At 46.7% G+C, this 59318-nt stretch overlaps 1 protein-coding gene across 1 annotated transcript; it reads left to right on the top strand.

The window, feature by feature from the left end:
• Positions 1–23248: 23248 nt before the first annotated feature.
• LOC142564941 (juvenile hormone acid O-methyltransferase-like) lies at positions 23249–34788 on the top strand. The gene is made up of 3 exons (XM_075676154.1): positions 23249–23874; positions 33509–33656; positions 34578–34788. The coding sequence occupies exons 1-3, from the start codon at positions 23302–23304 to the stop codon at positions 34748–34750; spliced, it is 894 nt and encodes a 297-aa protein (XP_075532269.1). The 5' UTR covers positions 23249–23301; the 3' UTR covers positions 34751–34788.
• Positions 34789–59318: the final 24530 nt, after the last annotated feature.

Below are 59318 nucleotides of genomic sequence, written 5' to 3'. Positions count from 1 at the left end.
ATACAAGGTCGTTTGTATTCACAGCTTTACACGCTGGCTTGAACCAATGCCACTCTCTCACATTACCACAGAGTCTGTAGCCCAGATAAATACTTGGGCTTTCTCGTTACCGTGTGCCACACACCATAACATCAGAGAGAGGAAGACAATTTGACTCGTCCCTCTTTCAAGCTCTCTCCCTCTATGGGGTGTAACGCCCATACGAACGACAGCTTATCAACCTCGTTCCCATGGCAGGGTACAACGCTTCGAACATCAACTGAAACCAGCCCTTCGTGCCCATGACTCCATGATTCCATGGACAGAGTGCCTGCCTTTGGTTCCATCAGGTCTTCGCACAGCTCTGAAAGCAGGTGCACAGTGTTCATTAGCAGAACTCGTTTTCAGCACGACATTTCGCGTACCCTGTGAGTTCTTCGCCTCGGAACCGGCAGCACCGCTAAAATGCACTGATTGTATACTTTGCCTTTCAATGATAACGGTAAGCTATCATCTGCTGACGTACAATTCTACGGCGACCGCCTTCGTATTACGATGACCAATGTTATACCGCGCTCGCTTCGTAACGGCCGCAGAAATGTTTAGATGAGCCCACCTCACTTCATAGCAGTCACGTATTTATCCATCACTACGCTACTCACACTTGTTTACAAGCTCCTTATGACGGTCTCTTCGAAATCATTAAGCATGACGTCAAGTTTTTCACACTTATTGTCACCGGACGCGAAGTGGCAATTTCTACCGACCGCTTGAAGCCAGCTCCTCTAGACTCTGGCAGTGCCATTTCCTCTATTTAAACGGCTCAACGCCAATGCCTTCATTGCTAGGGGGAGAGCCATGTAGTGGACAGTACTCATGGAGACCCGCCGTAGAAGAGACTGAACTACCTCCATCAGGCATATAGGCTCGACGATGGTAGCCATGACGTGAACGCAGCGCGCTGATAAATAAATGGCAATTCTTTGTGGGTTTTCTGTTCCTACAGTGCTATTGGTGAAACAAGATAACTTGGAGGGCGCATCAAGCCAGGCAGTAGCCTCGGCAAAGTGTACTCTTCTGACGCCGCGCCATAACTGGCCAAGAGTGAAGGTAGGTCCTTCTCTGGGGCCTACCTCGACTTTTGGCAGGTATACCCTGTAGGCCCACAACGGATGCCTGACTATTTGAAACCGATGTTTAGTATGTGGTGGTTGGTAGTGGCAATGTCGTCGCAGGCTACATTCTCCATGCACTCTCCGATTTCCTCTCTTTGGCATACTCCGCGTGCTCCGGAGGTGTAAATCACGCGATGAGGGCCTATGTCCCTAGGGCCTTTCGCTGATATTTTTGTGAGTAGGCTTAAAGGCGGTAACGTGATGCTCCCTCCCAGTCTTTATCACTTTGTCTTTGGTGCTCGCGTTGAGGGCGATTGAAAGAAAATATGGATGTCAGCAGTGTCACTGTTGCAGCTGGACATCTACAGTTAAGGCGCCTCGTGTCATAGACAAAACGACTGTTGATTCGGTGGTTCGACCAGATATAGCGAAGGAAGGACAGGCAGAGAGCTTTAATAGCTTTGGCCAGTTTGCTACTCTCGACGCGGTGAGGAGAATAGGGAATGAAGGAAAAAGAGAATTAGTGCGTGGTGCTTGATACCGTCACCGCCGCCACTCAAGCGCACGCGCAGGGCTCGCTAGGAGAGGACGCCACTCGCGAAGGCTCTGATTTCCCACCTCTACTCACTGTAGATGACATCTCTTCGCCGTCCAGCATGCCCAGGGTGATGGCCACTTGCTTGAGAATCGCCGGGTCTTTGGTGCGTACCGATTTGCAGCTGGTGACATGCTGGTTTGGGGTCAGCGACAACCGCGGGGAAGGTCCGGCTCCCGCAGTACGCCGCCACGTCGAAGAAGCGAACGTTGCGCTCGTCGCTGCAGGTTTGCTTTATAATAGCGGCGGCCCTGGCCCGTCGCCTGCTGTGGTTGTGCTCGGGATGGACGTTCGTCGGCAGCGGCACCACATGGACTAGGTTGCAGATCTCGCGGGGCATGTGCCTTCTCTTTTCGCTCACTTCGCTCACGTCGCGACGCACGCGACCTGGGCACGCTCCGGCGCTTCGGCAAATATCGTCCAGCGTGTTTTGGACGCCGAGCCGGAGCAGCTGCTCGGTGTGCGTCCTGATAGGGGTACCGAGGGCCTACTGGCTGATCTTTCTCACAGGTCGTTGAGCTTCTCCCGCTTGGCTCGCTGCCAGTTGTGCGTGACCGCGACCTAGGAAAATTAGCTGAACGAAGGCGTTGACCAGGAGGATGAGGTTGTCTTCCTTGAGGCCGTGGTGGTGGTTGGCAACCTGACAGACCAGCCAAACCACGTTGTGCTTCTAGGTTGCGAGCTTGAGTATAGCCTTGGCATCGGACTCGCTGGACTCGATTGTCATGCTGAGGACCCGTACGGAGTCGACTCTGGGTACTGCGCCAGCGTTGTTGGTGTGGAGCTTGATCTCGCTCTCGGCGATTGGTTTTGGCCTCGGGATTGGGCCCTAGCCGTGTGAGTCGGTAGAGTATGATCTCGGACTTGCTTTGGTAACACCTCAGGCCCGTGGGACGGATGTTTCCTTCAGTGGTATCTAAGCGCTTCTGCAAGGCCCACTCGACCTGCCCGTCGCTGCCACCCAAGCACGAAATAGTGATGTCATTTAATGAGAGCAGCATTCCGGGCAAGTTGGTAATCCATTGCTTAAATGATATTGCGCGACATAAAAAACGACACGGACGTGAAAGAAGACGACACACCAAGCGCAAACTTTCAACTAAGTTTATTGTGCCACTGCGTCATTATATACATGGCAGGCAACGTGGATCGCGCATGCGCTTACAAGGAAATGAAGTGCGAAGTCATGTAACATGGTTACGTGTCATGTGACGCCGCGTCCAAGTAACGTAATTCTTTTTCTGTGAGAGCCAGAGACGGGAAGCTAACACACGCATCACCCAATTTCGCGATCATCTGCGCTTCAGTAATCTCACGGATGAGCTGCGTTCTGCCACGGGAAACAATCGTGCATTGATCCTCAAGAAGCTTGCACCCATGATCGCGACAGTGGATCGCCAAGAAACCACCTGAGCCGTTTTTTACATTGTTGCTGTGTTCTCGGAGCCGATCATTGAGGCAACGCCCAGTTTGTCAGATATATTTCTTCCCACATGAAAGCGGGAGGTTGTACACCACCCGGTGTACACACTCGACAAACTTTTTTCGGTGATGCTTTCTGCACTTATCGGAAGGGACGGCATTTGGATCAGTCAGCCTGCAAAGCTTGCCGGGCTTGTCGGGAGCAGAAAAAACAACTCTTACGTTCGCCCTTTGGGCAATCTTTTTCAAGTTGTGGGATATCCCGTGCATGTATGGTATGACACTTACTTTAGGGCGTATGCCAGGAGGGGCATCGGCAACTGACTTCTGCGTGCTAGATCGCGTTTCTCTTAAGATGCGTTCCGCGACAGACACTAGCACCACCCTAGGATATCCAGCCAGGGACAACCGTAAAGTTTGCGCTGCTAAGCTTGCGTCCACAACATGACAGCAAGACTTGCTAAGGGCATTCTTGAAGCACAAACTGATAATGGCCCGCTTAACAAGCTTAGAATGTGCGGACATATACGGCAGAAGTGGTTTGTTGGCTCGCGGCTCATACGACCAACACGTGTGGCTGTCCTGAAAGTTCAGGCGAAGATCAAGAAAACGAAGAGACCTATCTACCGGCATCTCATGAGTAGTTTGAAGGGGGACTAAGCTCTTCTGAAACGTTTCTAACGCTTTCTTACTTTCCAGAATGAAGGCATCAGAAGAGCAGTCAATGAAAATTAAAAAGTCATCAACGTAACTAAATGTTTGAAAAACTGCAGTGCCTTGCACTTGTAAAGAAATTTCTTTACAAGTGCAAGGCACTGCAGTTTTTAAAACATTTAGAGAAATCAAAACGCACATTCAATTAACAAAATATCACTAGGTAAGGTATTATTTACTAGATTTGGGGTAGATATTGCAATTTAAGAATTGTAGCCAGTGAGTTTGGAAGGTGTTTAGAGACAATTTTTGACAGATTGTGCGGCGAAATACATGGGTTTTCCAATAACTCTTGTGCTCCAATGCCGCAAAGAGCGCTTTCGTAACAAAATAGGCGGAACCACAGTGCATTTTTACAGTGATTTTGATGGCACATATGTTCCAACTGGTGTGATTTTGGAAACTCATTTAAAGCGTATATGGCTTGCACACTCGCCGGCTACAATTCGTAAATTGCAGTTTGCCGCAAAGTGGTTATTGAAGATGTTAATCGATGATGTTCGAATTAGTTACTCTGTGTCCGGATTTACCGTGCAAGGAATGTCCACCTTCCGCATAATCTAGCAGTAGGAACTAAACTGTGTTATCAGAAACAGGTCGTTTTTAAAAATTCCTGAAAACGTGAAAATGATTGCCGCGTACGCAGGCAAACTTTTCTATACAAATATATGTCACTAGCTACATTACAAAACCCCCTTTTGAACATTTGGCATGCCAATTTTGATTAACGCTATTGTGATAATGCGCGTTGGATCTGTCGCGGTTGCTGACTGCCTGTTGCGGGTACACATAACCTAGGTGTTTGCCGTCCTCGTTATAACGCACAGTGCCGCGCTCCTCATTATAATGGCACTGATGCAGAGAAATGTTCCTGCAACATGCTTGCGGTGCACGTTGAAGAAGTTGAAGTGGTAGAGAAGTCCACTAATGCAGAGAGGTCCACCATGGCATCTGTGATCATCCTTGTGTCGCTTTGGGGCGTTATACCCCATAGTAACTCCTGCCACCAATGTATCGCTGTGAAGTGGACTATAGATAGAGTAGCCAGAGCGTATATTCGCGGAGGTAGCAATGTATTCATGGTAAACTAAAGAGCAAAAATAAGTTCGCTGTAAATAACTACTCGCTCTTCTCTCTACCTTCTAACAGGTCCTCGCTTTCCCTGAGGGATGTCTTAAAAAAGTTACAATGACATTTCACTTCGTGAACGCAGGTTACGCGCAAGCATATGGGTGCTATTCCCTCTTTCTGCATTGCGTGCAGGACGTTTTAAAAACGCTTTCACGGTGGGTTTTTGTGGTGGTTTTTACAAGGCTTGTTTGTTATCTTGTAGGTTCTTTGTTCGTTTTTCAATTTTTATAAAATGTAAAGTGCCGTTCGAATAGACGGTGAGGCACCGCAAGGAATTTCACAGTCTTTACTACTTCAAGGAGTTTCCTAATGCACTATTCACACTGTTAATTTCCCCTTTTTCCTCTTTCTATCTATTCTGGAGTCTTCTGGGCACGCCAAGTCTGCGCCTCTTGCCGGACTTGTTCAGCTCATGCCTCGCGCTTGGAGACGACTTTGGGGTCGGTCGACTGACGCTCGGCCTGCCACTGCTTGCGCCGCTGCTCTGCTGTCGCTTGGCGCTCGGCCTCTAGGTCACAAGACGAACGCAATACGTCCATAGCGCACGCAGAAGCTGTAGAAAAAGAAAGACAAAGGAGGTTGTGGAAGGCGTCGCGAAAAGGAAGCCACCGTGGCCACTGCTTATTTCGGGCAGCCTGCCATGGTGCTGCGGAAACTCGCGAGCGACCGTGACAGCCACCGATCAGGTCCAGCGCACAAGCGTGTTTTATTCTGGGGCTACATGCACGTTAGCCTTCTTCTGTTTCACCTGCTCTGGAGACGATAAACGCGCCGCTACAGGGCCCCTCTACTTGTAAGAAGCGCGACTGAAATATGTGCAAAAGGCGGGATTATAGAAACAAGAGAGACGGCAAGCATATAATACATGAGTGGCGATTCGAAGTATCCGTAAGAAGTTCAGGTAAAGTCCGCGTGGCGGGGATGGGCACAAATAGCTCTCTAATGGTCGTGGCTTAGAGTGGCTGGACACGGGGTGCATTGTCTTATGCGTTAAGGATGTCGTCTTGCATTGCCAACGTCTGCGTCTCCAGCGTGGTGCAAACTAGCAAGGCGACTTAAGGCGTATTGGCTGCATCTTGGCGGCTGCCGAGAGTTCAGGCCGTTGAAGAGGACCAGGTTGACGTCGGTGCCGTCGAACGGCGTGCCGCGGTGGGTTCATGCAATCCGAGGGAGATGAACCAGCCTGCACCCATAGCGGAAGCTCTGATAGAAGCGCCGCAACGGTGATGGCATAGTGCGAAATAATGACCTGCCGCTTGTTCTCATATATTTCCGTGCATGGCAGAAGTCGTAGCTCCGATAGAAGACCGTCTGACGGCTTGCGACTTTCGTGGAAATAGCACAAGCGTTGGTCACGAACCTGATGGCAGAGATGCTCATGCGAAACTTCGGTGCGAGCACAGAAGGTGGGAAGGTTCGCCTGCTGCTGCTTGTGGCGAAATTTCGAATCCCGATTCTATCAGAGCTGCGGTGATCACCGAAGGCGTCGCCAAGGTTGCGTTTGTGTCGTCACCGTGCCTCCGTGAGCGAAATTTGCGCCTAGTGAAGCTGGTGGGAAAGCCTGGATCAGTGATGAGTGAGGTGCCCCCTAGCGGAAAGTGGATAACCTCCGAGAACGTCCAAGGAAGGAGAGCGGCGGAGAGAGTCGTCTCGCAGCTGCCTTTGAGCTGGGGAGGACGGTCACGAATCGAGTAAAGGTTTGATGCTGGGGCCAGCCCGTCCTGATAATTGGCGCGGGTCGACGCAGGCGATGTGGGACGACGAACCGCGGAATGACACTTTGGTTCACATGGCAAGAACTGTTGTGACTGAGCGCTCGAGGTGGCGTTCTGAGCAAGGACGGCTGCCCGCAAGTCCACGCAAAAGTCGGGGCTGGGGGTGGCAGCCTAAGCCTGGAACCTTGCTGATACAGAAGTGGCAGGTGAGCTGAATGAACGAGGTGTCGGGCATGTCGGTGTGGAATTCCCGGAAGCGCTACAACTACGGGACGTATGACGGACCGCGTGAAGCCACGTCAACCTAGCCTTTGTAGAGTCAGTGCGTTGACGCTGGCATGTCTGGGCTTGGTCGTTCAGAGTCTCGAATTTGTCGGATGCGGCGCCAAGATAGAAGCCGCCATGGCCTCGAATTATTTACGCCGGCCTGCCATGGTGCCGCCTAATCTCGGGAGCAGCCGAGACCGCAGGCGCTCAGGTCGAGCACGCTGGCGTGTTCTATTGTGGCGCTACATGCGCATGAGCCGCCTTCTTTTTCATCGGGTCTGGCGGCGTTAGACACGCGGCTACAAGGCCAGCCCTGCGCGCCTCCGCCTAGCGTTCTCCTCCGCGGCAAGCCAACACCGTTTTCCTTCCTCGCTTCGCTCAACGGCACCTAGACTTTTCTCTGAGTGGCGTTGCTGTGTTACGCGCTACGCGCGTTCATCTGCACTTTTCCCTGCGCGCGATTCTCTTCTCCACATCCAGCACCTTCCTCCTCCGGCACTCGCTTCCCTCGCGGCGATAGACATAACCTCCCCGATTTCACAGACGTGGCACGTACGCTTGTGCGTGAAATCCAGAGAAGAGGTCACAATGTAAGGGGGTGACTACGACATCTTGGACCTCTCGCACAAACTCGCAGTTGCTTCAAAGATTTTAATGGTGTCTGCTACGGTTTATTTTATTTTTTATCGTTCAGGATGGGACTGCCTGGTATTCTAAGAGAGCTAGATAATGAAAGTCGAAAGTTCTGAAAATTTTACTCCGCAAGGCCGCTTGAATTTTAAAAGATACTTGGAAATCTCTAAAGCCATATTGACGTACCAACGTTCCCGCGCGAAACTGAAAAATAGTAATGGTGGATAATTTTTCATTCAGATTATTAATATCTGGCGTCTTGCAATATTACGGAAATTTACCATAGGATTATGAGGCACGCCATACTTAGGGACACTGGGATAAGTTTTACCGCCCCGGGTTCTTTAAGGCGAACCTAAATCGAAATACATGAGAGTTTTTCATTTTTGCATTTTTGCCCTGCTTTGCATGTTTCTTTCGCAGGGTTGTTGCTATTGCTTCTACAGATTTGTAGGGACAGCGCGACAAGCATTGTAGTATTTGAAAACCGCATCAGTACTAGATTTCACTGCATGCAACACTGTGGTTAGCATAATTTATTTCATATAACATTGCACACTTGAAATGCGGCTGGCCTTTCTTTTTTGGAGGAAGGTATAGGCAGCCGCTACCACTCTACAAAAAGGGAATCGGTTTTTTCACGACAGGTTACTCATTGTTCTTAGATTTTAGCCTCTCGTGACCTCAGAAGGTCAGAAGGCAGATGTGAGCACTTCAGAATAAATCAACTCGAAGTCAGCCCCTTCCTGTCAGTAGTTTACGCATCCGCCATCCTATTTGAATGCGTAGTCAATAACCTGCTCTTGAAGCCTTTTACGTGTTTTCTGACATGGCGAATAGTCAAGCGTATTCTCGCAGCGTTTCTTATATTTATCTAACATTTAAAAACAAGCACAACTCTGATAAATACTAAAGATTATATTACGACAACATTATAGGATAGCACAGATAAAAAAATAAGAACGTTTGTGTGATGATTTTTATTGAGTCTTATCCTTGTGGTTCTTTTCCTGTGATTGGAAGCCCTGGATTTATCCGGAATACTCCAGAGCCATTGCAAGAAGTTAGCCTCAAGAATACCGATTTGTGAAAATTATCTGAACTTAGCCACCATTATGGCCTAATTTTCACTTGTACATATCGACAACGGAGTCACCCCCGGAAGCGTATTAACTCTTGAGTGTAGAAGGGAGCAAGGCAGCTGATATTCGGCTGCTTTCGTCAACATTGCTTTCCAATGTCCAGCGCCAGATCCCGCACTTCTCTTGGGCAGCCTGACAGCGACATAATTAATGGAATTAAGGGTTACGGACTGGATTACAAGAGAAGGGAAGCGTAGCAGAGGGCGGCAGAAGGTTAGGTTGGCGGATGAGATTGAGAAGTTTGCAGGGACGGCATGGCCACAATTAGTACATGACCGGGGTTGGAAAATATGGGAGAGGCCTTTGCGCTGCAGTGGGCGTAACCAGGCTGATGGTGTATATATATATATATATATATATATATATATATATATATATATATATATATATATATATATATAATTACGAACAACGAACAGGATAAGGGAGCAGCAGGCTGCGTTACTAATTTCTCAACGAGAGCAGCCCAGGCAATATCGAGCTCGTGCCTCCCGGGAGACTGGCGATGTAGCTGCAGCACCGGGTATTCTTCTTCACTACAATCACCCCAATCGGAAAAGGCGCCATTCTGGCAAATCACGATGAGCATAGTATGAGCAGGTTGAATACAGCTTAAGGCGCCGTACGTGGACCACAACAGTGTTGGTCCATATATGGCGTGACAGGCTCGACGATATAGTTCACATGTGACGTGCGCGCTTCAACACGATAAGGTCCTTGACATTTGGAGATAAGCTTGGAAAAGAGGCCAGCAGGAACACCTGAAACCCTAAGCCAAACAATGGAGTCTGCAAAAAAGTGACAGGGCGCGTGGTCCTTGTTGGAATTGTACAGAGCTCTTTTTCTGGGCTTCTTGAGATGCAGTTTGCCCGTACTGACCAACACCTGCCAGACAAATCTTCGTGCTTTCCAGGCTATTCAAGCTCGGGCTCTCAGGGTTTGTCTTGGTTTGCCAAAATGCACATCGATAGCAGCGACTATTGCGATTGCTCGGGGCCAACCTATACAAACACACATTGCGGTAGAAGTGTTGAGAGTGCACATTAGGCACGTTGCCCTGCCTGTTCCCACCATCTGGCAACACTACCGTCAGAAAGGCCGCAGGCAGCATTTTGTACTACGATTTCGGAGTATTACACCTGCCTCCCGTCAGGCTTCACCCCCGCAACTAAGCCATCGATTCCTCCATGGTGTTTGGCTCGACCCGCAGTGCACCTCACCGTACCAGGAATCAGGGAAAAATCTGAGCTGTCATCACCTGCTCTTAAACAACTAACTCTGCTCCTTTTGCACGAGAGGTACGCCGAACACGTACATATTTATACTGATGGATCGGCAACTCTCCAGTGTTCCTCTGGAGCCGTGGTCTCCCCAGCGAAAGCCACCACCATCAGTTTCACGACATGTCACCCAACGACACCGATGGCCGCGGAACTTGCAGCCCTTCGCGCTGCACTTCGTCTCGTCAGCCAAGAGCAACCTCGAAGATGGTCAATATTCAGTGACTCGAAGGCTGCACTGCAATCTTTGCTATCGGCCCTGTGGCGCGGACCACACGAACAACTGGTATTTGATATTAGAGAACTCATTCATACCTTAACTGAGAAAGGACACCACGTGACATTTCAGTGGCTTCCAAGTCACTGCGGAGTCATAGGGAACGAACACGCTGACAACGCTGCTCGGTCGGCTCTTCAAGGGGACGAAGAGGAGCCGATACCGTTATCAAGGACAGATGCCGCTCGAAAACTTCGAATGATCAGCCGTGACATCACGTTCTCCTTGTGGAACGCTGGAAGTTTTCATGACTACCGACTCCACAATCTTGACTACCCTCTACGCCTTTGCATTCCAGCTGGACTCTGCCGTCGCGAAGCTACCCTGCTTTGTCGACTATGGCTAGCGGTGGCTTTCCCCAAGTCTTTCGCTGACCGAATTGGATGGGCCGACGACGCCACGTGTGAGGACTGTGGTAACGAGGAGACTTTTCAACACCTTCTTTGTGACTGTCCTCGATATAATTTACAGAGACAATCACTCGCAACCGCGATAGCGCGCTTTGACCAAAGACCTCTCACAGAGGAACTTATGTTAAAATACCGCCATCACAAGCCATCGCAGCAGAGGGCGACGAGGGCACTGTTGCGGTTTTTGAGGGCGACAGAATTGGACAGGCGGCTGTAGCCTGAACAGATGTTGATAGTGCGGCAAGTGTGACTGTGCTGTTTGTACAATTTTCTGCAATAATATAATGCTTTCACACGTGCGCCTATGTGGCAACGGCTCAAGCGATAGCAAGCCAGCATGCAGAGAAAGGGAGAAATCGCCCCCCGCCAATAGTATAAATTACAAATAAATCTAACAGCTTTCTTCAGCACAGCCTCAACCTTTGATACATCAGATACGCAGTGAGGTGACCAGACAACAGATGCATATTCCAGAGTGGGCTTCACGAGGGATTTGTTAGCTGCTAGTTTGCATTCCTTGGTTGATGTTTTAGTGGTCATTTGTTCCAGGGCACTAAAATGACTTGGATACTTAGAAACAAGTCGCCGTGTTTGTGCCATTTTAAGCTGGATGAAAAAGTCACACCAAGATATTTGAACTCAGTGACATAGGTCAGAATCTTATCATTTAACGTTCGGATGTCTACGTACGCTAAGAAATAGCGTTGCCCAACATGGGGGCGGCACCCATGGCTTACCCTTCAGAGTGAATTTTTGTGATGGCTGCACTCTTACTCGCGTTGATCGCCAGTATCTATTGAAATAAGCTTTCGCTTTCTTTAAAGTCTCCTGAAATATTAATTATGAGCGCATAGCGCGTCCAATTTCTGAAATCGTTAGCGAGTGCGGCGCCATAGGCCTAACGAGTTGCACCGGCATAGCACCTACAGTATGGTTGGTAATGGAATGTTTTGGCTTAGATACGTTTAGCATGAGGCACAAACCACATGAGTGGTAACAGACCAAGTACACATGTTCATGATGACAGCAAGGTTCACACACTGCAGGCGGCCAACGCATTCCCCACGAAGTAAATTGGAGGGACATCACAATTCGTTGGGCACGAGCATTGTGCTGATGCCGTCATGAACTTATAAAAGAGGAAAAGGCAGCGGGGAACATTTGTGATGAACGAAGATAGCAGATGTCGTAAAAAGTGTGCTTTCATCAGCGACGATGTTGCAGGACCCCGTGGAAAGGGCAGAAGAGTGCGATGGTACTACGACGTCTTCTGCAGGAAATACATTTATCTACAGTTTCAAAAGCGTCAAGAAACGGGTGTCGCAAGGTGTTTTAAATTCTACTTCAGCACGAGAACAGTCGTTGACGGCCTTATAAGCCAAAAGAAAGTCCCATCCCAAAATAACACCGTGGGAACAAGAATTTCGCACCAATAAATTCTACGAAGTAGAGAAGGCCGTTCATCACAAAGAGAACAGTGGTTGACGGCCTTATAAGCCGAAAGAAAGTCCCATCCCAAAATAACACCGTGGGAACAAGAATACCGCACCAATAAATTCGACGAAGTAGAGAAGGCCGTTCATCACAAAGCAAGCATTACATGCAGCCGCCGGTGTGATGCGGTCAGCTCCGGCAGTGCGAATTGACATGTTTGGCACTGGCCTCGTAACTTTGCTGAGCAAACGGCTAAGCTTGACACTAAGGTCTGTAAAAACGGCGGCGCCAGTGTCAGGGAGGGCGATTGCATCGACGTCGTCTACATATACATCTGTCACATCCGTCGCTGAAGCGAGAGGCTTTGATCTTTTTGTGCGTGATGCAGCTCTCGCCTTTGGAACTGCTCTGGCGTAGACGGACGACGACGCATCGGCAATAGCGAGCCGCGTGGAGGTGATGGCGAACCGTAGTGAACAAGAGGTGGTGAGAAGAGGGCGGTAAACATCTGGCCGGGGTTGCGAGATGCGGAGCTCGACGGGTGCGGTCAAACATATAGGTCGGAGTGGAAGCTACGGCGATAGGATATGGCACGCTGACGGCAAAATCGTCCATTGTGGCCAAGTCAATCCCATGCAAGACATATTGGCCGGTTGTCAGGAGTGCGTCATCGTCCACAGCTTTGTGGGTACCCCGGCTGAACGAAGTGAGTGTCACCGATGGGCGCAGTGGCACGACTAACGGGAATAGCGTAAGTGGATGCAAACCTAAGGTGGATGGACCGTGCGATAACCTCAGCATAGCTGAGAGGTTCGTTCACCTTGGTATTGCCAATGTGAGGCCGTACTGTTGGAGTCTCACCGCCAGAAGGTCGAGCTAGGAAACCTGGCGACGGTTGGCAAGCAAAAACAAGGGTGAATGCGCGGCTGAGGAAAGCAGCGAAAGCTGACGAGCGACCTCCGCAAGGACGAACTTCTTTATCTGGCAAAGCAGGGAGTCCATATTGTTACGTGGAGAAACCACATATGAAAGAGGCTATTTACAGGCTATTTACACCAGAGCCAGACCACCAGGCCGACACTCACGCGCCCCAATGGTACAGACCCACTTCGTCGTCGTTCTCGCGGCGGCTCGTCCCTTGAGCATCGCTCGATGATATCGTAATACTACGTCCCGGCGGCAAAAGAGCCGTCACGGTGCTGTTAAATATCCAAGGTGCGTGGAGAGTTGTAGGGTTTGAGTCGGGCGACGTGGAAAATGTCACTGGTTGTCACAGCGGTGGACGTAGTGGACGTGGCTAGAACGATTTATTAGGCAACATCGGTCATTTGGCGGAGCACGCGATATGAGCCTGTGTAGCACTAAAGCAGTTTTTACAAAGGTCAACTTTACGCGATGGTGACCAAAGAAACACGAGGGCGCCGGGCACAAAATGGACTCTACGGTGAGGGAGGTCATAGCGTTGCTTCTGTTTGTCTTGAGACATTTGTAGACTAGGGCGCGCAAGTTGGTGAGCATGATCAGCATAGGCGAATACATCAGGGGCATAAGCGCTAGATGAAGCAGTGGTGGACGGAAGCAAAGTGTCCAGTGGTAGCGTCGGTTAACGGCTATGCAAGAGGTAAAATGGCGGAAAGCTAGCAGTTTCGAGACTGGAAGAGTTGTACGCGAAGGTAATGTAAGGTAGAGCCTGGTCCCAGTTACGGTGGTCGTCTGAAACGTATTTGGATAGCATGCCTGTAAGGGTGCGGTTTAAACACTCATTCAGGTTGTTCGTTTGAGGGTGACAGGAGGTGGTAAATTTACGCTGTATTGAGCAGGCACGCATGATGTCGTCAACAATTTTGCTAAGAACCTACGGCCACGGTCTGTTAGCAATTGACGCGGAGCACCATGAATCAAAATGATATCATGCAGGAGGAAGTCCGCAACATCAGTTGCGCAACTGGTCGGAAGAGCATGGGTTACGGCGTAGCGGGTCGCATAGTCCGCCGCGACTGCAACCCACTTATTTCCTGATGTAGATTGCGGAAATGGGCCGGGAAGGTCTAAGCCGACACGATGGAAGGGCTTGGCAGGGATGTCGAGCGGCTGCAGGTAACCAGCGGGGAGCTGGGAGGGCTTCTTGCGTCGTTGACAAAGTTCACAAGCGGCGACGTAACGTCGTACGGAACGGGCAAGGCCCGGCCAGAAAAAACGGCGACGTACACGATCATAGGCTCGAGATACGCCGAGGTGTCCGGCCATTGGTACGTCGTTAAGCACTTCTAGAACAGTTGAGCGGAGGTGTTTAGGTATTACAAGTAGGAACTCAGAGCCGTCTGGGTGAAGGTTACGATGGTACAGAGTACCGTCGCGGTGGACGAAGAGGCGTAGAGCAGTATCGGCAGGAGAGTGTTCAAAACGGTTGATGAGTGCTCTGATGTCGGCGTCACGACGTTGCTCGTCGGCGAAATGAATCAGCTTTGATACTGAGAATACGCAAGCAGCACTGGCAATATTGGAGAATTCAGGGTCGTTAACAGGATAACGCGACAAGCTGTCAGAACCTTGGTGCTGGCGGCCAGATTTGTACATCACGGAATATAAAAATCCTTGTAGCCTCAAAGCCCTTCGACCAAGCCCGCCTATAGGATCTTCTAGCGATGAGAGCCAGCAGAGAGCATGAAGGCCAGTGTCTACGGGAAAAGGGCGACCGTAAAGTTAAGGACGGAACTTCGCAACCGCCCAGACAACAGCAAGGCATTCTCGTTCCGTGACGGAATAGTTGGCTCCGATGGTGCGAGGAGGCGGCTCGTATAAGCAATAACGCGATCCTGGCCACGGTGATGCTGGGCTAAGATGGCATCTACGCCATGACTGCTAGCATCTGTACGCAATTCTGCAGGGGCATCAGCGTCAAAGTGGGAGGGAATGGGTGGTGAGGAGAGAAGAGTGACGAGACGAGAGAAGGCGGTGGCTTCTGCAGTACCCCACGAGAATTGTATGCCATTCTTCAAAAGATTAGTGAGGGGTCTAGCAATTGCCGCAATATTTTGAACAAAACGACGATAGTACGAGCATAGCCCTTCTTCGAACGTCTGCGGCTGTCTTCGGAACCGGGACTTTTACGACAGCGCGAGTTTTGTCGGGATCAGACTGTACTCCGGAAGCGTCAACGAGATGGCCCAGAAGAGTAATTTGTCGGTGGCCAAAACGACATTTGGACGAGTTAAGTTGCAGCTTCGCTTTTCGAAATACATCAAGTATAGTTGTAAGACGCTCAAGGTGAGTGTCGAGCGTTGGTGAGAAGAAGATGACGTCGTCGACGTAGCAGAGGCACGCGGACCATTTGAAACCTTGGAGCAAGGAGTCCATCATACGCTCAAAGATGGCAGGGGTGTTGCATAATCCAAACGGCATTACTTTAATTTGGTATAGGACACCAGGTGTGAAGAAGGCGGTTCTTTTCTCTGTCCATATTGGTCAACAGCAATCTGCCAGTATTGTGAACGAAAATAAATAGAAGAAAAATAGCTGGAACCGCGGAGACAGTCAAGGGCGTCATCTATACGTGAGAGCGGGTAGACGTCCTTATAATTAATGTTCTTCAGATGGCGGTAGTCTACACAGAAGCGCCACGTGCCTTCCTTATTCTTAACCAACACTACAGGTGACGCCCAGGGACTCAAAGAAGGCTCAATGATGTTTTTATTTAGCATTTTGTTCACTTCACTTTGAAATACTCAGGTCTTCCGATGCAGAACCTCGATGTGGTCGTCGGTGAATAGGAGTAGCATCGCCAGTAAGAACCCGATGCTCGACCGCGAGCGTCTGGCTTAAAGGGCGATCGTCGAAGTCGAAAATATCTTGAAAGGACGATAATACTTGGCAAAGGTCTTCAGCCTGCGCAGAAGACAGGTACGTCGCAACCATTTTCTGTATCTTGGGATCGGCGGCCGAGGCTGGCACGATGGGCCTGCTAAGCTCGCGAGAAGCAGCGGTCGATAAAGTTGCCACATGATGGTCTCCGAGACAATCAACGTTGGCAAGGCAAATACCTTGCGGTAGAATTTGATTTGCCAGTCCAAAGTTAAAGATAGGCATGAAAGTGTTGTAAGTAGTAGTGCTGAAAGTGCTGAAAGTAATAGTAAGTATACTGGGACGAACGGTAACGTCATACTGTAGTGGAATGTCGGGCAGAGGAGTGATGACGTACTCGAAATTAGGGACTGGTGGGGAAGACAAGAGTTCAATATAGGCTATTGACTTTGGCGGCAGGCGAATAAAGGTGTTTGATTGTTGTGTCCATATGGGAGGTTGTGGCCAAGTACTGCACGAGGGTGGTCCATCCTGCTCTCTTGTGGGAGTGCGTTACCGGTTCTGGTCACCGGGATCTGGCCACGCTCCAGGCCTGTTTATGCAATTTTATCAATACACAGTTTTTTTTAATCCGGTGGAAAATTGCGCGGCACCGGGATTTGAACCGTGGTCCTCTTGCACGCGAGGTGGATGTTCTACCTCTACGCCACCGCTGCTTTTTGTAATGTAATGAGGGGGGAAGATAACCGATGGTCATTGAAGGTTACGGACTGGATTCCAAGGGAAGGGAAGTGTAGCAGGGGGCGGCAGAAAGTAAGGTGGCTGTATGGGATTAAGAAGTTTGCAGGGAAAACATGGCCACAATTAGTACATGACCGGGGAAGTTGGAGAACTATGGAAGAGGCCTTTGCCCTGCAGTGGGCGTAACCAGGCTGGTGATGATGGTGATGACGATGAATAAAGCCGGTGGGGCGTAGGCGGCACTGAGGTGTGCCAGAGGGTTCTGCCAGAATCGGCAACTACAGGCGAAGGGTACTGGCAGAGCAGTCAATAAGGGCAGAATGCGCGGAGAGAAAATCGAGGACGAGAATGAGGTTGTGGGTGCAATGAAGAATCACGGTGAAGAGGACAGGAGTGTGGTGGCCGGCGATGCTAACACGTGCCGTACAGATGCCGATGATACGCACAGCACCGCCATCTGCAACGTGGACGATGGGTGCCGACGGTGGGATGAGGAGCTTGTTCAGTCGTCATCGGAAGGCAGCACTCACAATAGAAAGATATGCTCTTTTATCGATGAGTGCCGTGACAAGATAGCTATGAACGTCAACGTCATGAAGGTTTTGGTTCGTAGGTAACGTGAGCAGAGGATTTGAGGGTAGGGTGGACAACGCAGCTTCACCTCGAGAAGCTGCACTGCCTAGTTTTCCGGCTGGATCCGGGAGGCGATAGGCGACGGAGAGGAGTGACGGAGTTGGGGGCGAACGGGAGTGATGGCGTCGAGGTGAGGGCGAGCGTCTGTAGTGAAGGTTCGGGGCAGGAGCATCAGCGGCAGTGGGTTCATTGCGGGTGGCATAGGGAACAGAATGTCTAAAGGTGCGAGAATAAGCGGCGGTGTATGTCCCAGGAGGTGGTGGCCATCGGTTGCGGCAGGGGCGAACGACGTGGCCGATGCGACAGCAGTGGAAACAGATCGGCCTGTCATCAGGGGTACGCCATTCGGACGGGTAGCGGCGGGATTAGTCAGAAAAGGAATGTCTGGGACGAGGAGGGCTGCTAGACAACTGGGAAACCGTGGGTGGAGACGATGAACACATGGAGTTTAGACCCATGCTCTCAAATGCCTGTCTGGCTATGGCCTGAAACATCGCAATCGTGGTTGCTGGTGGATCGGGAGGCGTCGCGCAGAAAGCTGGTGAACAGCTGGCCTCGAGTTCGCGGCGAACAATAGGGGGTACGTCGTCAAGGGGGTGGTCTGACGCGCACGACCCTCACATGTCGACGTAGCAGCAGTGTTAGGTAGCCGCGTGATGTAACGTGTCACACGGCGGCTCTTAGCTTGTTCAAGGGGTCTGCATTCTTTCATGATGGCGTCCGTAGTCGAGACATTGCTGAATTGCAAATTGAAAGCATCGTCGGCCATGCCTTTAGCACATGCGACACTTCAGGCATGGTATCGCCAGTCTTGCGGCATAGAGCCAAGAGGTGCAGATGTATGAAACGTGCGGCTCTGTAGATGTCTGAACACGAGACTCAAGAGCCTTTCTCGCGGCAGCCTTGCACAGAATGGGGTTGCCGAACAGTTCCCTGAGCTTTTCTTTGAAACTGTCCCAACTGGTTATCTCGTCACCATGTGTTTGGTGACACACGCGTGGAGTGCCACCGAAATAAAAGGCGGCATTGGCGAGCATGATCGTTAGGTTCTATCTTTTATTAGCACTGGTGTGTTCAGAGCTTGATCCATTCGTCAATGTACTCTCTCTCGAGGCCAGAAAAAACATCGAGGGCGCGCTGTTGGGTAACCGTGATGATTGGAGCAGTCGGACAAGCCGAAGCAGTTGCAGGGGAGGTCTCGTCGCCGGGAGGCATGGTGACAACCTCGATGTACCGACCGCTCCGGAATTCCGTGGTGAGGACGGGGATCGCTAACCTCCACCAGAATGTTACGAGTGGAAAGACACAGATGAAAGAGGCTAAATACAGGCTATTTATACTGGAGCTAGACCACCAGGCCGACACTCGCTCGTGCCAAGGGCACAGGCCCACTTCGTCGTCGTTCTCGCGGCGTAGGCCTGGGCGTCCGCAACCTTCCGCGACTCTGGCTTTGAAAGTAGCCCACGTGTGGAGATCAGCTTATTTGCCATGCTAGTTAAGTAGAAGTTCGCGCTGCTGATATTTAAAAAAAAGTTCTTAATCTTCTTAATCTCATCCGCCCACCTAACTTTCTGCCGCCCCTGCTACGCTTCCCTTCCCTTGGAATCCAGTGCGTAACCCTTAATGACCATCGGTTATCTTCCCTCCTAATTACATGTCCTGCCCATGCCCATTTCTTTTTCTTGATTTCAACTAAGATGTCATTAACTCGCGTTGGTCCCCTCACCCAACCTGCTCTTTTCTTATCCCTTAACGTTACACCTATTATTCTTCTTTCCATAGCTCGTTGCGATGTCCTCAATTTGAGTAGAACCCTTTTCGTGAGCGTCCTAGTTTCTGCCCCGTAGGTGAGTACTGGTAAGACACAGCTGTTATACACTTTTCTCTTGAGGGATAATGGCAACCTGCTGTTCATGATCTGAGAATGCCTGCCAAAAACACCCCAGCCCATTCTTATTCTTCTGATTATTTCCGTCTCATGATCCGGATCCGCCGTCACTACCTGCCCTAAGTAGATGTATTCCCTTACCACTTCCAGTGCCTCGCTACCTATTGTAAATTGCTGTTCTCTTCCGAGACTGTTAAACATTACTTTAGTTTTCTGCAGATTAATTTTTAGACCCACTCTTCTGCTTTGACTCTCCAGGTCAGTGAGCATGCATTGCAATTAGTGCCCTGAGTTACTAAGCAAGGCAATATCATCAGCGAAGCGCAAGTTACTAACGTATTCTCCATTAACTTTTATCCCCAATTCTTCCCAATCCATCTCTATGAATACCTCCTGTAAACACGCTCTCAATAGCATTGGAAAGATCGTATCTCCCTGCCTGACACCTTTCTTTATTGGGATTTTGTTGCTTTCTTTATGGAGGACTACGGTGGCTGTGGAGCCGCTATAGATATCTTTCAGTATTTTTATATACGGCTCTTCTACACCCTGGTTCCGTAATGCCTCCATGACTGCTGAGGTTTCGACAGAATGAAACGCTTTCTCATAATCAATGAAATCTATATACAAGGGTTGGTTATATTCCGCACATTTCTCTATCACCTGATTGATAGTGTGAATATAGTCTATTGTTGAGTATCATTTACGGAATCCTGCCTTGTCCTTTGGTTGACAGAAGTCTAAGGTGTTCCTGATTCTATTTGCGATTTTCTTAGTAAATACTTTGTAGGCAACTGACAGTAAGCTGATCGATCAATAATTTTTGATGTCTTTGGCGTCCCCTTTCTTATGGATTAGGATTATGTTAGCGTTTTTCCAAGATTCCGGTACGCTCGAAGTCATGAGGCATTGCGTATACAGGGTGGCCAGTTTCTCTAGAACAATCTGTCCACCATCCTTCAACAAATCTGCTGTTACCTGATCATGCCCAGCTGCCTTCCCGCTTTGCATCTCTCCCAAGGCTTTGTTTACTTCTTCCGACGTTACCTGTGGGATTTCGAATTCCTCTAGACTATTTTCTCTTCCATTATCGTCGTGGGTGCCACTGGTACTGTATAAATCTCTATAGAACTCCTCAGCCACTTGAACTACCTCATCCATATTAGTAATGATATTGCCGGCTTTGTCTCTTAAGGCATACATCTGATTTTTGCCGATTCCTAGTTTCTTCTTCACTGCTTTTAGGCTTCCTCCGGTCCTGAGAGTATGTTCAATTCTATCCATATTATACTTCCTTATGTCAGCTGTCTTACGCTTGTTGATTAACTTTGAAAGTTCTGCCAGTTCTATTCTAGCTTTAGGGTTAGAGGCTTTCATACATTGGCGTTTCTTGATCAGATCTTTCGTCTCCTGCGATAGTTTACTGGTATCCTGCCTAACGGAGTTACCACCGACTTACTTTGCACACTCCTTAATGATGCCCACAAGATTGTCGTTCATTGCTTCAACACAAAGGTCCTCTTCCTCAGTTAAAGCCGAATACCTGTTCCGTAGCTTGACCTGGAATTCCTCTATTTTCCCTCTTACCGCTAACTCATTGATCGGCTTCTTATGTACCAGTTTCTTCCGTTCCCTCCTCAGGCCTAGGCTAATTCGAGTTCTTACCATCCTGTGGTCAATGCAGCGCACCTTGCCGAGCACGTCCACATCTTGTATGATGCCACGGTTATCGCAGAGTATGAAGTCTATTTCATTTCTAGTCTCGCCGCTTGGGCTCCTCCACGTCCACTTTCGGCTATACCGCTTGCGGAAGAACGTATTCATTATCCGCATATTATTCTGTTCTGCAAATTCTACTAATAACTCTCCCCTGCTATTCCTAGTGCCTATGCCATATTCCCCCACTGCCGTGTCTCCAGCCTGCTTCTTGCGTACCTTGCCGTTAATGCCGCCCATTTGTATAGTGTATTTTGTTTTCACTCTACCCATCGCCGATCCCACGTCTTCATAGAAGCTTTCGACTTCCTGGTCATCATGGCTGGATGTAGGGGCGTAGACCTGTACAACCTTCATTCTGTACCTTTATTAAATTTCAGAACAAGACCTGCCACCCTGTCGTTAAAGCTATAGAATTCCTGTATGTTACCAGCTATATTTTTATTAATCAGGAATCCGACTCCTAGTTCTCGTCTCTCCGCTAAGCCCCGGTAGCACAGGACGTGCCCGCTCTTTAGCACTGTATATGCTTCTTCTGGCATCTTAACTTCACTGAGCCCTATTATATCCCATTTACTGCCCTCTAATTCCTCCAATAGCACTGCTAAACTCGCCTCACTAGATAACGTTCTAGCGTTAAACGTTGCCAGGTTCATATTCCAATGGCGGCCTGTCCGGCCCAGCCCAACCACCGTGGCGGATATGAGCGTTTGTGAACACAAAATTTTTTCACGAGTAGAAATTTCTGACGCCAAATGATCTGGCCTGTATTTCCTGTGCTGTCTGAATGTTTCGAATATAATAGGGGTTAATAGCCACTGTAAAGAGGGAAAGTGGGCTGTGCTCTATACTCAGAGAGAGAGAAAGAGAAAGCAAGGTTAATCTTGTAGAATGAAAAAGCCGGGTTTTCTGCTTTACACTGGGGTGGAGTAGAAGGATGATGTGTAGAACTGCAAGAGCAAAATAGAAAGGAACAAACAGGGTGCATTCGCACTGCCGCTGCTTTGCGCTCAGTAGAAAGCTGCGAATATATCAAGTCTCCCATTTGGTGAACACGTGTAGGAAAAACAAAACTAAATTTCATGGCGCGACGGCTCTAGTCAAACTGTGACAGGAGATTGTAGGACGTTTTGCACGACGCGTTTGTAACCTCTTTGAACTCTTTATTACTGCTGAATACCCTCGCTCATCATGACGCAGCTGCTTGACGTCCGCTGCCGCCACACGTTCACATAAAACGGGGCTTACAATAAATGTCTGGATCTGCACTTCGTCCATATTGACTGCCTTCATCTTGTGAACGTCCACGGTAGGTAGAAAACTAGCTCGAACAACACGTCTGACAAGATATTCAGGTAAGATCTCGCACTTTGTTACAAGTCCGATAGATTTTCCGACTACTGGAAGCTTTCAGCCATTTTGAACCAAATTTCGGCGCAAATCAAGAAGTACGCTTGTCAAAACATCAACGGTTATTTGTTGCATACGTTCGGAAAAGTCTGCCGTTGTGGACACGGGTCTGAACGGTACGTTAACTGCTCCGGCTTATTCCGCGTTCCACTTCAGCCTCGTTCTTGGCCGCGATGTGAGTGCAAATGTACTCGAGTGCCTCTAGTGTCAGCAGTTTCTGCAACGTAATTTTCAAGGTGCTCAGCAGCTTTGCTTCTCAAGAACACTTCAAGGCCAACTGTAAAGAAATTTCATTAAGGCGAAATTATCATAATGTGTGTTTTATGCAACCTAAACAATTTCGGCAACATCGCAGAGCTGGTAATGTATATTTTTTCTTTGTGTTAGCAACCTTTAAACAGCACATCACAAGAAGGGCGCGTGTGGTGACGCTAAGGCGAAAGGCCCAGCAAGCCGTCTCGGTACTTTATTAGCGAGCAGCGGGCAGCAGAGGATGCCGCCCGCTCGGGCTGGCTCGCGTCGCCACATCTGTAAATCCGTAAATACTAATCATAGGACGCGGTAATCCTATCGTCTCACATGGGGAGGGAATTCGTCGCGCGACCCCGTGGCTCCCGCGGCATCTGCTCTAACGTGGCCACCGACATTACCGGTCATGCCGAGAAACCGCCTGGTAGGCCTTGCGTCGCTTCCAGCGAGGAGTAGTCGCAGTGTATTTTTTTCAGTATCAAAAACGGCTACGTTGTCAAGCTTTTCGTGACGCTCGCGCTAGTATTTAAAATGTCCAATCATTGCAACAGGGCTCCTTTATGCACTTAAAATACTAAACTGAAATTTTTATGCAGTTCAACATGATCTTGCAGATAGTCTTTAACATAGAGAATGAGAGTGAGTCAGGGAACCAAACTAATTGCCGTATTTTTTTCATTTCTTTTCAGGCACGTGTCAGATCAACAAGTGAAAGCCACGCACATATCCATCACTGCGAATCAATTAAAATGCATGAGGAATCCGAGCCCAATCACAACAAACCTGACTACGACGCGGTTGCGTACTCGGAGAACGTTTCGTGTTCTTTCCCCATAATAACTAAGTTGCTAAATTATTACAACTTGACGTTCGACAATGAGCTAGACAGCGGCAACGGGCAAGAAAGCGCGAGTCCATGTGGGCCATTGCGATTTCTTGACGTGGGCTCTGGCTGCGGACAAGTGACCATGAAAATGCTTTTGCCCAACGTTCCAGACAACGTAGAGAGAATTGTAGGGGTCGACGTGTGCCCAAACATGGTTTCCTACGCTCGCGAGCACAGTTCTCATCCAAAGCTAGCGTACGAACAGCTGGATATAACAGGAGACGTCTCCGAGTTCCTCAGGCTGTACGGACCTTTCGATCGCCTCTACTGCTTCAACAGCCTTAACCGCGTGAAAGACCAGCACCAGGCATGGAGCAACATGGCGAAGCTATTGAAGCCTGGTGGAGAGTGTCTTCTGTTTTACGGCGCATGGTACGTTACACCGGAAATTTGGAGGGCACTGGCCAGAAAGCAACGCTGGAGCAGGTTTGCGGAGGTGAGTGGTGGATAAGCGGGGCCCGTAACCACCAAAAAAGTTTTATGATATACCTGTTCGTAAAAAAAAGTTGTCGAGCTATGGTGATGCTGGACATAATTATCAAGGCAGTTGGGCAATGTTAGACAAAATAACTTCAGAACGGCGGTGCCACTGTACTGAACGAGATGCCCCCTCCTGCTATCAAAGCGAGTGCTAATATTATTCTACACTTGAATGGTGGTACAGGCTCTGCACCAGAGAAAAAGATGACTGTCGTGCAAAAGGAAGACAAAATATAATGAAACAGTTCACAGTATCACGCATATCATAAGACAAAATAACGTAGCGACAACAGTAGCGAAGTTCAAAACAGATTTTAAGATAAAAAGGGCATAGTTCACACCCATCTATTTCCTCGACATTCTCACTTATATTAGTTTTCGGGGGTTTTCGTTTGTACTCCTGAATATGACCAGCTTGCATTCACAACTGCTAAACTACAAGTATTGGCGCTGCGGCGGTAAAGGTACTTCAACAGGTTCCCTGCGCGAATTGTACAAACAATGTATAACCGATTGAAGACGCATACGCTGTAGCTTAAAGAGGCGAAGTATACATGCCAATCATACAGCAAGGCCGCCTTCCAAGGACGCCTTCCTTACGCGCGGCTCAGCACCATTGTTAGCGGCCCGTCTCCCCACTCTCAGGATTTGCCCTTCGAGCGATAGTCACTGCCTGGGCATCTTCCTCTTATTTGGCGCGTCAGTCTTGGTCGGCCATTCAGTATCAGTTCCATCTAGTTAGGAATGACTGCTCCGATGCGTGAGGCAGGCAGCCGAGAGCGTGAGTTATTTGAAGTACAGTCCTCAACACGCGACTAGTAAATCCCCGGTAAGCGCAGACAGTTATTATCTTTCTCATTTTCTTTTTTTACGCACTACATTGAAGTATTGGTCAAGTTAGCCGAAAATGTATCGTATATCTAGCAGCGTTCATGGTCGCATACGTAGGGGTGACTGCGATACCACGATGTTAGAACCATTGAGGAATACTATGCCGTGTCACCTGCTGCGATCAGCAAAGCCCCTATTTCGCGGAAAAAGTTCAAGCATGTTTTCAAACATTTCGGAATTGACGAAATTGTCTTTGACTCGCTCGAAGTGAGCGCATCTTGCACAATATCTTTGTTTTTAACGGAAGTCGGAGTCAGCTGCATAGATTTTGGCCATTTGAAATCACGACAGCCTGCGTATGTGTGCTCGTCGGTACGCCTGTGGGGTTTACCTAGCCGAGTTCACGGCCGTCATTCGCACGTGCGATTCCGGAACTGCGAGGACAGAACCATTTAGAAATCGTTCTATATCGAGTTACCCATCACGATCAGAAAAACATTTCTATATCGGATAAATCGAATAAGTTTTTGGCATGTTGGGCCCTCGGGGCTCTACTTGTCGATGATAAGGTGGCCTCACCGCATGTGGAATTATCTGACTGCGCTATGTCGAATCCTAGGTTGCCATAGTCGGAAGTTTGAATCTCACAATAAGAATTTTTTTTGACAATGGTGAGCTTGAAATTCACATCCTCCAGTGCACAACGCCTGTAGGCATGGAGTGACGCCTGTCACCGCCAAAAGATGGCGTCCGGACAGGCAGCCAATTGAATCTTACCCTTGCAACGTTTAACACCCGAATGCTTTCGAGCGAGGCTAGCTTAGCAGGGCTCTTTGAGGGACTATCAGGCATCGTTTCGCATATCATCGACCTTAGTGAGATTAGAACTATTGAGGCATACACATTGTATAATAAGGGACATGTCCTCTGCTATCGAGGTCTCCTAGATAAGAAACAATACGGGGTAGGATTCCTAATCCATAAGGACATAGCGGGCAACATTGACGAATTCTACAGCACTAATGAGAGGGTAGGTGTAGTCGGAATCAAACTTAATAAGAGGTATAGTACAAGCTACGCTCCAACATTCAGTCACGATGATGAGGAAGTAGCTCACTTTTATGGAGATGTTGAATTAGCGATGAGAAAAGTGCCAGCTCAGTATTTTGCAATAATGGGCGACTGCAATGCAAAAGTGGGGGAAAAGGAGGCTTGTGAACTAGCAATTCGCAACTACCTCATCCATTTTAAGACCGCTAGGGGAGAGATGCTGGTAGTATTCGCAGAAAGGAGTAAGCTTTGAATAATGAACACTTTTTTCAGGAAGCATAGCAACTGAAAGCGGATCTGGAAAAACCCTAATTGTGAAACAAGAAATCAAGTAGACTTCATAGTTTTTGCTGATCCCAGCATGCTGCACGATGTGGAAGTGATAGGAATGGTAAAGTGCACTGATCATAGATTAGTGAGGGCTAGGATTCACCACAATTTTAAGAGAGAAAGAGCAAGAAGAAACATGTCAACCTAGAGGCAGTAAGGGAAAAAGCATACACATTCAGGTTGGTACTTGCAAACAAATATGCAGCCTTAGAGCAGAGAGATAATGCTGACCCAGAGCTAATGAATGAAAATGTAACTAGGTTGGCTTTAGAGGCAGCAATTGAAATGGGAGGCAAGGCAACAAAACAACCATTAGGCAAGCTCTTCCAAATACCAAAGGATCTAATAAAGAAACGACAAAAATGAAAGAGTCCAATTCAAGAGATAAGATGGAATTCGGGGAACTGTCAAAACTTATCAACAAGGCGACAATAGGTGATATTCGAAACTATAATTGGAAACTAAACTATTTGAAACTAAACGAGCTATGGAAAGAAGAATGATAGGCGTAACGTTAAGGGATAAGAAAAGAGCAGATTCGGTGAGGGAACAAACGCGAGTTAATGACATCTTAGTTGAAATCAAGAAAAATAAATGGGCATGGGCAGGACATGTAATGAGGAGGGAAGTAACCGATGGTCACGAAGGGTTAAGGACTGGATCCCAAGGGAAGGCAAGCGTAGCAGGGGGCGGCAGAATGTTAGGTGGGTGGATGAGATTAAGAAGTTTGCAGGGACAGCATGGCCACAATTAGTAAATGACCGGGGTTGTTGGAGAAGCATGGGAGAGGCCTTTGCCCTGCAGTGGGCGCAACCAGGCTGATGATGATGATGATGATGAAACTATTATGTGAGAAAGACTGAAGAAGCCGCAAAAATGGACGCAGCCTGAAATTAGTGCGAAAGAAACTTGGCATAGGACAAACCAAGATATATGCACTGAAAGATAAGCAGGGTAATACCATGAGCAATCACGAAGATAAAGTAAAATCAGTGTAGGTATTCTATACTGACCTGTACAGTGGCCAGAAGAGTCAAGATACCTCAATTGGAAACAGTAATGAACCGAATACAGAAACTCTTCATTTAACTAGCGATGAGGTCTGAAGGGCCTGGCAAGACATGAAACGAGGAAGGGCGGCAGGCGAAGATGGAATAACAGTCGATTTAATCAAAGATGAAGGAGACATATTGCTTGGAAAACTGGCGGCTCTTTGTACGAAGTGTCCAATAAAGTTTTGTGAATGAATGAATGAATGAACGACTGCAAGGGTCCCAGAAAATTGTAAGAATCAGAAAATAATACTAATCCACAAAAAGGGAGACGCTAACGAATTGAAAAGATATAGGCGCATTAGCTTACTGCCAGTATTATATAAAATATTTACCAAAACACTCTACAATAGAATAAGGGCAGCACTGGACTTTAGTCAACCAATGAACAGGCAGGCTTCAGGATGGGATTCTGTACAAAGAATCACATCAGTGTCGTTATTCAGGTTATCGAGAAATGCGCAGAGTATAATAGGCCTTTCTATATCTCTTTCATAAACTATGAAAAGGCATTTGATTCAGTAGAGATACCAACAGTCACAGCGACATTATGCAACTGATGCACAATCAAGGAGTACAGAACGCTTGCGTAAATAACTTGGAAAATATCTACAGAGGCTCAACAGCTACCCTAATTCTACACAAGAAAAACAGGAAGATATCTATAAAGAAACGGGTCAGACGGGGAGACACAATCTTTTCAATGCTATTCACTACGTGCTTGGAAGAAATATTCAAGCTATGAAACTGGGATGCTTAGGAGTAAAGATCGGCGGCGTATATCTCAGGAGCATTCGGTTTCCGATGAGATTGTTCTATTCAGCAACAATGCTGACGAGTGGCAACAAATGACTGAGGACCTTTACAGGGAGGGTGTAAGAGTGAGACTAAAGGTCCGACAACCTGGCAAGGTAACAAGAGTTCAGGATCGCCAGTCGGCCTCTAGAGTCTGTGAAGGAGTACGTTTACCTATGTCAATTAATCACAGGGAAGCCGGATAATGAGAATCAAATTCACAGAAGAATAATAATGGGTCGGATGGCCTATGGCAGATATCGCCAGCTCCTGAATGGAAGCTTACCATTATCATTTAAAAGGAAGGTGTACAATGAGTAGATTTTACCAGTGCTGACGTATGGGGCAGAGACTTGGAGACTAACAAAGAAGCTTGAGAACAAGTTAAGGGCCACGCAAAGAGTAATGGAACGAAGAATGCTAGGCATAACGTTAAGAAATAGAAAGAGAGTGGTTTGAATCAGAGAGCAAACGGGTATAGACGATATTATAATTGACATCAAGATAAAGAAATGGTGTTGGGCAGGTCACGTTACGCACCGGTTAGATAACCATTGGACCATTAGGGTTACAGAATGGGTACCAAGCGAAGGGAAACGCCACGAAGATGACAGAAGACTAGGTGTTGCAATGAAATTGGGAAATTCGCGTGTGCTAGTTGGGATCGGTTGGTGCAGGACAGGGATAATTCGAGATTGCAGGGAGAGGCTTTCGTGCTGCATTGTAGATAGAAGAGGCTGATGAAGGAGAAGATGATGATGAGACGACATTGATGAACTAAAGGTTTTTTTGATTCCTTGCGAAACTTTCTTTCAGCTAAGCGTTTTTCGCTTATCTTCGCGCGATATTGTGTGTCGCTGTCTTCCGCGTCGATAACTAAAGGGCGTCGAAAAATAAAAAGAAAAACTTTCAGTGTGTTGTAGTTCGTTTTCAGCCTGGTTCGCTCAGGGCGGCAGCCCGGTTATCTGCAAGGAGATTTGCCGTCGCTGAGCACGGGTACGGGAAGCGTTTGTCGGCAAAATACGATGTGTGTCGTTATTTTTATGATGTTTCGTCGTCTTGGCTCATCCAACTTTGGCTTACATCGATTAGCACGGTGGTTGGGAACTGCATCACATTTTTGCGCATTGCATGTGGCCCCGTTATTGTGTCACATGTTCAGTGATATCTCTGGGATTAATGTCGAATTGTGCCAATAAGCCATCTGCTGCTACTCACGACGTTTACATTTCAGTAACCCGTATGGAGATTTAGACCATGATCAAAAGTTTTTCATAAGCACAAAGATGAACAAACTACGCGAGAGGCGTGCGTCATACTGAAAGAAAATCTTGAGGCTACAAGGCGTACTTTGAATTTGGGATATAACACGGCAGCAGCCGCATCGGCGAGTCAGTACGCGTTCTTTTCTTTTGCTGGTGACCATACAAAAATATCTAAAGCCAATGAAAATGAAGTAAAGTATATACTAAGAAATATCAAGTTATACCGCGGCCGTATAAGCTGTGTGTTCCTTTTCTGATTATGCAATTGTGACAAAAGGCAAGCAAAACGTTATGAGGAATGTTCTGGCAAGAAAAATACTGCTTACCCCAACGTCTTCCCACATACGCGTGTTTTATTGTCGTACAATGATGGAAAATTGAACAGAACCCATCTCACTATGAAAGTCAACAGGAGCACCCACCGCATTGAATGAATATAGCGACACAACCTATCGCCATCATCAAAACAAGTTATGGATAAGGTGTGCACTCAATGTATTCTTTACATTGTATTAATGTATTCTTTACGCAACAATCTATTCTTTAGAAGGTGTGTACTGCAGTGCGGTTGATTTTTGACGCTTCGCTAAGAACACTCGGCACCATCCAGCATCACCGGTGCAAAACATGCGCGTGGTCTACGGTGAAGTGTGTCGCCGAGAAACGCGTCATGAGCAAACCAGGCTCATTTCTCGCACATCGTTCAAGACTCACAGCGCCATGTAGTGGCACTGCTGAACAGTCCAGGCCTGAATTTTGAGACTAAAAGCATGTCGTGGAGGTGTATGCGAACACGTAGAACAGTCCCCTGGCATAGCGCACGCATCAATCGCACATAATCAGGGACACCAATTGTCGTGAGGTTCACTGAAGGGCCGCGCATACCTTGTAGATTCGTTGCACAGCTCCCTAAAAACGTGGCGTGAAAGGATGTTCATTGAAAAGGGGCACGTATCAAGTGCATTTGTGGCGCAGGCAGCTAAAGAATCAGGTTGCCGTTATTTAAGTACCCTTGTGACTTCTGTTAGAATCTACTCTACATAGGGTAAAGTTAGGTCTTTTTTACCATTGCAGGGCGGGACACTCCCGGTAGCAGTTACAAAGAAACATGTCAATAACGTTTATTGAAGAAATGCACCCATCTACAAACACATAGTAAGAGACCCAAGTTAGCATCGAAGATGTTAATTGAAGGGCATCACACAATGAGTGCCCCATGCCCAGTGGTGAAAGTCGGTGTCAAACAGTTACTTCGAACTGCGGTATATACCATGTCTCACATCTTCTTTAACCCATGTCTGCCTGCACTGAAGTTCGTTGAGCGGCCCATATGTACAGATTGGTTTATACTCAGTAACCCTCGATCATATGAAGGTTTGTTTAAAAGCTATTCTCTCAGCACAGCAGCCCGATGCGCTGCCGACTTGGACATGGGCTACCCAGTGACCCAGGAAATTGGGCAAACGGTTAGATACAAAGATACATACATGTATAGATAAGAGCACTTGGACCCTAGAAACTGTGTGACGAACCCTACAAATATGAACACAATAATATAATCATAGAAATCTTGAAACAATGTGAGAACGGCGCAAGTTGCTCCTAATACTACGGTAATCCACAATTGGCAGCCACTTCAATTTCAGAGAGGTTCAAGCGCATATACATAATTATTGTTCTCCGGATTCGCTTGCCTAGTAAGACAGTTGTAACAAATTTTGAATCAATTTGGAGCAGGAAAATCTTAGTTTTGCAGCAGAATATTTTCAACTTGAAGAAGGTAAACTTGAAACAAGTGAATATTTTCGCCGCAAAATTTTAAATTTAGAGTTGCTTATTTCGATCAGAACAGTTCAAACTTGAATGAAGTGATGGAAATTTTGCTAAAGAGATTCTCCTTTGCACTAGCTACTGGAATCATGCATCAAACATCTGAGTGCACAAAGGACTGCCGTGTTCCTCTGATCTGGTACAGGGAAGTCCTTATTATTTTATTTCCCATAATTCGATCTTTCGGATAACTCGAACAGCATTTTGGATTCCGCCATAGTGCTACACGTTTATAGTGAGAAGCGCTGTCGGTTCCCGCGCTGACAAAGGCGCGAGACCTTTATTTCCAACGAAAATAGTGTTCCAGCTGCTTAACCTGTAGGAATGAGGTCGGAATACAGAAGGAAATTTTTGCCCAGCGCCATAAGCCCACATTCATGAATTGTTTTCTGCTTTATCATTTTGTTACCTAATCAGGTATTCCGCCATAGCTCAGGCGTATGCTAAATTGCCGCGCATCGGACTGCGGGACACCGGCAACGTGGGCTAACGACAGCGTACCGGCAACTTCGTTTGCGCCTGGCTTGCTTTGCATTATGCAGGAATTTCTTCCATATGGCGAACAATTGTTAATGTATAGATGCATTGTAAACAAGCGCGTTTTCGACCATTAGTAACGACGTTGTGAAGTTACATGCATGCGGTTCCCCAATGGTTGTGGCGAACGCGGGTCGCTTTCTGCAAAAGCCGTGAATGATTGCATGCGTTTGCCGCAGTGCACTGAAAACTTCCTTACCGCAAAGCGATACATTACTGCGTCCAACATTTGTTGTACGTTATCAACCTATCAGGTTTCCAGTACGAGTACTTTTACGTGTCATCAATCTCCATCCACACAAATATATTCATGCATTTTTCTCATTTAAGCTTGTCCTTCCAAGCTAAATATCTTATTAAATAGAAGCCGTCTTTGCGAACCCTGCCAGACATATGTAACCCGGAATGGCTCACACGAAGAACAGCACTACCACCTTTAATGACACTATAGATGTGCAGGTTCCTGGCCTTGCTTTCTAAGGAATAACTATGATAAAACAAATGCGACCCATATATCATCACAAGAACGAACATATGTATTGAAAAACAAAATTAGTTTGAGGAAGCAGACAGTTTTAAACTCATTATGCTTACTTTATAACCATTAGGCCAAAATTGCACGTACACCTGTATACTTCCATGGTGCTAATTACTTCAACTACGTCTTTCCGTCCCCCAGAATAGGCTAGCCAACCAGACGCGTTTCTGGTTAACATCTCTGCCTTATTTCCTTTCTTTCTCCTCCTCTTTGCGATGATCATGGAGTGTTGAAGAGGATTACTGCATTATGTCAAGTACCCCTAGCTGGGTATTGGTTGCAGCATTGGCGATGAAGCGAGCTGTAGATTTGAACAAAGTAAGAAGAAATGAATAAATGCAATGGCATATAAGATGGTCACAACTTTGCAGCATTGGTGCGAGAGAACAGAAGCGCGCTATCTAGTTACCTTTGAGCCAAAGAGAAAGGAGTAAAACTGGCAAATTTACAGCACTTTTGAACCGCTTCGCAACACCTTCGCATCACATAGATTCCATGGTGTTGCTTTTAACATCGGGATTGCCTTAACGACCTTACCATGGCAGTCACCTCTTTATAAAAACGTTTTCCACGAGGTCTCTACTAGTGTTATTGTAGCTCGTTTAACGCAGCTGCGATGCGGTCACTCGCGGATTGCAGGGTAGCCTTGGATCAAGGGGACGCCTCACTTGGTGTTAGTAGCTGATGCACCGGGCAAGTAAACATTAGCAACCGACAAAAGCGGTAACATTTGGGCAACTGTACATCGGCGCTTCAAAACCACATTTTACCAAATGCGCTTAGGCTCATATATGACGCGTGCGATGCAACGCTGTTCCCTCACAAACGACGCGTCTCGCTGGACAAGCCTGAAGACACAAGTCCCTGAAAAAAATGCACTCGCGTTTGGAGGCATGCTATTATGACCGGGCATTATCAGAAGTGAATGCAGGAGAACGCAGGCTCGGAGGGCGCGAAGCGAAACTCGGCAACAAGGGGGGACTCCTGATACCCTGATGATGAAGTTAGCAGAATCAAACCATTCACCTAATTACTTCATATACCCTCTAAATGCGGCTAGGACATGGGCGCTTGGCGTTGGCGCTCCGAGTTTTACAGCAGCTCGGGCGCAATTAGAGGTATTTATGGTGAAAGCACAGCTTGCCGCAGACGTGAAAAATGTGGCAGTTTGACGCAATTGACGGAACTGCAAAAACACTGTACGCGTATCTGCTGACGGTGAAGCGAATTCTGATGTTGGACATATTATCAGCGAAGGAGCTAACAGGCTATTTGCCAAGAACCCTTATGAACGACAGCCTCTGTAAAGGTGGCCCATGCGGTTACAGTTGCCACGACTAATTCTGCAACGCACCGTTGCAGCTGTGGGAAGGCCTCATTCCACCGTCACAGGACATGGGGAGCACTGAAGAGAGGCTGAACCACGTCCAGTCGCTGGCGAGAGACGTTGGACTGAAATTGAGGAGCTGCGAGATGGCTCACATCTACCTCCCGCTGCAAGAATGGTCCGGTAAGTGTTTGGGCCCCGACCAGCATCGCACAATCCGTAGTAGGTTCTTTAGCATATGCGAGGCCAGAAAAATTCAAGCGTCTGTCTCACAGCGTGCAAGTAAGGCCAATCGAATAGCTTACTGCATTTAGCTTAGTCGCAGTCCGGTAATATAAGCTAACCCAAGTGAAACCGTGTTCGGAAAGAAGCTGGCCAGTATAATTTAGACTAACGGTAAGCAAATCTTTCTTTTCGTTCAGATATTACGAAATGCCCAATACATGCAAGTTGAATTGCAGGAAACATTTCGTTTGATTTTCTTTTTCTCTCGTCATATTTTCTTGTGAGCCGGATAAAAGCGTGCATTATTTGCGGTAAAATTTTTGAAAATACTGCTGGCCTCTATACCTCGCAAGATAGCGGCGATGAATGGATTCGGTGAATAACGCCAGCATGAACACACCTCTGAGCTCCGTCTTTCATGCCGGAAAAAACCCCTCACGTTTGATAGTCTTCGACTTTCTGTTGAAGCTCTGTTCACTGGTCACAACCTGGTAAAGCGTTGTTCTCAAAGTTGGTGCTTATGCCGTTCGATCTGTCCTATTATTCTATGCAATATAATATTGTCCTATCTTTAACTTCTTTATGGTGGAATTTCTATGTTGCCTGGGACAACGAAAACTTTGACAATTTCAAGCACTTTATAATCTAAGGCTTCTTTTCCTCTTATTTAATATACCGTATATCTGATCATCCATCGAACCAAACCCAATTCATTCGATAGCTTGAAAGCAGCATCGTGCGAGAAGATGTCGAAAGGCAAAAACAGCAGAAAATGAAAAGCGTCCTTAGAATTTACAGCCCCACCGCTGTTAAGAAATGTTCAGTGTTTAGCGTGTGTATTTACAGCAGTTGTTGTTTCCTTCTCAATATATTTTGCAGGAATGCTGACGGCATTGATACCAGGAAATAATACCTTGAGCGCAGAAGAAAGGCACGAATTGTTCAAAGACGCTGACGAAGAATTTCAGCACTGGCTACGAGGGCGGAAAAACCCGCTCTTGGCTGACAACTATGTAATCCACGGGATAAAGCCAATGGAACAGCACACATAAATTTGGTTCGGGAATTCGGACAGTAAATTGGCGTTCCTTTCAAGATGATATTAGTCAAGAGCGTTTTTTATCAATGTTGATCTTCCTAATTGCAAAATGTTATTATTATTGCCAATGTCACTGAATGTACGAAATGCGACAGCGTTTCATTGTGCGTTCCTGGAGCACCACAACTCAGGAGGCAGACTGACGACAATCGGCACAACATGGGCCAACCGCCTGACAGAAGCCGGCCCAAACAAGGTAACGGGGGGCGCGACAACGGGGCACGTGAGCCGTGACAGGCTGTCTAAGCTAGAAATTGATAACGTGCATATGCGAACCGTGAGTCACAACATCATGGGAGAATTAGAGGAACCTAGGAGCAGCAATACGGCTAGGATGACGGTCAAGCCTACATCCCAACCACGACCGATCAGTAAGCAAGCAGATAATGAAATCGACAGGGAGCGGTCCACCAAATGCAGGGCTCTCAATGGCGAACAAGAATCCACGGCTGCCGGGCGCGCTCGCTCCGAGATCCGTGAGATGCTGAGAGCGCTCAGTGACATTGTCAAGCAGCTAACATAGTCGGTAGCCGGCATGCAATCCAATATCGCCGCTCCGGAAACGAATGTAGCCAACCTACATACTAACATGAACAGTCTCTAAACCAACATGGCAGCTATGGAAGAAAGATACAACCAACGCTGCAAGAAATTTTTTATGCTTTTTTCATACTTCAGACCTAGAACAGGTCCAAGCAGGGTGGTTAAACACAACAGTATTACAATGCATTATTCAATCAGGTAAGGTGGTAAGACACAACAGTATTACAATTAGTCAATCAATTGAAACAGGCAACAACGAGTTATTGCAGTCTGTTATAGTTCGGGGAAAAAAGAATACTTGAATACATCCGTCCGGGCAAAATAAATTGTTAGTGAATTCGGATGATGGTGTCGAGTAGGCCTGGACGTTGTACTGGACAGATACGATGCAGGATTAATTGATAAATCTCCATTAATAACCATGGTGAGAAATCGAATTCTTAAGTGTTGCCTTCGCGGCTCAACGACTTCGATGCCATTATCACGCATTATTTGTGAGGGGGAATCATAGCGAGAGAATTTAGAATATATGGTAGAAAATAATATTTTTATGATAATATATAATATTATACAATATAATATATATGATAATATAAAATAGAAAGATGGGCTCCTGTACCAATGGGTGCGGTGACAGGATAGCCGTTAACGTCAAGAAGGTTTCGGTTACTAGGTAACGTGAGCAGAAGATTTGAGGGCCGGGTCGACAACGCAGCTTCACCTCCAGAAGCTGCAGTGAATAGTTTTCCGGCTGGGACCGGGAGGCGATAGGCGGCGAAGAGGAGCGGCGGGGTTGGCACGAACGAGGCTGGTGGCGTCGAGGTGAGGGCGAGCGGCTGTAGGGAAGGTTCGGAGCAGGGGCATCAGCAGTGGTGTCTTCATGGCGGGTGGCATATGGTAGAGAAGGTCCAAAGGTGCGGGAATAAGTGGCGGCGTAAGTGCGAGGAGGTGGTGGCCATCGGTTGCGGCAGTGACGGGCGACGTTGCCGATGCGGCAGCAGTGGAAGCAGATCGGCCTGTCATCAGAGGTACGCCATTCGGACTGGTTGCGGCGAGATGTGGCAGAAAAGGACTGCTGGGGACGAGGAGGACCGCTAGATAACGGGGGAACGCTGGGTCGATACGTGGAACACACGGTGTTCAGACCCATCTTTTCAAATTCCTGTCTGACGGCGGCCTGAATCATCGCAGTGGTGGTTGCTGGCGGATCGGGAGGCGTCGTGGAGAAGGCTGGCGAACAGGCGGCCTTGAGTTCCCGGCGAAGAATACGGGTGACGTCGTCACAGGTGGTGGTCTGACGTGGTGGACCCTCACATGTCGACGTAGCAGCAGTGTTGGGTAGCCGCGCAACGTGGTGTGAGATAAGGCGGCTCTTAGGCTGTTCAAGGCGACAGCATTCTTTTATAATGGCGGCGATAGTCGAGACGTTGCCGAAAACAAGCAAATTGAAAGCGTCGTCGGCGATGCCTTTTAGCACATGCGACACCTTATCTGCTTCAGGCATAGTATCGCCGGTTTTGCGGCATAGCGCCAAGACGTCCAGATGTATGAAACGTACGGCTCTGTAGATATCTGAACATGAGACGCAAGAGCCTTTCTCGCGGCAGCTTTGCACCGAATGGGTTCGCCGAACAGTTCCCTGAGCTTTTCTTTGAAACTGTCCCAATTGGTTATCTCGTCGTCATGTGTCTGGTGACACACACTTGGGGTGCCGCCGAAATAAAAGATAACATTGGCGAGCATGATCGTTGGGTCCCCTCTTTTATTAGCACTGGCGTGTTAAGAGCTTGATCCATTCGTCAACGTCCTCTCTCTCTAGGCCAGAGAAAACACCAGGGTCGAGATGTTGGGTAACCATGATGATTGGAGCAGTCGGACAAGTCGAAGCAGTTGCAGGGGAGGTCTCGTCGCCGGGAGGCATGGTGACAAGCTCGATGTACCGACCACTCCGGAATTCCGTGGTGAGGACGGAGATGGGCTAACCTGCATCAGAATGTTACGAGTGGAAAGACACAGATGAAAGAGGCTGTTTACAGGCTATTTACACTGGAGCTAGACAACCAGGCCGACACTCGCTCGTGCCAACGGCACAGGCCCACTTCGTCGTCGTTCTCACGGCGGCTTGTCCCTTGAGCATCGCTCGATGATATCGTAATATATCAAATATACGGTAACATATCGTAATCGTAATATATCGTAATATATCGTAATAATATCAAGGGCAGCGGCCATGCTTGCGAGGGTGTCATCGGACACAGGTGGGTGCCCGTGTGAGAAGTTGGTGTCTGCACTGCTCCTTGAAGTTGTGGCCAAGCTCAATGACCTAAGAAACAATGCCAGGGTTTTGACAGCGACATATGAAGGGAATTGTGGGAAATGCTTTTAATGATGTGATGTACCTTGACCGCCTCCGCCATCGTCTGGTTTACACGCCGGCAGAGGTCTACGATGTCCTCTATAAAGCTAGTGAACCTTTCAGCCGTTTGCGGGTACCGGTTTCGTAGGTGTTCTTCAGCGCTTAGCTTGCGTATGCCTGGGCGGCCGAAACGTTTCGCGACGCTGGTTTTGAAGGTAGCCCATGTGTGGAGATCTGCTTAGTGGTTTTTAACAACAGCTGGCCCATGCTAGTTAAATAGAAGATCGCGCTGTTGATGTTTTGGAAATCGTTCAATTTATTGGTGGTGCTCGCTCTTTCATACCATTCCACCCAATCTTCAACGTCTTTCTCTTCAAGCTACTGACGATAACATGATCCCGCTAATGCAGGCACCTGGCAGATACTATGGCTGCTGAAGCCATGGGGATGTCTGGCTGGCATTGTCAGTCATTACTTACGGCCGAATTAGGTTTCGTTATTTTAAGGTAGAAAACTAAAGCAGAAAACTAAAGTAATGTTTAACAGTCTCAGAAGAGAACAGCAATTTATAATAGGTAGCGAGGCACTGGAACTGGTAAGGGAATACATCTACTTAGGGCAGGTAGTGACGGCGGATCCGGATCATGAGACGGAAATAATCAGAAGAATAAAAATTTGCTGTGGTGCGTTAGGCAGGCATTCTTAGATCATGAACAGTAGGTTGCCGTTATCCCTCAAGAGAAAAGTGTAAAATAGCTGTGTCTTACCAGTACTCACCTACGGGGCAGAAACCTGGAGGCTTACGAAAAGGGTTCTACTCAAATTGAGGACGGGGCAACGAGCTATGAAAAGAAGAATGATAGGTGTAACGTTAAGAGATAAGAAAAGAGCAGATTGGGTGAGAGAACAAACGCAAGTTAATGATATCTTAGTTGAAATCTAGAAAAAGAAATGGGCATGGGCAGGACATGCAACGAGGAGGGAAGATAACCGATGGTCATTAAGGGTTACGGACTGGATTCCAAGGGAAGGGAATCGTAGCCGGGGGCGGCAGAAAGTTAGGTGGGCGGATGAGATTAAGAAGTTTGCAGGGACGAAATGGCCACAATTAGCACATCACCGGGGTTATTGGAGAAGCATGGGAGAGGCCTTTGCCCTGCAGTGGGCGCAACCAGGCTGCTTATGCTGATGATGATGATGATTTCAAGGTGGAAGAAAACCACAGCACCTCCACCAAAACCTAATGCATACAAAGGACAGGGGTAGAGAGCAGTAGGTAGCGTTGGCAGCTTATCAAGCAGAGTAGCCCAACCAATCTCGTCCTCGCGCCTCCCGGACAACTACTAATGTGGCTGCAATGTGGCTGATACATTGAATTCATTTTGTCGTGTTACAGCCGTTTTTATTCCTGACCAAAATACTGCTATAACGCAGCAAAGGCACTATGATTAAGTGCCATGAAAACGCTTGTTAATAAAAGGGCGTACTTTCTAGATTCTGCTAACAGATATATGTTGAAATTTGACCCGCCTTTTGTAATAATTTCTTGATGACGTTGCCCTTTCAGTAACGCGGGCATAGAGTTGCGCTGGTGAATTGCGGGGGAATTCGGCAGATAGACGCTTGGGCAATGTTTTAAAATTCCTGGACTCCAGTAAGTAGAAATTCGACCTTCAATTTGTCTGTTAGTAATGAATCTCTTGACGCGCAGTAAACACTAATAGGGGGTTTAAAAATACCGGCAGCCTGAACAGAATTACCTTTTCTGTTTTGTGTCCATTTAAAGGAATCCAAACATCAGCGTTCCTACAATTTTTGAACTTTATGTGCCAAAATAATGATTTAAGTATGAGGCACGCCTTAGTTGGAGACTGCACAAATTTTGACTACCTGGGGTTCTTCAAGGTGTGGCTAAACCTAAGTACTACATATGTTTTCGCATTTTTCTGCCGTCGAAAAGCGGCCGCCATGACCGGCTTTCGATTGTGCGACCTCTTGCTCAACAGCTCAACCACCGTGGCGGATATGAGCGTTTCTGAACACAAAATTTTTCACGAGTAGAAATTTCTGACGTTAAATGATCTGGCCTGCGTTTCCTGTGCTGTCTGAATGTTTCGAATATTCCAGGGGTTAATAGCCACTGTAAAGAGGAAAGGCGGGTGGTGCTCTATACTCAGAGAGTGAGAAAAAAAAACGAAAGAAAGCGAGGTTAATCTTTCAGAATGAAAAAGTCGGGTTTTCTACATTACACTGGTTTGGAGTAGAAGGATGATGTGTAGAAGTCCAAGAACAAAATAGAAAGGAACAAACAGGGCGCATTCGCACTGCCGCTGCTTTGCGCTCAGTAGAAAGCTGCGAATATGTCAAGTCTCCAATTTGGTGAACACGTGTAGGAAAAACAAAACTAAATTTCATGGCGCGACGGCTCTAGTCAAAGTGAGACAGGAGATTGTAGGATGTTTTGCACGACGGGTTTGTAACCACTTTGAAGTCTTTAATACTGCTGAATACACTTGCTCATCACAACGCAGCTGCCTCACGTCCGCTGGCGCCACACATTGACATAAATTGGGGATTACAATAAATGTCTGTATCTGCGCTTCATACATATTCACTGTCTTCATCTTGTCAACGTCCACGGTAGGTAGAAAACTAGCTTGAACAACACGTCTGACAAGATATTCAGGTAAGATCTCGCACTTTGTTACAGGTCCGATAGATTTTCCGACTACTGGAAGCTTTCAGCCGTTTTGAACCAAATTTCGGCGCAAATCAAGAAGTACGCTTGTCAAAACTTAGACGGTTATTTGTTGCATACGTTCGGAAAATCTGCCGTTGTGGACACGGGTATGAACTCTACGTTAATTGCCTCGTTCTTGGCCACGATGGGAGTGCAAATGTGCTCCAGTGCCTCTAGTGTCAGCAGTTTCTGCAACGTAAATTTCAAGGTGCTCAGCAGCTTTGCTTCTCAAGAACACTTCAAGGCCAACTGTAAAGAAATTTCATTACGGCGAAATTTAGCACTCCCCCCCCCCCCCCCAATGTGTGTTTTATACAACCTAAACAATTTCGGCAACCTCGCAGAGCTGGTAACGTGTAGTTCTTTTTTTGTGTTAGCAATCTTTATACAGCACATCACAAGAAGGGCGCGTGTGGTGACACTAGGACGAAAGCCCCAGCAAGCCGTGTCGGTACTTTAATAGCGAGCAGCGGGCAGCAGAGGACGCCGCCCGCTCGGGCTGGCTCGCGTCCCCACATCTGTAAATCCGCAAATACTAATCAGAGGATGCGGTAATCCTATCGTCTCACATGGGGAGGGAATTCGTCGCGCGACCCCGTGGCTCCCGCGGCATCTGCTCTAACGTGGCCACCGACATTACCGAAGTCATGCCGAGAAACCGCCTGGTAGGCCTTGCGTCGCTTCCAGCGAGGGGTAGTCGCAGTGTATTTTTTTCAGTATCAAAAACGGCTACGTTGTCAAGCTTTTCGTGACGCTCGCGCTAGTATTTAAAATGTCCAATCATTGCAACAGGGCTCCTTTATGCACACAAAATACTAAACTGAAATTTTTATGCAGTTCAACATGATCTTGCAGATAGTCTTTAACATAGAGAATGAGAGTGAGTCAGGGAACCAAACTAATTGCCGCATTTTTTTTCATTTTTTATTCAGGCACGTGTCAGATCAAGAAGTGAAAGCCACGCACATAACCATCACTGCGAATCAATTAAAATGCATGAGGAATCCGAGCCCAATCACAACAAACCTGACTACGACGCGGATGCGTACTCGGAGAACGTCTCGTGTTGTTTTCCCATAATAACTAAGTTGCTAAATTATTACAACTTGACGTTCGACAATGAGCTAGACAGCGACAACGGGCAAGAAAGCGTGAGTTCATGTGGGCCATTGCGATTGCTTGACGTGGGCTCTGGTTGCGGACAAGTGACAATGAAAATCCTTTTGCCCAACGTTCCAGACAACGTAGAGAGAATTCTAGGGGTCGACGTGTGCCCAAACATGGTTTCCTACGCTCGCGCGCACAGTTCTCATCCAAAGCTATCGTACGAACAGCTCGATATAACAGGAGACGTCTCCGAGTTCCTCAGGCTGTACGGACCTTTCGATCGCCTCTACTGCTTCAACAGTCTTAACCGCGTGAAAGACCAGCACAAGGCATGGAGCAACATGGCGAAGCTATTGAAGCCTGGTGGAGAGTGTCTTCTGTTTTACGGCGCTTGGTACGTTACACCGGAAATTTGGAGGGCACTGGCCAGAAAGCAACGCTGGAGCAGGTTTGCGGAGGTGAGTGGTGGATAAGCAGAGCCCGTAACCACCAAAAAATTTTTATGATATACCTGTTCGTAAAAAAAGTTGCCGAGCCATGGTGGTGCTGGACATGTTTGTCAAGGCAGTTGGCCAATGTTAGACAAAACATTTTCAGAATGGCGGTGGCGATTGTACCTAATGAGATGCCCCCTCCTGCTATCAAAGCAAGTGCATCGTAGACACTAATATTATTGTAAGCATGAATAGTAGTGCAGGCTCTGTACCACAGAGAAAGAATGACTGTCGTGCAAAAGGAAGAGAAAAAATAATGAGACAGTTCACAGAATCAAGGACATCAGACGACAAAATAATGTAGCTACAACAATAGCCAAGTTCAAAATACACATTTTAAAGTAAAAAAGGGCGTAGTTCACACCCATCTATTTCCTCGACATTCGCACTTATATTAGTTTTCGGGGGTTTTCGTTTTTACTCCTGAATATCACCAGCTTGCATTCGCAACAGCTAAATTACAAGTAATGCAGCTGCAGCGGTAAAGGTACTTCAATAGGTTCCCTGAGCGAAGTGCACAAACAATGTATAACCGATTGAAGACGCATGCGCTGTAGTTTAAAGAGGCGACGTATACGTGCCAATCATAGAGCAAGGCTGCCTTCCAAGGACGTCTTCCTTACGCGCGGTTCAGCGCCATTGTTAGCGGCCCGTCTCCCCACTCTTAGGATTTAGGCGCCTTAGGCGCCTCAGACTCAGGCGCCTCTTAGACGCCTCAGACTCCGGCGGCAATTCAGTACCAGTTTCACCTAGTTAGGAATGACTGCTCCGATGCGTGAGGCAGGCAGCCGAGACCGTGAGTTGTTTGATGTACAGTCCTCAACACGCGACTAGTAAATCCCCGGTAAGCGCACAGAGTTATTATTTTTCTCATTTTCCTTTCTTGCGCACTACATTGAAGTATTCTCCAAGTTAACCGAAAATGTATCGTATATCTAGCTGCGTTCACGGTCGCGTAGGTACGGGTGACTGCGATACCACGATGTTAGAACCATTCAGGAATACTATGCCGTGTCACCTGCTGCGATCAGCAAAGCCCCTATTTCTCGGAAAAAGTTCAAGCATGTTTTCAAACATTTCAAAATTGACTAAATTGTCTTTGACTCGCTCGAAGAGAGCGCATCTTGCACGATATCTTTGTTTTTAACGGAAGTCGGAGTCAGCTGCATAGATTTTGGCCATCTGAAATCACGACTGCCTGCGTATGTGCGCTCGTCGGTACGCCTGTGGGGTATACCTAGCCGAGTTCACGGCCGTCATTCGCACGTGCGATTCCGGAACTGCGAGGACAGAACCATTTAAAAATCGTTCTATATCAAGTTACCCATGACGATCAGAAAAACATTTCTATATCGGATAAATCGAATAAGTTTTTAGGCATGTTGGGCCCTCGGGGCTCTACTTGTCGATGATAACATGCGGTGGCCTCACCGCATGTGGAATTATCTGACTGCGCTATGTCGGATCCTAGGTTGCCATAGTCAGAAGTTTCAATTTCACAATTAGAATTTTTTTTTACAATGGTGAGCTTGAAATTCACATCCTCCAGTGCACAACACCTGCAGGCATGGAGTGACGCCTGTCAGCGCCAAAAGATGGCGAGAGCGAATGGGGCTATACAAATCCAGGTGCAAGAAAGTAAGCTTCTGATTCAGCGTTTGATTCAGTCGAAAGCACAGCAGTCATGCAGGCATAACAGAATTAGTGTTTATATGAACCGTATGTAAAAATACTGAAAGATATCTATAGCGGCTCCAGAGCCACCGTCGTCCTCCATGAAGAAAGTAACAAAATTCCAATAAAGAAAGGCGTCAGGCAGCGAGAATCGATCTCTCCAATGCTATTCACAGCATGCCTACAGGAGGTATTCAGAGACCTGCATTGGGAAGAATTGGGGATAAGAGTCAGTGGAGAATACCTCAGTAACTTGCAATACGCTGATGATATTGCCTTGCTTAGCAACTCAGGGGAGTAATTGTAATGCATGCTCAATGATCTGGAGAATGAATGAATGAACTATGGGGTTTTCCGTCCCAAAACAACCTTCCGATAATGAGGCACGCCGTAGTGGAGGACTCCGGAAATTTTGACTATCTGGGGTTCCTTAACGTGCACCAAATCTGAGTACACCGGTGTTTTTGCATTGCGCCTACAACAAAATGCGGCCGCCGTGGCCGGGATTCGATCCCGCGACCTCGTGCTCAGCAGGCCAACACCATAGCCACTAAGCAACAATGGCGGGTTGACCTGGAGAGGCAAAGTGGAAGGGCGGGTCTAAAATTTATCTGCAGGAAATTAAAGTAATGTTTAAAAGTCTAGGAAGAGAACACAAATTTACGATAGGTAGCGGGGCACCGGAAGCGGCAAGGGAATACATCTAGTGACTGCGGATCCGGATCATGAGACTGAAATAATCAGAAGAATAAGAATGTGTTAGGGTGCGTTTGGCAGGCATTCTCCGTTCATGAACAGCAGGTTGCCATTAACCGTCAAGAGAAAAGTGTATAACCTGCTGTGTCTTACCAGTACTGCCGTACGGGGTAGAAACGTGGAAGCTTACAAAAGGGGTTCCACTTAAATTGAAGACGACGAAACGAGGTATGGAAAGAAGAAAGATGAGTGTAACGTTAAGGGATAAGAAAAAGCAGATTGGCTGAGGGAACAAATGCGAGGTAATGACAAATTAGTTGAAATCAAGAAAAAGAAATGAGGCATGGGCAGGACATGTAAAGAGGAGGGAAGATAACAGATGATCATTAGGGGTTAGGGACTGGATACCAAGGGAAGGGAAGCGTAGCAGGGGGAGGCAGAATGTTAGGTGGGCGGATAAGATTGAGAAGTTTGCAGGGACAACATGGCCACAATTAGTACATAACCGGGATAGTCGTAGAAGTATGGGAGAGGCCTTTGCCCTACAGTGGGCGTAACCAGGTTGTTGTTGATGATGATAATGACAAAGCTTCAACAAGAATCTCCCTCACCAGAACAGGAATTGGCCTCCCTGGTGCCGTATTGGGCCATGCCCTCCCAAATGTCTAACTCAATTATCCAATGGCCCTCAGTCGCCAGCAGCTGCGGAGTACTTAACCATGGCGGCGGTCAGGCCTGTAACGCAGCCGAGGGTGCTAAGAATCTCTGGTTCCGAACAGGCAGCCAATTGAAACTTACCCTTGCAACGTTCAACACCCGAATCCTCTCGAACGAGGCTAGCTTAGCAGGGCTGTTTGAGGGACTATCAGGCATTGTTTCGCATATCATCGACCTTAGTGAGATAGTGAGGCATACACATTGAAGGCATACACATTGAAGAACTAGTGAGGCATACACATTGTAGAATAAGGGACATGTCCTCTGCTATAGAAGTCTCCTAGATAAGAAACAATACGGGGTAGGATTCCTAATTCATAAGGAAATAGCCGGCAACATTGACGAATTCTACAGCATTAATGAGAGGGTAGATGTAATCGTAATCAAACTTAATAACAGGTATAGTTTAAAGGTAGTACAAGCCTACGCTCCAACATCCATTCACGATGATGAGAAAGTAGATCACTTTTATTAAGATATTGAATGAGCGATGAGAAAAGTGCAAACTCAGTATTCTTAAATAATGGGCGAATTCAATGCAAAAGTGGCGGTAAAGGAGGCTGCTGAACAAGCAATTGGCAACTACGGCATCCATTCTAAGACCATTAGGGGTGAGATGCTGTTATTATTCGCAGAAAGGCATAAGCTTTGAATAATGAACACTTTTTCAGGAAGCAAAGCAAAAGAAAATGGACCTGCAAAAGCCCTAATGGTGAAACAAGAAATCAAATAGACTTCATACTTTTTGCTGACCCCAGCATACTTCACGATGTGGAAGTGATAGGTAGGGTAAAGCGAAGTGATCATAGAGTAGTGAGGGCTAGGATTCACCGCAATTTGAAGAGAGAAAGAGAAAAAAGAAACAGGTCAACCTAGAGGCAGTAAGAGAAAAAGCATAGAAATTCAGGCTGGTACTTGCAAACAAATTTGCAGCCTGAGAACAGAGAGATGATGCTGTCATAGAGCTAATGAATGAAAAAGTAACTTGGTTGGCTTTAGAGGCAGCAATTGAAATGGGAGGCAAGGCACCAAAACAACCATTAGGCAAGCTCTCCCAAGTAACAAAGGATCTAATAAAGAAACGACGAAAAATGAAAGTGTTCAATTCAAGAGATAAGATAGAATTCGGGGAACTGTCAAAACTGATCAACAAGGCGACCATAGGTGATTTTCGACGCTATAATTTGAGAAAGACTGAAGAAGCCGCAAAAATGGACGCAGCCTGAAATTAGTGCGAAAGAAACTTGGCATAGGAGAAACCAACACGTATGCACTGAAAGATAAGCAGGGTAATATCATGATAAATCTCGAAGATATAGTAAAATCAGTGTAGCTATCCTATACGGACCTGTACAGTACCCAGTGAAGTCAAGATACCTCAATTAGAAACAGTAATGAACAGGATACAGAAACTCCTCATATAACTAGCGATGAGGTCTGAAGGGCCTGGCAAGATATGAAATGAGGAAGTGCGGCAGGCGAAGATGGAATAACAGTCGATTTAATCAAAGATGAAGGAGACATATTGATTGGAAAACTGGCGGCTCTTTATACGAAGTGTTCAATAAAGTTTTGTGAATGAATGAATGAATGAATGAATGAATGAATGAACGACTGCAAGGGTCCCAGAAAATTGTAAGAATCCAAAAATATTACTAATCCACAGAAAGGGAGACGCTAATGAAGTGAAAAATTATAGGCGCATTAGCTTACTCCCAGTATTATATAAAATATTTACCAAAACAATCTAATATAGAATAAGAGCAACACTGGACTTTAGTCAACCAAGTGAACCGGCAGGCTTCAGGAAGCCATGCTGCACAAAGAATCAATTCAGTGTCGTTATTCAGGTTATCGAGAAATGCGCAGAGTATAATAGGCCTCTCTGTATGTCTTTCAAAGACTACGATAAGGCATTTGATTCAGTAGAGATACCAACAGTCATTGTGGCATTATGTAATCTAGGAGTGCAGAACGCTTGCATAAATAACTTGGAAAATATCTACAGAGGCTCTACAGCTGCCTTAATTCTACACAAGAAAAGCAGGAACCTATAAAGAAACTGGTCAGATGGGGAGACACAATCTTTTGATTGCTATTCACTGCGTGCATGGAAGAAATATTCAACCTATTAGACTGGGATGCTTAGGAGTAAAGATCGACGGCGTATATCTCAGGAGCATTCGGTTTCCGATGAGGTTGTTCTATTCAGCAACAACGCAAACGAGTTGCAACAAATGATTGAGGACCTTGACAGGGAGAGTGTAAGAGTGGGACTAAAGGTTAATATGCAGAAGACAAAGATAATGATACATAACCTGGCAAGGTAACAAGAACTCAGGATCACCAGTCGGCCTCTAGAGTCTATGAAGGAGTACGTTTACCTAGGTCAATTATTCACAGGGAAACCGGATAATGAGGAGCAAATTCACAGAAGAATAAAAATGGGTTGGATCGCATAGGGCAGATATGGCCAGCTCCCGAATGGAAGCTTACCATTATCATTTAAAAGGAAGGTGTATAATCTATGCATTTTACCAGTGATGACGTATGGGGCAGAGACTTGGAGACTGACAAAGAAGCTTGAGAACAAGTTAAGGACCACGCAAAGAGTAATGGAACGAAGAATGCTAGGCATAACGTTAAGAAATAGAAAGAGGGCGGTTTGGATCAGAGAGCAAACGGGTATAGACGATATTCTAATTGACATGAAGAGAAAGAAATTGAGTTGGGCAGGTCACGTAATGCACCGGTTATATAACTACTGGACCATTGGGGTTACAGAATGGGTACCAAGTGAAGGGAAACGGAACGAAGATGCCAGAAGACTAGGTGCAGCAATGAAATCAAGAAATTCGCGAGTGCTGGTTGGAATCGGTTGGTGCAGGACAGGGGTAATTCGAGATTGCAGGGAGAGGCTTTCGTTCTGCATTGGACGTAGAACAGGCTGATGAAGAAGATGGTGATGATGAGACGAAATTTATGAAGTAAAAGTTTTGTCGATTCCTCGTGAAACATTTCTTCAGCTAAGCTTTTTTTCCTTATCTTCGCACGATATTTTGTGTCACTGTCATCTGCGTCGATAACTACAGTGTCTCGTAAAATAAAAAGAAAACTTTCATTGTGTTGTACTTCGTTTCCAGCCTGGTTCCCTCAGGGCAGCAGCCCGATGCTCAGCCCATTATCTGCAAGGAGATTTGCCATCACTGAGCGCGGGTACGGGAAGCGTTTGTCGGCGAAATACATGTGTGTCGTTATCTTTACAGTGTTTCGTCTTCTCGGTTCGTCCAACTTTGGCTTACATCGATTACCACGGTGGTTGGGAACTGCATCACATGTTTGCGCATTGCATGTGACCCCTTATTTTGTCACATGTTCAGGGATATCTCTGGGAATAATGAGCAATAGAGCCAATAAGCCATCTGCTGCTCCTCACGACGTTTACCTTTCAGTAACCCGTATACAGATTTAGACTATGATCAAACGTTTTTAATAAACAGAAAGATGAACAAACCACGCGAGAGGCGTGCGTCATGTTGATCGAAAACCCTCAGGCTACAAGGCGTACTTTGAATTTGGGAATTAACACGTCAGCAGCCCCATCGGCGAGTCAGTACGCGTTCTTTTCTTTTTTCTCGTGACCATACAAAAAATATCTAATATCAATGAAAATGAAGTAAAGTATAAAAAATGTTAAATTAAGCCGCGGCCATATAAGCTGTGGGTTCCTATTTGATTACTTAATTGCGACAAAAGGCAAGCAAAACGTCATAAGGAAAGTTCTGGCAAGAAAAAAAAACTGCTTACCCCAACGTCGTCCCACATACGCGTGGTTTATTATCGTGCAATGATGGAAAAATTCAACAGAACCCATCTCACAATGACAGTCAACAGGAACACCCGCCGCATTGAATGAATATAGCGACACAACCTATCGCCATCATCAAAACAAGTTATGTATAAGGTGTTTACTGCAGTGGGGTTTATTTTTTGACGCTTCCCTAAGAACACTCGGCGCCGTCTAGAGCCACCGGTGCAAAACATGCGCGTGGTCTACGGTGAAGTGTGTCGCTGAGAAACGCGTCATGAGGAAACCAGCCTCATTTCTCGCACATCGTTCTAGACTAACTGCGCCATGTAGTGGCACTGCTGAACAGTGCAGGCCTGAATTTTGAGACTAAAAGCACGTCGCGGACGTGCATGCGAACGCGTAGAACAGTCCCCTCACATGCCCCACGCATCAATCGCATATAATCAGTGACACCAATTGTCGTGACGTTCACTGAAGGGCAGCGCATACCTTGTAGATTCGTTGCACAGCTCCCTAAAAACGTGGCGTGAAAAGATGTTGATTGAAATGGGTCACACATCAAGTGAATTTGTGGCGCAAGCAGTTAAAGCATCAGGTTGCCGTTATTTAAGTACGCCTGTTGCTTCTGTTAGAATGTACTCAACAACGAGTAAAGTTAGGGCTTTTTTGCAATTGCAGGGCGGGACACTCCCGGTAGCAGTTACAAAGAAACGTGTAAATGACGTTTACTGAAGAAATGCACCCATCTACAAACACATAGTAAGGTACCCAAGTTAGCATTGCAGATGTTAATTAAAGGGCATCACACAATGAGTGCCCCATGCCCAGTGCTCAAAGTCGCTGTCAAACAGTTTCTTCGAACTGCGGTATATACCATGTCTCACATCTACTTTAACCCATGTCTGCTAGCACTGAAGTTCGTTGAGCGGCCCATATGTACAGATTGGTTTATACTCAGTAACGCTAGTTTATTTGAGGGTTTGTTTAAAAGCTATTCTCTCAGCACAGCAGCCCGATGCTCTGCCGACTTGGCCATGGGCTACCCAGTGACCCAGGAAATTGGGAAAACGGTTAGATACAAAGATACATACATGTATAGATAAGAGCACTTGGCCCCTAGAAACTGTGTGACGAACCGTACAAATATGAACACAATAATATAATCATAGAAATGTTGTAACGATGTGAGAACGGCGCAAGTTGCTCCTAATACTACGGTAATCCACAATTGGCAGCCACTGGAATTTCAGAGAGGTTCATGCGCATATACATAATTATTGTTGGCCTAGTAAGACAGTTGTAACAAATTTTGAATCAATTTGAAGCAGGAAAATCTCGGTTTCGGAGGAGAATATTTTCAAGTTGAACAAGGTAAAGTTGAAAAAAGTGAATATTTTCACCGCAAAATTTTAAATTCAGAGTAGCTTATTTCGATCAGAACAGTTAAAACCTGAATGAAGTGATGGCAATTTTTACTCAAGGCATTCGGCTTTGCACTAACTACTGGAATCATGTATCAAAGATCTGAGTGCACAAAGGACTGCCGAGTTCCTGTGATCTGGTACAGGGAAGTCCTTATTATTCTGTTTCCCATAATTCGATGTTACTGATAACTCGAACAGAATTTTGGATCCCACCATGGTGCTACACGTTTATAGTGAGAAGCGGTGTAGGTTTCCATGCTCATAAAGGCGCGAGACCTTTGTTTCCAGCAAAAATAGTGTTCCAGCTGCTTAACCTGTAGGAATGAGGTCGGAATTCAGAAGGAAATTTCTGCCCAGCGCCACAAAGCCCGCATTCATGAATTTTTTCTGCTTTGTCTTGTTTTACCTAATCAGGCCTGCCGCCATAGCTCAGGCGTATGCTAAATTTCCACGCATCGACTGCGTGGCACCGGCAACCTGGGCGAACGACAGCGCACCGGCAACTTCGTTCGCGCTTGGCTTGAAGTTTGAAGTTTGAAGTTTATTTTCCTTTCTTCATTACAGAAAGAGGAACCAAGAGCTAAAGGCCATTCGGCCTGACAGGGGCTCTTGCTCCTAAGTGCGTTCGGCTTACATGATGAACCGATGTACAAACAAAAAAGCAAATATAACAGGAAAACAAGCAAGTACGATGTACAACAAACAAATAAACAAGATAATGTGTACATTATACAATGACTATGTGTAAAAGACATTTTATGCTTCAGTTTTTGTTTGTGCAATCACATTTCCGCGCATATTAAGGAATACATATATAGTGCATTATTAAAAAAAGAAAAAAAATGTAGTGCGAGAGCAATTTATGTGTAATTAATTTGATAGTGTATGAGTAGGTTTTTTATACTTTGCTTAAAATTAGGTGCACAGAAATCAATTGATTTGCATTGTGCAGGCATTCCTCCTATATGGCGAACAATAGTTTATGTAGAGATGCATTGTAAACTAGCGCGTTTTCGACCATTAGTAACGATGTTGTGAAGGTACATGCATGGTGTTCCCCAATGGTTGTGGCGTACGCGGGTCGCTTTCTGCAAAAGCCGTGAATGATTGGATGCGCTTGCCGCAGTGCACTGAAAACCCTCTTTACCGGCGTCTCGAAGCGATACATTACCGCGGCCAACATTTGGTGTACGTTATCAACCTATCAGGTTTCCAGTACGAGTACTCTTACGTGTTATCAGTCTCGATCTGCACAAACATGTTCATTCATTTTTCTCTTTTCCGCTTGTCCTTCCAAGGTAAATATCCTATTAAATAGAAGCCGTCTTTGCGAACCCTGCCAGACATATGTAACCCGGAATGGCTCACACGAAGAACAGCACCGCCACCTTTAATGACATTATAGATGTCCAGGTTCTTCGCCTTGCTTCCTAAGGAATTATTATGATAAAACAAATGCGACCCATATATCATCATAAGAACAAACATACGTATTGAAAAACACAATTAATTTGAGGAATCAGACAGTTTTAAACTTTTTATGCTTACTTTATAACCATTAGGCCAAAATATCACGTGCACCTGTATACTTCCATGGTGCTAATTACTTCAACTACGTCTTTCCGTCCCTCAGAGTACGCTAGCCAACCAGACGCGTTTCTGTTTAAGATCTCTGCCTTATTTCCTTTCTTCCTCCTCCTCTATGGGATGATCATGGAGCGTTGAAGAAGATTACTGCATTATGTCAAGTACCCCTAGCTGGGTATTGATTGCAGCATTGGCGATGAAGCGAGCTGCAGATTTGAACAAAGTAAGAAGAAATGAAGAAATGCAATGGCATATAAGATGGTCACAACTTTGTAGCGCGGCTGCGAGAGAACAGAAGCGCGCTATCTAGTTACCTTTAAGCCAGAGAGAAAGGAATAAAACTGGCAAATTACAGCACTTTTGAACCGCTTCGCAACACCTTCGCATCACATAGATTCCATGGTGTTGCTTTTATCATCGGTATTGCCTTAACGACATAACCATGGCCGTCACCTCATTATAAAAGCGTTTTCCACGAGGCCTCTACTAGCGGTATTGTAGCTCCTTTAACGCAGCTGCGATGCGGTCACTCGCGGATTGCAGGGTAGCCTTGTATCAAGGGGACGCCTCACTTGGTGTTAGTAGCTAATGCACCTGGCAACTAAACATTAGCAACCGACAAAAGCGATAACATTTGTGCATCTGTACATAGGTGCTTCAAAAACACAATTGCGCTTAGGCTCATATATGACGTGTGCGATGCAACGCTGTTCCCTCACAAACGACGCGTCTTGCGGGACAAGCCTGAAGACACAAGTCCCTGAAAAAAATGCACTCGCGTTTGGAGGCATGCTATCATGACCGGGCGTTATCAGAGGTGAATGCAGGAGAACGCAGGCTCGGAGGGCGCGATGCGAAACTCGGCAACAGGGGGGGGACTGCTGATACCCTGATGATGAAGTTAGCAAAAGGAGGCCATTCACCTAATTGCTGCATATACCCTCTAAATGCGGCTAGGGCATGGGCGCTTGGCGTTGGCGCTCCGAGTTTTACAGCAGCTCGGGCGCACTTCGAGGTATTTATGGTGAAGGCACAGCTTGGCGCTGACGTGAAAAATGTGCAAGTTTGACGCCATTGACGGAACTGCAACACCACTGTATGCATAACAGCTGACGCTGAAGCGAATTCTGACGTTGGACATATTATGAGCGAATGAGCTAACAGGCTATTAGCCAAAAACCGTTATGAAGGACAACTTCTGTGAAGGTGGCCCCTGGGGTTTCACTTGCCACGACTAACTCTGCAACGCACCGTTGCAGCTGTGGGAAGGCCTCATTCCACCGTCACAGGACATGGGAACCACTGAAGAGAGGCTTAACCACGTCCAATCGCTGGCGAAAGACGTTGGACTGAAATTGAGGAGCTGCGAGATGGCTCACATCTACCTCCCGCTGAAGCTGCAAGAATGGTCCGGTAAGTGTTTGGGCCCCGACCAGCGTCGCACAATCCATAGTAGGTTCTTTAGCATAGGCGAGGCCAGAAAAATTCAAACGTCTGTCTAACAGCGTGCGAGTAAGGCTAATCGAATAGCTTACTGCATTTAGCTTAGTCGCAGTCCGGTAATATAAGCTAACCCAAGTGAAACCGTGTTCGGAAAGAAGTTGGCTAGTATTATTTAGAGTAACCATAAGCAAATCTTTCTTTTCGTTCAGATATGACGAAATGCCCAATACATGCAAGTTCAATTGCAGGAAACATTTCGTTTGATTTTCTTTTTCTCTCGTCATATTTTTTGTGAGGCGGATAAAACCGTGCATTACTTGCGGTAAAATTTTTGAAAATATTGCTGGCCTCTATACCTCGCAAGATAACGACGATGAATGAATTCGGTGAACAAGGCCAGCATGAACACACCTCTGAGCTCAGTCTTTCATGCCGAAAAAAACCCCGCACGTTTGGTATTCTTCGACTTTGTGTTGAAGCTCTGTTCAGTGGCCACATCCTGGTAAAGCATTGTTCTCAAAGTTGGTGCTTATGCCGTTCGATCTGTCCTATTATTCTATTCAATATATTATTGTCCTATCTATAACTTCTTTATGGTGGAATTTCTATGTTGCCTGCGGCAACGAAAACTTTGACAATTTCAAGCCCTTTATAATCTAAGGCTTCTTTTCATCTTATTTAATATACCGTATATCTGATCATCCATCGAACCAAACCCAGTTCATTCGATAGCTTGAAAGCAGCATCGTGCGAGAAGATGTCGAAAGGCAAAAACAGCAGAAAATGAAAAGAGTCCTTAGAATTTAGAGCCCCAGCGCTGTTTAGAAATGTTCAGTGTTTAGCATTTGCATTGACGGTATTTTTTGTTTCCGTCTCAATATATTCTGCAGGAATGCTGACGGCATTGATTCCAGGAAATAATACCTTGAGCGCGGAAGAAAGGCACGATTTGTTCAAGGAGGCTGACGAAGAATTTCAGCAGTGGCTACGAGGGCGGAAAAACCCGCGCTTGGCTGACAACTATGTAATCCACGGGATAAAGCCAATGGAACAGCACACATAAATTTTGTTCGGGAATTCGGACAGTAAATTGGCGTTCCGTTCAAGACAATATTAGTCAAGAGCAATTTTTTTATCGCTGTTGATCTTGCTAATTGCAATATGTTATTACTATTGCCAATGTCACTGAATGTACTAAATGCGACAGCGTTTCATTGTGGGTTCCTGGAGCACCACAATCAGGAGGCAGACTGACGCCAACCGGCACAACATGGGCCAACCGCCTGACAGAAGCCGGCCCAAACAACGTAACGGGGGGCGGGAAAACGGGGCATGTGAGCAGTGGCAGGCTGGCTAAGCTAGGAGTTAAAAATGTGCGTATGGGAACCGTGAGTCAGAACATCATGGGAGAATTAGAGGAACCTAGGAGCAGCAAAACGGCTAGGAGGACGGTCAAGCCTACATCCCAACCACGACCGATCAGTAAGCAAGCAGATAATGAAAGCGACAGCGAGAGGCCCACCAAATGCTCTCAATGGCGAACAAGAATCCACGGTAGCCGGGCGCGCTCGCTTCGAGATCCGTGAGATGGTGAGAGCGCTCAGTGACAGTGTCAAGCAGCTAACATAGTCGGTAGCCGGCATGCAATCCAATATCGCTGCTCTGGAAAGAAATGTAGCCAACCTACACACTAACATGAACAGTCTCTAAGCCAACATGGCAGCTATGGAAGAAAGATACAACCAATGCCGCAAGAAAATAATTTTTTTATGTTTATTTCATACTTCAGACCTAGAACAGATCCAAGCAGGGTGGTTAAACACAACAATGTTACAATGCATTAATGAATCAGGTAAGGTGGTAAGATACAACAGTAGTACAATGAGTGAATCAATTGAAACGGGCCACAACGAGTTATTCCAGTCTGTTATAGTTCGGGGAATAACAGAATACTTGAATACATCCGTCCGTGCAAAATAAAGTGTTAGTGAATTCGGATGATGGTGTGTAGTAAGCCTAGACATTGTACTGGACAGATACGATGCAGGATTAACTGATAAGTCTCCATTAAAAAGCATAGTAAGAAATCAAATTCTTAAGTGTTGCCTTCGCTGCTGAAGGACTTCGATGCCATGATCACGCATTATTTGTGGGTGAGAATCATAGCGAGATAATTTAGAATATATTAATCGTACGGCGTTCTTCTGTACCCTTTCGAGACATTTAATATTTTGTTTAGTAAACGGGTCCAAAACAACACATGCATATTCAAGTTTCGGTCTAATTAATGAATAATAAGCAAGAAGTTTTATGTCAGGTGGGGAATTTCTAAGATTATGTCGCAAAAAATATAATTTACGCAAGTCTGAAGAACAGATATTATCAATGTGTAAATTCCATGTTAAGCTGTTAGTAATATTGACACCCAAATACTTAAATTTCGTTTCTTCCTGCAAGGACAACAAACCTAACGTGCAATGAAGGGTTAGTGGAGCTTTCTGACGAGTGAAGCGAAGAAAGACCGTCTTTTCAGCGTTAAACCGCATTCCCCATGTTTTGCACCAATCAATAATGCCAGCTAGAGAAGCATTTAAATCAGTTTGATCATTGCTTGAAGTGACTTCCCTAAAAAGCACACAGTCGTCCGCAAACAACCGAATTTGCAAGCTGGGATGGATTGAAGTAGTAATATCATCTATATAGAGTAAAAAGAGCAGTGGCCCTAGGACACTTTCTTGAGGAACTCCCGAGGTGACCGGAAGAAGCCAGACTGTTACTTATTAATTTCCACGAACTGGCGGCGATTTGTTAGGTAGTTTGTTATCCATGCGATAAATATTTCAGGGAGCTCGAGATGTCTAAGCTTTAGTATTAATTTTTCATGTGGAACTGTATCAAAGGCTTTGCTAGCATCAAGAAATACGGCATCAATTTGACCATTTTTATCGAGGCATGAGGCGAGTGAATGAGTCGCGGTGACAAGCTGTGTAACTGTTGAATAGCCTTTTCTAAATCCGTGTTGAAAATTAGACAGTGCTGAATGTTTATCTAGAAATTCGTTAATTTGATTGGCAACAATAAGCTCAATTAGTTTGCAACATGAGGATGTCAATGATATTGGCCGGTAATTTTGTAACAATGAACAGTCGCCCTTCTTGAATATGGGTAAAACTCTGGCTACCCTCCAGTCATCCGGTAATTTTCCAGCAAGCAACGAAGCATGAAATATAATAAGAAGGAACCTTGCAATAGTTTCAGCATAACGTTTGAAAAAAATGATTGGAAGGTTGTCAGGACCGCAAGAAGATTTAGTTTTTAACTAGCATCGAAACTAAGCCACGGTATGGGCGTTCTTAGAAAATGTAGTGGCCCCTGCACTAGGACCCCGAGCGACTAGCTTCTCCGGGATAACGACCAGTCAACCAACGGATCGAGTAATGCCAGGTAGTCGCGCCAGCATACATAGAACATAGAACATGAAGCCAGGACCCACTAGCGACGATGGCAGTGGAACTGTCGTGGACTGGGAGGCAAGAAAAAAAACGCTACGGCATTACCTTAGGACACAAGAAATAAAACCTAGTGTGATTCTGCTACAGGAGACGCTCACCGGGCACATTAAAATCCAGGGCTATCGTGCCCAGGCCAAGCATACCGACGGTGGGGGGTCGCCATTCTCGTACAGAACAGGCTCACTTTTGTACAGCGCGACATAGACATGCCCTCTATAACATCGAATATCCGATGGTAGAGATAACAGGTAAGGGGAAACGTAGCAAGCTAACGTTGATCCTGAACGCATACAGCAGCCTAAAACAGCACAGGCAAAGGTTACAGGCTTTCCTAACAAAGGCCAAGCACCTGGCAGGCAGTAACCGCCTGAGAGACTTTAATGCCCCGCCTTCGACGTTAGAATACGTGGAGAGTGCACCTAAAGAAAGATATCTTTGGGAAGGGAGCATCGAGGCAGGCCTGAAGCTCATAACGTACCCGACAAAACCAACGAGACGGGGAACTTCCACCAGCAGGGACCCCACGCCCGACCTCGTCTTCACCAAAAACATTATTGGAGCGGCGTGGTCTAAAACAGGGGTGGATCTGGGCAGCGACCAGTACATCATAGCGATGATGGTAGGCTCGCACAGGACCGAAGAAAATATGTTGAAACTAATGGACTGGGACAAGTTCAGAGAGCTGAGGACCGGTAGGTCCACGGAGGATGCGGACGCACCCCAAGATGGGGGGATGACGCAACTCCAGACGGATTTCGAGGCAGCTACACGAATGGTCATCACTGATCTGGAAACTGAGAAGATGGACAGTAGGCTTACCCACATGCTAGAAGCCAAGCAATCATTACTGCAAAGATGGAAAGAGCAACGCCTGAACCGTCGGCTTCGGAAGAAGATTGCGGAGGTAAACCGAAGCATCGAACAGCACGGCTACACGCTAGCTAGACAACAACGGGATGAGATCTGCAACATGACTCACGGGCAGGTACACAAAAGCGGTTCTTGGAACCTTCTGAAGCACATCTTGGACGGCGCGAACACCAAGACCTCGCAGAGAGACACGATGAGCAAGTTGCTATACGAGGCATGCAAGACCGAAACACCGGACAAGCTCATAGCAAGACTTACGGCCAAGTGGCTTCCCGTGGCGGATGTGGCAGCTCCCGAGGACGTGACCTCCCAATACTTGGGTCGACCTAAGGCGGAGCTTGACGCCGACTTCACCACGGAAGAGACAGAGCAAATAATAAATGAAAGGTGGGGAGATTAACCAGGACTGAGCCCAGTTGGCTACCCTACATTGGGGAAAGGCAAAAGCGGGTGGGAAGAATAAAAGAAGAGAAAGTCCACTGGGGATATCATTCGGTCACTCAGTTCGGATCACAGACGGTGACTCAGTCCGGTAGCTTTCAAATATCGCAGTGCTCTTGTGGCATTTTGTAGCTGCGGTATGCGAGGCCATTGTCCCAAGATCTTGTTCAAGGTGAACGGTTTGCTATCTAACAGCGAGCTGTGCAGAGGTCTTGTCCCTCATTTTCAAAAGATGGGCAGTAGATATTCTATAGTTTCCTCGACACCGCAGGCATTGTACTCGGCGCTATCAGCCATTCCACGAAAAACGTACATGTGTAGGTGAAAGCGACATCCAAGCGCAGGCAACACAGCATTGTTTCCTGTTGTGGATGGAAGCCCTGGTAACAGCCGCAGTAGCATAGATGGGTCGAGGGAATGCAAACGATCTTAGGTGAATGCAGGACTGTGCCTCTTCTCCAATGTCTTATGGTGTGCTAGCTTACTTAAGTGTTGGGCTGCGTCAGTCCGCGATAATGGTACAGAAACAAGGCTTGCTCCTTCGTGTGCTTTCCTTGCAGCTTCTTCAGCGAGGTTGTTGCCGGAGATGCCGTAATGGCCAGGCAGCCACTGAAACATGACGAGGTGTCCTTTCGCGATCATATGATTGTGTATTTTTCGTATCTCTGACACGAGTTGTTCACTGGAGCCGCGACGAAGAGATGACAGAAGACGTTGTGAGGCCACCTTCGAATCGCAGAATATTGCCCATCGACCAGCCGGTTGGTTGTTAGTATAATCAACGGCATCTCGGAGGGCAACCAGCTCCGAACCAGTCAATGGTGTCAAGTCATAAATTTTGTATCGGATACTTATTGATCGTAATGATATAACCAATGCGCCAGTGGAACTGGTCTGTGTGAAACAGCCATCCTTATATATGTGGACTCGGTCAAACTAGGAAGTGTGCAAACAATCCAAAGGTGCTTGCATCAAGGCCAAAGTAGGAAGGTTGGTCTTCTTTCTTATCCCTGCAACGGTAAGACACCCTTGAGGTTGTTTTAAACACGGCAAAGCTGAGGTTGAACGTGCTGAGAGTGTACCACGGAAGAGATCATACAAGCACT

The sequence above is a fragment of the Dermacentor variabilis genome, chromosome 11 (assembly GCF_050947875.1).
Source record: "Dermacentor variabilis isolate Ectoservices chromosome 11, ASM5094787v1, whole genome shotgun sequence".
Lineage (NCBI taxonomy): Eukaryota > Metazoa > Arthropoda > Arachnida > Ixodida > Ixodidae > Dermacentor > Dermacentor variabilis.
Note: the sequence above shows the minus strand (reverse complement) of the source record. Positions and strands in the feature narration are given on the sequence as shown.

Coding starts and splice junctions, on each gene's coding strand:
- LOC142564941 (XM_075676154.1), top strand. CDS start 23,302: ATGCATGAGGAATCCGAGCCCAATCACAACAAACCTGACTACGACGCG. Junction 23,875..33,508: donor GCTGGAGCAGGTTTGCGGAG/GTGAGTGGTGGA, acceptor GCACCGTTGCAG/CTGTGGGAAGGCCTCATTCC. Junction 33,657..34,577: donor CCCGCTGCAAGAATGGTCCG/GTAAGTGTTTGG, acceptor TATATTTTGCAG/GAATGCTGACGGCATTGATA.